Raw genomic sequence first — 72,089 nt, 5'->3', positions numbered from 1 at the left:
CTTGTTCAGCTGGAGCTAAGATTTCCTTGAGTAACATAAACTGAAAAGATAAAAATGTGTTTTTTTGGGCAGGGTGTATTTTTTTAAAAAGTAAGAAGGCATTGTGAGTTGCAATCTGCATTAAATAAATGGCTTCCTTCTTATACCACATATTTGTTTTTCTCATTATGAGGTATGGCTGCAATAACTGATCGGCCAAATCCACTCCCCCCATATGCCTATTGTAGGTCTTGATGCAGGTTGGCTTTCTCCGGACCTGTGTTTTGCCCCGGACAGGAACAGGAACAGTATCATCATCATGAATTGTGCTTAACATGCACACATCCTTCTTGTCCCTATATTTTACAGCCAAAAGCTCTTCTTGGCGTAAAGCTAAGGATGCCCCAATTTTTTTATTTGGTTTCCCTAATCTGTTTTGGGACCCCTATTCTGTTCTGCCTCAGGGTGCCACAGGCCAAGGTGTCCATGCAAAACAACAACTTGAACAAAGGGACACTTGTGTAATAGTTTTTTTGAAATTTAAAGTTTTTATTAGGTTTTTGTTTTCCTATTGAAAAGGCACAATATACAAATTATACAGAAACAGACTGTCAGAACATACAGCGGCGAATACATAGCATCCCAAATCAGCACTTACAAACAACATGAGAAGAATAATCAAAGAACAGTCACATCAGGATATCCAGACATCTTAGCAAGGGCAACAAGTATACAGAATACATGCACAGAATAGTTGATAGCGAACACATAGTATCACAGTACTTGAAAAGTGGTGACAATAAACATATATGCAGACCGTACCACTAACAGCCTGAAAGCCGCATTAAGAGTGCCCCGGAGGAGCAAACCAGGACAACCAGGCGCCTGGAAGAACTGTGAAACAAAAAGATAAACCAAAACTTGACTCTGGGAGCAAGTACCTTAGCTGGAGAATGAGGTGTAATGTAGATTTACAGAGGTCATCGGGAATAATGAACAGCATCACATATAAAACTAAGAAGAACACGATATAGGTAGGCCCTGCAAGGCGAGGAACGAGCCCTCTCATAAACCATGTCCTCAGCCAGCAGGCAACAGAAACATAAAAGGCGACTAACAAGAACGTCTAGAAAGTCTGGGCACGGATCGCCATCACCCGGGACTAGTCACTCTCCCAGAACGCGGCATCCCGCATGAGAAGCCAAGGAGACCAAACTTTGTCGTACTGAATCAGTTGATGGTCATTCCTGAAAGAGAGTTTTTCCATCTCGTGTACACGATCTAAATGCTGGCGTATAGCCGAGACACGAGGTATCTCTGCGGACTTCCAGTGACGGGCGATCAGTAATTTAACAGACAAAAAAAAGTGTATAATTAATTTCCTATGAGAAGGAGGGAGATGGTCGGGGAACATGTGTAAGAGCGCCAGCTGTGGCTGAAAAGGGAGGCAAACCTCTAGAGAGGATTCAAGAAACCGAAAGAGCTTCCTCCATATCGCTAATATAGGTGGGCATAACCACCAGACATGTAACATTGTACCCTCAGAACAACACCCTTTCCAACAGAGGGAGGAGCAAGAGGGAAACATGCGCGAGAGACGTTTAGGCATCAAATACCATCTACAGGTTAGCTTTTTTTGTAGTTCCACATGATTGGTACAGTGCGTCACACCCCTCATTGCCTCTTCAGCTTCAAGCCACAGCTCAAGTGGAAATGTAGTGTCCAACTCCTTTTCCCACGCTAACATATGGGGGAGTTTCTTCTCCCAGAGACCAGAGAGGAGAGAGGCATAGCACACCGAAATCGCACCTTTACGGGGCGCAGAAGCCAAACATAAAAGAATGATTGGGTGTGAGGATGAAATATCAACCGGCAAACAAGGTTTGTCGGATTGAAGTAAGTGCCTAATTTGTAAGTATTTATAAAAGTCCCGTGATGAAATGGAAAATGTGGTACACAAATCAGAGAACGGTCGGAAAGAACCACGATGGAAAAGGTCACCTAAACGGATGGGGGAGAGAGACTCCCAAGCACGCAGTTGTAAGTGTGGGATTAACAGTTCTAAGGAATTTAACGGTGTAGCCTTAGTGAGGTGGTGAAGTGGAGGGAGCCGATTAGCAACCCGAGACCACGTCCACAACGTACAAAGCGTTGTGGGTGGGAGAGGAGGTAGAGGAGGAATATATCGAGGTGGAAGCCAAAGGATCTGCGATACTGAGTAAGGACGCAGATAGGAATTCTCCAACAACACCCATCTAGGGATATAATCGCGGAAATGAAAAGCAGCCGCTTGCGAGAGAATCGCTGCCTTGTAGTATGCCACAATGTCCGGTGCACCCATACCCCCCTTAAACCGAGGAGAGAAAAAGGATTGTCGTGAGATCCTAGAGCGACCACTCAAATTAATAAAATCATTAAGCGAGATTTGTATGCGCGAAAGAAACCTAGAAGGCACAGCAACCGGGACTGCCCTGAAAACGTACAGCAGTTTTGGTAGGACCATCATTTTAACCGACGCAATGCGCCCGAGCCAGGAGATGTCGAATGATCGCCAACCATGCATTGTGGAGAGTATATGCTTCCATAGAGGGACAATATTAAAATCATTCAATTTGGACAAGGACTTAGGTAACTTAATTCCCAAGTAAGAAAGATAGTCACGTCTCCAATCAAAGTTGTATGCGGCCCGAAGTGAGGAGGATAGGTGAGCCGGAAGATGCATGGGCATAGCTTGTGTTTTATGTACGTTTAATTTATGGTAAGACACCGCTGAATAATGTGTGAATTGGGCCAATAATGCAGGTAAGGAAACAGATGGGTCCGTGATAGCAGCTAAGATGTCGTCAGCAAAGAGACCAAGAATAGATTCATGACCCCCCGCATGTTGGAAACCGTGGACCAACGGATCAGATCGAATAGATTGGGCTAATGGTTCTAGAGCCAATGTGTACAACAGAGGGGATAACGGACAACCCTGACGCGTTCCATTAGAAATTGAAAACGGAGGAGAAAGAAAACCTGAAAATAGGACAGATGCAGAAGGAGAGGAGTAGAGGGCCATAATGGAGCGAATCATGGAAGGTGAGAAAGCAAATTTCCGAAGAACAGAGGAAAGAAAAAGCCAATGTAGCCTGTCAAAGGCTTTTTCCGCATCAAACGAAAGGAAAAGACATGGGGTTTTGTGTCGCGAGGCCTCCCAGGAAAGGTCAATAAACTTGCGGGTATTATCATTCGCTTGTCTATGTCGAACAAAACCCACCTGATCAGAGTGAAGAAGGAGAGGGAGAATCGCGGAGAGCCTATTTGCTAAAAGTTTGGCATAAATCTTAATATCATTCAACAACGAGATAGGACGAACATTCTCACATCTATCTGGTGTTTTGCCTGGCTTAGGAAGGGTAACTATATATGCACGAAGGTTTTCAGTCGGAATACACCCCTTAGACATGAAAGAGCGAAAAAGAGAAAGAAGGTGAGGACCTAGAACGGGGAAGAAAGTTTTATAGTATAGACCCGTCAGGCCATCGGGACCAGGGGCAGATTTATTTTTAAGTTGGCGAGTGATAATGCGTATTTCATCCAAATCTATGGGAGCATCGAGGCTAAGCCTCATATCATCCGTGAGTGAGGGCAAGGAGACAGAGGCAAGATAAGCGTTAATATAGTCGAGTGCAGGCTGAGGGGTAGAAGTGTCATTAGAAAGATTATAGAGAGAAGAATAGTAAGCAGCAAATTCGCTAGCAATCTGGGACGGGTCCTGTAAAACCAACCCTCGTGAAGATCTAAGAGAAGAGGGACGCGCCAGGGCCGAAAAATGTCTAAGTTTATGCGCAAGCATAGTATCCGCCTTGTTCCCTTTGGAATAAAAACGTTGCCGGATTTTCAACATCATTAAAGCTGTGTGGCGAGATTGGATTTCAGCCAATTTGAGTTTAATGCGTCGAATCTCAACAGCATGTAGGGGAGACGGAGAACATTTATTCAGGGCCTCCAAGTCATATAGTTGAAGAAGCAAAGAGTCTTTGTCATCCTCTCTGCTCCTTTGTTTTTTCAGGTGCGAGGCCATGCTAATAAACCGACCCCGAATCACAGCCTTATGGGCATTCCACAAGGTCTCAACCGAGTTCACAGAATCAGTGTTCTCCTGAAAAAACATATCTAAGTGTGAATGTATTTGTGACGTAAAGGAATCGTCCGAAAGGAGAGAGTCATTAAGGCGCCAAGAGCCTTTGCCTTGGAAAGGATGCGTGACACGTAGCTGCAAGCGCAAGGGAGCATGATCAGACCAATCAATGACACCGATAGAGCAGTCCCGGATTGCTTGAAGCGTAATTTTATCAACTAAAATGCAGTCGATCCTGGTATAAGAATTGTGTGGTGCAGAAAAAAAAGAATAATCCCTTTCAGAAGGGTGTCGAAGGCGCCAAACATCATATAATTGAAATAAATGTAAAGTATTGGACAAGGAGTTAGCAAGAGATCTCATCTGCCTGCCATAAGTACCCGTCAGGGCAGAGGATGTATCGAAAAGGGGGTTAAAAAATGCATTGAGATCGCCGCATACAATAAGATGGCCACTTTTAACGGAGTCTACTTTAGCTAACAACTTCTTAAAAAAGTGTGACTGGGAGGTGTTGGGCGCATAAAAGGAAACCAAAGTATAAGCAATAGAATTAATAACACAATTAATGATCAGATATCTACCCTGGGGGTCTGCCGTCTTTTTAGTCAACTGAAAAGAAAGATGTTTCGAAATAAAAATAGAGACTCCCGCCTTACACGTTTTAGCCATGGAATGGAAGTGCCACGGGAAATCCCTAAAAAAAAAATTAGGAGGGGAGGGCTGTTTAAAATGAGTTTCCTGCACACAGAGAATGTGAGCGTGGTGTTTCTTGGCCTCAGAGTGAAGCAATCTCCGTTTGTGTGGAGTATTCAGGCCATTTACGTTTAATGACAAAAGGTTAAGGGACGCCATAGTGATAGACAATAAAAGAGAAGGGACCTAATACGGTGATCGACATGAAACTGAGCAGAGACCCCCAGAGGAGAAAATCCCAAAGTGTATAATGGGATGAGCCGTGTCCAGAACCAAAAAAATAAAAAATAATATGCGAACCTATATAGTGCCTGTAAGAGAAAAGAATACAAAATTGACAGAACCAAAACCATACGTAAACCAGCATCCCATAAGTAGCAATGGAATAGATGCGCTCCCAGAGTAAAAAAAAGAAAAACACAAAACTGATATGAAACTCAAAACTGAAGCGGCCCATACAGCTGTGGGCCGGCGGGGGGGGGTGGAAACCTGTACCCTGCAGAGAGACTGCACAAGGAGGTAAAGGCCATACCCAAGGAGGGCTAGGAGACCTCCAAAATAGTTAAAAGAAAGAAAGAGACCCCAATGGACAACTAAAGAAAAACTTCGTGACTTATGTGAGAATATGTGTGTGTGTGTGCAGGCTAGAGAGGCGTGATGGTGCAAAAGAATATGTCGAGAGTGTGTCCTCTCTGCTTCATGTAAAAAGAGAGCACAGAGTAATATAAAATGGTGTAGTAGAAGGGAAGGCATGCAGTATTGTATATAAATGCGTAACAGTAGGTCAAGCCGACCTATAACACCAGGCCAAATACAAAGTATCGAAAAGCCGAATGTAAATAAAGTAATGAAGTGTATATGTGGAAAAAGTGAAAGTGTCGTGTAGGGTGATATGCAAGCATGGCAAGACTACATGAAATCAGAGTCATAAGCCGCCAAAATAGCACATGAAAAAAAAATAAATAAAAAAATAAAAAAATTTAGATAAAATAAAAAAAAAACAAACACCAAACACACACAAAAAAAAGGGAAAGGTGACAGTATCACATAAAACAGCGGGTCTCACCACCGCAGCCCGGGAAGACGACCCCAAAGCCTTGGAGAGGCTCGAATGAGACGCACGTAGAGACCAAAATCCAAAAGAATAGATGAGAGTCTAACCAGTCCTGTGAAATAAAAGCTGCAACGAATAGGATCCGATGCAGGCCACAAGAGTCAGTAGACAACGGCGAACATCCATGCCACCAGGAGACAACCTCAGAAGGTGCGGTGGAGAGCAGGGAGGAGGAGACAACGGAACAACCACCCCGGGTGGAAGGAAACAGCGACAACGAGTTCACGCTGGAAGCATACCGGAGCCAAACAATAAAGCAACAAAACAACAAAAACAAACAAACAAAAAAATAAAATTAAATAAATAAAAAAAATAAATAAAAATAAATAAAAAATAAATAAAAATAAAAAAAATAATAATATTTAAATAAAGAAATGTCAAGGAGAACACATCGGCACGGGCGACAGCGGAACTTCATGCATAAGATGCCTCCGAGTAGCTCACGTATGTGTAGGAGAGCGCTTGGAGTGCACCACTTCCCATTCTCGGGCAAGCCGTTTAGGAGGAGACCTGGCGAGCGGGAGCTGAGCCCGCGCAGAGGCGAGTTGTGCAGGTGCTTCAAGCAGGCCCCAATCAGAGAGTAATTGAGAGCCTGCAGCCGGCGTTTTAACCAGGTGTGTGGTGCCATCTCGGTTGATGAGTAGACGAGTGGGATACCCCCATCGATAGGGAATTTTGTGAGCCCTCAGTGCAGCGGTAACGGCTAGAAAAGCCCTACGATGTTGCAGAGTATATTGAGACAGGTCTTGGAAAAACTGTAAATCACGGTATTGCTCCGGGAGAGCATTCTTGTGTCTAGCCTTCTTCATAAATTGATCCTTGAGCGCATAAAAATGAATCCGTAGGATAACATCCCGCGGAGGTGAGCCTTGTAACGTTTTAGGACGAGGCAATCTATGTATGCGGTCGATCAAAATCTCCGTGGACATGGGTAGCTCCAGCACCGAGCGGAACAGCGTGGTGACATAGGTAAGTAAATCCTCCGAGGCGACATCTTCGGGGATACCGCGGATTCGCAGATTATTGCGACGAGAGCGATCCTCTATATCGCTAAGTTTGAGACGTAAAGAGTCCACTTCATCCTGCAAAGAATTACACGTGTCGACCACAGAGTTGTGTGCCGACGTGAACTCCTCCATCTTGTCCTCAAGATGTGCAGTGCGGCCTCCAAGTTCTCGGATATCCTTTTGGATTTCAGAGAGAGCATCTGTCATGTCATGTTTAAATTTAAGGCGCATTTCGTCTAGCAGCAATTTCATCGCGGGGATGGTCAAAGCCTGATGGTCGGATGCTTCTGCTGCAGGTGAAGGAGAACGCTGAACAGGAACGACATCAAGGCCTTGTGAGGCGTCCGAGTCTTCCCCTCCATCTTGGATCACCGGTAGAGCGCGGGACGCTGTCTTCCTTCTCGATTTAGACTCGAAAAAGGTAGGTATATTGTGCGCAGATGGTTTTGCCTTGCCTGCAGACATCATGGAAACCAGTAGAGTCGAAAAATCATAAGTCAGAACCGAAAAAAGAAATAAAAAGGGCCGTTGTATGAAAATGCTGGAGGAGCTCCACCACCATGCGTCCTACTCCATTGCCGACCCACTTGTGTAATAGTTGTCCATGTACAAGTGGTACCCTTTGTTCAATAAGGGGCAAACAAGGTCCCAGACATTTTTTTCACTTATGCCCAGATGGTCTGGGCAACCTGGTGGGTCAAGCTTGGCATCTTTCCCCTCCTACACCTGGAAGGAATATGTGTAGCCACTACTGCGCTAACATAATTTGTAAAATTTAACCCCATACCGGGAGCGTTTAGAGGGAATGTATTGCTTGAACCCTAACCGGCCTTTAAATTTCATTAGGGACTCATCAATACAAATTTCTTGCTTGGGGGTATAAACTGCAGCAAATTTGGTTTGGAAGTGAGAAATAAGGGGGCAAATTTTAAAAAGACTGTCATATTTGGGGTCATCTTTGGGAATGCACTGGGTATTGTCATTGAAATGTAAAAAGCGGAGGAGGAGTGCATACCTTCCCCTGTTCATGGTGTTGGAGAAAATTGGGGTTGAAATAATGGTGTCTGTGCTCCAGTAGGACTTTAAAGTGGGCTTTTTTATTATCCCCATTATCATGGTGAGTGCCCAGAATGTTTTCAACTCGCACACATCAGTGGAAGTCCATGCCTTTTGCTTGTTTGCTTTGGCTTTATTTTGTTTGCTAAATTGCTGGGCAACGCACAAGTTAGTTTGGTAAGCTAACGCCTCCCAAAACTCATTGCCCATGAACAGCTCCATAAACTGGCATGGGGTAAATTCTGTGACATCCGGATGAATGCCGGAATTGGCAGTGAAGGGGGGAATATCTGGAAAAGCCCTAGCCCTAACCCTAATCAATTCCCCACTAACTGATAAATTCCCCACTAACTAATCAATTCCCCACTAACTAACCCACCTACAGCCACCCACCCACAATTTATGAGAAAAAACCCCTTAGGGTCAGATACTGCTGATCAGAACACTGATCAGCAGTGAAAAAAACATATATATATATTTTTTTTTTAATACAAATCGCTCGGGACTCTCTTGCACAACATTTTCTGTCTCTCTCCAACTCACAACCACAAGTGAGTAGGAGGGAGACAAGGTAAGATAGGCAGATACAATGTTTACAAACATTGTATCTGTCAATATTCAAAAGGATGCACATGATTTGCTTTTAAAGCGATCACGTACACGGAATTGACGGCCAGCCCCTCGCGATCCCAGCGTTCAGGGCGACGCTGGACCGCTTATTGGCGCTGACATATGACCAGGAAGTACCAGGTACGTCCCGGTCCTGAAGGGGTTCAAGCAGGTTATCCATTTTATCAATAACCATGATGAGAAAATGTTTCCTTTTTGCTCTAATTGCTCTACTTATATAATGTAGCATGGGCACTGCACCAGGTAGACTACTAAGATTGAAATGCTTGTACACAACCCTTTATCTTATAAAGACTTGTGACTGCACGTGACTGCACGTGACTGCACGTGACTGCACGTGACTGCACGTGACTGCACGTGACTGCACGTGGATCATCTACCACACTTATAGAAACCTTCCAATTTTTATTTTTATTATGTGTTTTTTCTTTTGCAGGTAGAACACTCGAAGCCAAGACATCCTCTAAACTACATCATATTCTACAAATTATTTGTGGAGAAGTGGGTAAAATGTCTCCTAATAACTCATCCTTCTTCAAAATTGGCTACAGTGTTTAAAACATATTTAACCTCTCTGGATTTTCTATTAAACTGTGTGATCATCTGTGTTTTCCAGGTTACATTTTGCTATTTGTTTTCTTTTAAATATACCCTGTATCATATTTTATTTGTGTGAGGCTTTCTTCTAACATTTTTTTTTGTGGAAAACCATTCTCTTGTAATTAAGTTTAAATCACATAGGCTCATTAACAACACTAAACTCTGTGCAATTGGAATATTTGGAAAATATTACTTTTGGAATATTATTTAGCCATGATTCTGTTACTATCTGATGTTCTTTACATTTGTTTTACATTTGACATGTTTTCTATGTAAAAAAAAATTGATAAAAAATGATCTGATAAGGCTCTATAAGTAAATCTCACATTATATTGACTGTCATTAATAAATTATATTTATTTTGACATCAGTTTTAAAAGGGTGCTCTCAATTATATTTGAGAAATCTTTATCTACAAAAGCTAATTTAAAAAAAGCCTGTTAAATAGAGTTTAGAAACACCCAATGTTGGTGGCTAGCAACTAAACGTAAAAATGGAGTCAGTGTCTTCGTGAGGGCCTTAGTGGGGTTCCAATGTATGGACATTTTGCGAGACAAGTGGGGTCGTTACCTGTTATTGTCGGGACTTTTACAAAACAAACCAGCGGTCATCTTAAATGTTTATGCCCCCTCGACCCAGTCGGCCCCCTTCTATCATCACCTCTCGAATCTTCTCTTGCCGTTCCGCAACCACGTTTACTGTAGGAGGCGACTTTAATACCTATTGGGATGCATTCGGCGATAGGAAAGGTGAAGCTGTGAAGATGAGCTCTTCTCCAGCCTCCAAACAAGTTAGGGACTTTGCGAAAACGCAAAACTTTGGACTACACCTTCTCCTCACACCCACACAACTCCTACTCCGGGATAGGCTATATCCTTCTCAGTCAACACCTGGCTTCCACGGCTCTTACTTCGCGGATTCACCCGATCTCATGCTCCTTTTGCCCCGTGGACTGGACGCCTGGAACCCATAACTGGCTCTTAGACGAGTTTCTGCTAACGGATCCAGCAGTTATAGCCGAAATCATCACCGATCTCGGTGATTTCCTCCAATTTAACGATACTTCTGATATCGATCCACAATTACTATGGGTTACGCACAAGGCTTTCTTCCGTGACTCGTTCCTCCGAATAGCTGCAAGGAGGAAAAGGTTGCGACACCAAGCTATCGACCCTCTCACTGCTAAAATCTCCTCATTAGAACAGATACATAAGAAAACTCTGGACCCCACTACTTTACGAGACATCATCCAACTACGGGGCAAATTAAATGTCCTTTTAAGCAATGACGTTCTACATTCATTAAATCATACCAAACAAAAATTCTTCAAGTCCGCTAATAAATCTGATGCTATGTTGGCGCGCAGACTACGATCTCAAAGGAAGATGCAAAATATCCATAAGATCATTGATTCTGATAATAATAGTTGGGTATCCCCCAAGGACATTGCTCAACAATTTGCTAGTTTTTATAGCAATCTGTATGATGGCAATAGGGCCCACAGCAATCAACATGAGGGGGGACATATTCGCCAATTCCTGGACTCTCTGCCCACCACGCGACTCACAGACCAACAAGTTGATTCCTTGAATCAAGAGATTTCAGAAAATGAACTGCTTGCAGCCATTTCCAGTGTTAGACCAGCCAAAGCACCGGGGCAAGACGATCTTCCAGGGTCCTATTATAAAAAATTCAAAGATCAATTGCAGCCACAATTACTGCGCTTTTTCAATAGCTTCTTGGAGGGCACTATCCCCAAGCCTGAAATGATGGAGGCTAAAATTATTGTCATTCACAAAGAAGGAAAGGACCCATCTAGGTACGCCACTGACTGTTAAACTGTATGCTGTTCTATGCATCTCTGTATGTAACATAGTAACATAGTTCATAAGGTTGAAAAAAGACCAAAGTCCATCAAGTTCAACCTATATACATATTGTGTCCCTACTGTGTTGATCCAGAGGAAGGCAAAAACCCTTATGAAGCAGATGCCAATTGCCCCATACCAGGGGGAAAATTCCTTCCCGACTCCAAATATGGCAATCAGAATAAATCCCTGGATCAACGTTCTGTCCCTATTAATCTAATATCCATAACTTGTAATATTATTGCTTTCAAGAAACACGTCCAGGCTCCTTTTGAACTCTTTTATTGAGTTTACCATTACCACTTCCTCTGGCAGAGAGTTCCATAATCTCACCGCTCTTACTGTAAAGAACCCCCGTCTGTGCTGGTGTAGAAGCCTTCTTTCCTCCAGCCGTAGAGGATGTCCCCTTGTTATAGATACAGTCCTGGGTATAAATAGGTCCTGGGAGTGTTCTCTGTACTGCCCCCTTATATATTTATACATAGTTATTAAGTCCCCCCTTTTTCCAAACTAAATAACCCCAATTCTGATAATCTTTCTGGGTACTGTAGTCCTCCCATTCCCCTTATTACTCTGGTTGCCCGTCTTTGAACCCTCTCCAGCTCCACTATATCTTTCTTGTACACTGGTGCCCAGTACTGTACACAGTATTCCATGTGTGGTCTGACTAGTGACTTGTACAGTGGTAGAATTATTTCCTTGTCGTGGGCATCTATGCCCCTTTTGATGCACCCCATGATTTTATTTGCCTTAGCAGCAGCTGCCTGACACTGGTCGCTACAGGTAAATTTACTGTTAACTAAAAGTCCTTTTCCATGTCAGTCGTCCCCAGTGTTTTCCCATTTAATATATATTCCCAGCCTGGATTTTTCTTCCCCATGTGCATAACCTTACATTTATCTGTCATCTGCCACATCCCAGCCCAAGCCTCCAACCTATGCAGATCCATTTGTAACTGTGCACTGTCCCCTATTGTGTTAACCACGTTACAGAGTTTAGTATCGTCTGCAAAGATTGATACTTTACTATACAATCCCTCTACGAGGTCATTAATAAATATATTAAAAAGAATAGGACCCAAAACTGACCCCTGTGGTACCCCACTAGCAACAGTCACCCACTCAGAGTATGTACCATTAATAACCACCCTCTGTTTCCTATCACTGAGCCAGTTACTTACCCACATACACACATTCTCCCCCAGCCCGAGCATTCTCATTTTATGTACCAGCCTTTTATGTGGCACCGTATCAAATGCTTTGGAAAAATCAAGATATACGACATCCAGCAATTCACCCCGATCCAGTCTTGAGCTCACCTCCTCATAAAAGCTGATCAGGTTAGTTTGACAGGACCGATCCCTTGTAAACCCATGCTGATATGGAGTCATACATTTATGTTCATTGAGATACTCCAAAATAGCATCTCTTAGGAAACCCTCAAACAGTTTACACACAACAGAAGTTAAACTAACAGGCCTATAATTCCCCGGGTCACTTTTTGTCCCCTTTTTGAATATTGGCGCAACATTTGCTATGCGCCAGTCCTGAGGAACAGACCCTGTCACTATAGAGTCCTTGAATATTAGAAATAGGGGTCTGTCTATTACATTACTTAACTCCCTTAGAACGCGGGGGTGAATGCCATCTGGACCTGGTGATTTGTCTATTTTGATTTTTTTTAGGCGGCACTGCACTTCTTCCTGGGTTAGACAGGCGACATGTACCGGGGCATTTATCTCATCCTGCTGTATATTACTTGGCATTTCATTTTCCTCTGTGAATACAGCAGAGAAGAATATATTGAATAGATTAGCTTTTTCCTGATCCCCATCTATAACTTCTCCCTCATTACTTTTTAAGGGGCCAACGCTTTCATTTTTATCCTTTTTACTATTTATATAGTTAAAGAACATTTTGGGGTTTGTTTTACTCTCTTTGGCAATGAGTCTTTCTGTCTCCAATTTTGCTGCTTTTATCTGATTTTTACATATTTTATTTTTTTCCCGATAGGAAGGCAGTGAGGAAGCACTAAAAAGCTGTTTTAGTAGCTTAAATGCCTTTTTTGCCATTTATTGCCCCCTTTACATTTTTATTTATCCACATTGGTTTTCTCTTGTTCCTGACTCTTTTATTCCCATACGGTATGTACCTTTCACAGTGAGAATTTAAGATATTCTTAAAAATCTCCCATTGAGTGTCTGTACTCTTGTTTTTGAGGACATTTTCCCAATTTACAGTGTTAAGGGCTTCTCTTAGTTGATCAAACTTTGCCTTCCTAAAGTTCATAGTTCTTGTGGCTCCTCTAAGAGTTCCCTTATTGAAGGACAAGTTATAATGCATCATATTGTGATCACTATTTCCTAGATGCCCCCTGACCTGCACATTAGTTACTCAGGTCTGTTGGTTAATATTAAGTCCAGTAGGGTGCCCCCTCTGGTCGGGTCCTGTACCATTTGTGACAGATAATTTTCCTTACTTATAGTCAGAAACCGGTTTCCTTTATGAGATTCACAGGTCTCGGTTTCCCAGTTTATGTCGGGATAGTTAAAGTCCCCCATAATAACCACCTCATTGTGATTAGCTGCCTTGTTTATTTGCTTTAATAATTGATCTTCTGCTGCTTCCATTATATTTGGTGGCTTATAGCAAACCCCGATCAGTATTTTATTATTTTTCTTTCCATATATTTCTACCCATAATGACTCCACATTATCATTTCCCTCACATATATTCTCCCGCAGTGTGGCCTTTAGGCTGGACTTTACATAAAGGCAAACTCCTCCCCCTTTTCATTTTTTTCGATCCTTCCTGAATAGACTATACCCCTGTATGTTAACCGCCCAGTCATAGCTATCATCCAACCATGTCTCTGTTATACCCACTATGTCATAATTTTCTTCAGACATTATTAACTCCAGTTCGTCAGTTTTATTGGTCAGACTTCTGGCATTAGTAAGCATACAATTTAGAGGTGTATGTTTTTTTTCCCTATGAAGCCTATCCCTATTAACTATTCTAACCCCTCCCTCCGCTCCACCCCCAGGTACATTTATAAGCCCCAGCTCTCTATCTACACTATCTTCCCCTTCTATATTGTAGTTTCCCTCCCCCCCCTTTCCCTAGTTTAAACACTCCTCCACCCTTCTGGCCATCTTCTCCCCGAGCACAGCTGCACCCTCCCCATTGAGGTGCAGCCCGTCCCTACCGTAGAGCCTGTATCCGACAGAGAAGTCGGCCCAGTTCTCCATGAACCCAAACCCCTCCTTCCTACACCAGCTTCTGAGCCACTTGTTTAGATCCCTAATCTCCCACTGCCTCTCTGGTGTGGCACATGGTACAGGTAATATTCAGGGCCGGCCCAAGGCAAAATGCCGCCTGGGGCGAATTTTAAAATGCCCCCCCCCCTTATCTACCCTTCCTCTCCCTCCGTCCCTGCCGCCCCCCCCATTATCTACCCTTCCTCTCCCTCCGTCCCTGCCGCCCCCCCCATTATCTACCCTTCCTCTCCCTCCGTCCCTGCTGCCCCCCCCATTATCTACCCTTCCTCTCCCCCGCCCCCGTACTTACCTTTCAGCAGAGGAGAGAGAGAGGGGCGCCGAGCGGGTACTGACAGCTTGGTAAGCGAAAACCACTTGGCGCCCTCTCTCTCTCTTTCGCTTTTAAAAGCCGCCCCTCCAAAAGTGTCGCCTGGAGCGGTTGCCCCACTCGGCTCCATTGTCGGGCCGGCCCTGGTAATATTTCAGAAAACACTACCTTGGAGGTCCTTGCCTTAAGCTTGCTACCTAAGTCCCTGAAATAATTTTTAAGGACACTCCGCCTACCTCTCGCTTTGTCATTGGTGCCAATGTGCACCATGACTGCTGGGTCTTCTCCAGCCCCTCCCAGTAATCTGTCAACCCGATCCGCGATGTGCCGAACTCGAGCGCCAGGCAGACAACACACTGTTCGGCGATCCCGGTCTTTGTGACAGATCGCCCTGTCTGTCCCCCTAATAATTGAGTCCCCCACTACCAGCACCTGTCTGGCCTGCCCTGCGCTCCTCCTTCCCTCCTTAATGGAGCAGACACCCCTCTGGTGGTCAGAGGCAGTGACTTGCTGCAGTACTGCTAACTCTGAACTAACATCCCCCTCATCTGCCAACCGGGCAAACTTGTTGGGGTGTGCTAGATCAGGACTAGCCTCCCTGGCGCTTTTCCCCCTACCCCGCCTTCTAACTGTAACCCAGCTAGCTGCCTGACTGTCCTGTACCTCCATCCCACTATCCTCCCCCACCTCTACCTGCGAGAGAGCTTGCTCAGTGAGCAGCAGACTCCTCTCCAAGTTGTCAATAGATCTCAGTGTTGCCAGTTGCTCCTCTAGACTCAAGATTTGTGCTTCCAAATGAGCAACCCGCACACATCTCGAACAGCAATATGCACCCTCGAAGCGCTGCTCAAGGATTGCATACATTGTACACCTGACCGCATTGTCAAACATGGAGGACATCTTGGTAATGGGGATAGCTCAAAAATAACTGGCAAAACAGACAGTAAGGCGCAATATATATATATAAATATATTATATGGAATCACAAAGATTTAAACTTTACCCTCCTTCTTGTCTTTTAACTCCTTCTTTGCTTGTAACTCCTCACTTAGAGATGTCACTTAGGAGATTCGCCCCTGCTCAGGATTCGCTTGTGTATCCAAGCTAAATGCAACTGCAAAAGCCAAGCAGAACTCACAGAGAAGGTTACTTAATTAGCAACACACCTGAAATAGCCCTTACCCTTTTTTTTGCTTTTTTCAACAAAACTTTACACTGAACACAACACAAACAAACACAGTGCTCCCCCTTGCAATAGTAATGAATATAGAACTTAGGAGATTCGCCTCAGCTCAGGATTCGCTTGTGTGTCCATGCTAAATGCAACGGTCAATGTCACCGTAACGATTGGATGAGGAGGACCCCGGATGGCGGAGTGAGCCAGGCAAACAGGAACCAGGAGTAGCCAGGAAAGCTGGAACCGAGAATCAGGTCTGGTAACCAGTAAAGCAGGAAGCCGAATCAAATCCAGAAGAGTAGTCAAACAAGCCGAGTCAATACCAACAATCAGAGAACAGGAGCCAAATCAGAAAACAGGAGCAAAGTCAGCAAGTCGGGTCAAACGAAGAAATAGTCACAGCAAGTCGCACAGGAAAACCACAGAATACACCAACCAAGGGTGACCCAGAAGAGGAAGTCCAGGTTTAAATAGGGACAGGTGGAGGTGTGTCCTGCATTAAGGAGGTCACCCGAGGTTATAAGAACACGTTACAGATGTAACGTGTAATATTATGTTTTGCTACCTGTTTGCCGCGTGGTCGGCCACGCGGTGAAGACGCCGACCGGGTAGCGGTGGTACTTGCTGCCCAAGAAGCCGGCCGAGGAGGAAGCGCCGCGGGACCAGCCACGGCGCGGGACTGGAGAGGCAGGGACGTCTTTACATATTCTGTTTGTACATCGCAATTTGTTCCTTGACTGGTTGTGCATTTGTCTCATTATCCTTTAAATGTGCCTCTGTCGACATTAATAAACAGATTTAAAAAAAAATAAAAAAAAATTTTGTTTTATTTTGGAAGTTATAGTTATAGAGCAATATGTAGAAGTATCGTTTTGCTATTTCTTTTGAAATTAAAAGTTTTTATTATTCATCGGAAAACGGGTTACAAATAAAGAGTCGCGCAGGACCCAAGACAAATAACATCCGACACGTAGGACGGAACTAGTAACGGTCCGACTAACCGCACGGCAATCAAAAAGACAGATCATAAAATAGCAAGTAAAAGAATGCCCAGAGGAACAACAGTTTGCAGCAGTCGGACTCGTAACAGAAAACGATACCGATGAAAATTTTTCAGTTTTACTCAAAACATACAATAACCATGACGTGGAAGCAACAAGACCACCTGCTATACATTGTGTTATAAATGGCGTATGATGAGTGGAGATGTATAGCGCAAGTGATCACGAAAACAAAATAAATGCAACATAAACGAACCAAAACAAAAGCGAATCAGCGATACATCAGACGGCCGAGGCCGCAGAACAGCGGGCGCAATACGAACACGCGGCATCCTACCAAAACAGCAGAGTGCCGGCCGGGCGTGGTCGAGGGCAAGCGATTAACAATAACCAGAGAGGACCTGGCTAGCAAGCCAGGGAGTCCAGACTTTCAAGTAGATATGTGACGTGCAAGACGAGTCATGGGACATTTTCTCCAAGACCCTATGCCTCTCAGTGATGGAAACTATTTCATCGACGGTAGGAGGGAGAGGCGCTTTCCAGTGTCTGGCAATACATAATTTAGTGGCTAGGAGAATGTGTATGAGAAGCTTGCGTGTCGAGGAGGGGATAGGATCGGGGAACACATGTAGTAAAGCAAATTCCGGAAGAAAATCAAAAGGGCAGTGAAAAACGCGGCGGAGCAGGGCAAATATCTCCAACCAAAGCGGCTTCAGAACTGGACAGCTCCACCATATATGAAGCATAGAACCAGATTGGCCGCAGCCCCTCCAGCAAAGTTTGGATTGGGTTGGCCACATACGAGAAAGACGAGCCGGGGTGAGATACCAGCGACAACTGAGCTTCTTTTGGAGCTCTATGTGATTGGTGCAATGAGTAACCCCCCGCATCGCCTCCTCCGCCTCCAGCCATGTATCTAGTGGGAATTCCTTTCCCAGCTCCCTCTCCCAGGCAAGCATATGAGGCAGCTTATGGGCAGAGAAACGGGCCAGCAACACCGATTACCAAATAGAAATACCCCCTGGAAACCTGGGAGCTGAGTCGCATAAGGCGGCCACCTGGCGGAGGAGCGGGGTCGAGAGACACACCGACGAGGGCAGGGAGCCCAGGAGATGACGGAGCTGGAGGTAGCGAAAAAAGTCGTGTCGTGGAATATTGTGTGTAGATGTGAAGTGTGAAAAAGGGCGCAAAGTCCCGTCTTCGAAGAGATCCCCCAGTGAGGAGAGACCTGGGCGAACCCAATGGGTAATAGAAAAATCAGGAATGAGCAACTCCAAAACCCGTAAGGGAGCAATACGGGTAAGGCGATGGAGAGCAGGAAAGCGTTTGGCCACCTTATCCCATATGTCAATAGTGTGCCTAGTAGTCGGGGGCAGAGGCAGAAGGCGCGGGCGTGTAGAGCGGGGCAGCCACAGGAGCTGGTCAACAGTAAGAGGAGAAATAACGCTATTTTCTTGAGCCGTCCAAATAGGAGGGCGAATGGGCGAAAGAAAAGGGAGAGTTTGCGCCAGAACGCAAGCCTCATGATAAGATTCTATATGGGGAACACCCAAACCCCCCTGCAGCCGAGGCACAAACCGGGTACGATTTGCCACTCTGGACCTGCTTCTGATGCACGTGAAGGAAACAAAAAATTTCTGAATAGAACCTAAGAGCCCCCGCGGGGGTTTAACCGGGACCGTCCGAAGCACATATAACAGTTTCGGGAGGGCTGTCATTTTTAAGGCGTTAACCCTTCCCAACCAAGAGAGCTCATAGCCCCGTCACCTAACGATGTCTCGCCTCACCGAGTCCCATACCCTCACAATGTTTAAGGTGTTTATATCGTGAAGTGACTTGGGCAATCGAATACCCAAGTAGGAGAGATGGGACGTCCTCCACTCAAATCTATAGATAGAGGAGAGACGAGCCCTACAACCCGGGTCCAGATGGAGACACATCGCCTGCGTTTTAGAGATGTTAATAGAATGATAAGAGACAGCAGAATAGCGAGAGAATTGAGCGAAAAGAGCAGGGAGGGAGCGCTCCGGGGAGGTAACCGACGCCAGAATGTCATCCGCGAATAACCCAAGCTTGCTCTCATTTCCGTTGGGTAAGGGAAACCCAGAAATCATAGGATCCGCGCGTATGTTAGCCGCTAAGGGTTCAAGTGCGAGCGTATAGAGTAAGGGGGAAAGGGGGCAACCCTGACGGGTACCATTCGTGATGGAAAACGGGGAGGAAAGAAAACCCATCATGGAAATGCAAGCGGTGGGAGACGCGTAGAGCGCCAGGACCGCCTGTATGAAGGGGGGGGGAAATTAAATTTATGAAGAACTCTCGACAAAAACACCCAGTGAAGCCTGTCGAACGCCTTTTCGGCGTCGAAAGAAATAAAAAGGCTGGGGCATTTACGCTTAGCTGCGTCCCAAAGGGAATTCAAAAACTTGCGGGTATTGTCGGAGGGCTGACGGCCCAAAACAAAGCCTACCTGATCAGGGTGGAGAAGGGAGGGTAGGAGCGGGGCAAGTCTATTCGCCAATATTTTCGCATAAATTTTCAGGTCGACATTGAGAAGAGAAATGGGACGAAAGTTAGGACATACCGTGGGCGGCTTACCGGGTTTGGGCAAAGTGACTACATGCGCTCTAAGATTCTCAGAGGGGACGACGCCAGATGACATAAAGGAGCGGAAAAGAAAAAGCAGATGAGGTCCTAAAGTAGGTAAGAAAGAACGATAATATGCTGCAGTGAATCCATCCGGACCCGGGGCCGAACCCTTTTTAAGATGACAGATGGCCCTCTCAATCTCCCTCAACTCTATTGGCGCGGCAAGCGATTCAGAAAGTTCAGGCGCAAGGGTGGGTAAGTGTGTAGACTCCAGATAGGTGGTAATGTCTGTGAGTGAGGGTTGAGAAACGGTGGCGTCGCGATGCAAGTTGTATAATGTGGAGTAATAAGCAGCGAAAGCCTCTACCATCTGCGAAGGATTACGAATCTCACGACCCCCACTATCAATAATGTGGGAGGGACGGGATAGAGACACAATTTGTTTAAGTTTTCTGGCCAGAAGGGAGTCGGCTTTGTTGCCTTTCGCGTAGAACTTTTGTTTTAACTTCAACAGCATGTATGCTGTGGAACGGGCATTGATTTCCGCGAATTGGGATTTAATGTGTTTGATTTTGCGCAACAGGGAGTCAGATGGATGGCGCTTGTGGAGAGTTTCCGAGTCGTAAAGTTGCAGAAGCAGGGAGGATTTATCCGCCAAGTGTTGCTTCTTAAGGTGAGAAGCCAAACTGATAAGCCTGCCACGTATAACCGCCTTATGAGCGTTCCACACTGTCTCTGCAGAGAGATCAGGGGAAGAGTTGTCGTGAAAATAATCAGTGAGATGCGCTTGAATTTGTTCTTTATGTGCGGGAGTTAATAACAAACTATCGTTAAGGCGCCAACTGCCTCTGCCCGAGACCGGATAGGAGAGTGCAAGGGTAAGTATAACCGGGGCATGGTCGGACCAAGAGATGGACCCTATGGAACACGATTTGGCCGATTGCAAAGTAAATTTGTCCAGAAAAAAGTAGTCTATACGGGAATATGAAGTGTGTGGTGCAGAAAAATACGTGTAATCTCGCTCGGAAGGGTGTAGGACCCTCCAAGCGTCAAACAATTGATTGGAGTGTAGCAAAGAGGACAACGTGGAGCCAAGCGTGCGTATGCGAGAAGTGTGTGTGGAGGGCCTATGAGTGGAGCTGTCCAGCTCGGGGAATAAAGTCGCGTTCAAATCACCACATAAGATAACCTGACCCTGCCGTAGAGTATCCAATTTAGATAAAAACGAACTAAAAAATTGAGTGTGGGAGGTGTTGGGGGCATAAAAAGAGGCTATAGTGTAGCGAACGGAATTAACGTCGCATACCAAAATGAGGAAGCGTCCCTGCGGGTCAGGGCATTTACGTATCAAAGAAAATGAAAGGGCATTAGACAAGAGGAGCGAGACTCCCGCCCTTTTAGAGGTGGCCGTGGAGTGATACTGCCATGGAAAGCGTTTGGAAAATAAATTAATCTTGCTAGACTTTTTAAAGTGGGTTTCTTGAATACAAACAATATTGGCTTTGTGTGACTTGACCTCAGACCACAAGGAGGTGCGTTTCTGAGGAGTATTAAGGCCCTTGGCATTAATGGACAGGAGAACTAGATCAGCCATTTATATAACAATAAATAAAAAAAGGGGAAAAGAAAAGGGTAAGAAGGACCCGCAGGGGAGCCAGTCCCCAAAGTGGAGTGAGTGGAGACAACGCATGAACGACCACACCCGACCCGGCAGGACATGATAATAAAAAGACCTAATAAAATGTAGCGGAGGAGCATCACTGATTACAAACAAAAAGAAAAGAACATACAAGGAACACAAATAATGGAGAACCAGGGCGGAATGCCCAAACATACTACGCAAAGGGCGTGCTAAAGATGTAAATAGCACTTGGGGGGCGGGAAAGAGTGAGTGAGAAGGACTCATCCGGCGGGAGGCCGCGCAGCCTAAAAAAATTGCGGGACAGCATCACATGGCCGTAGATGAGGGCCTGAGAAAAATGTGTGTGTAAAGAAAGAAAATAAAAAAAAGTACCATAAGTGAACAAACCGACGTGTAAGTAAGAAAATAAATAAAAAAAGTAATGTATGAAATAAGGTGTATGGTGCAGTGCAACGTATCCCTAGTGAGGGAAAATATCTGAAGCCCGCGAATGGGCTAAGCCAAAACTTGTGAGGGGCTCTAACCCAAATGCAGCCGGCGTAACCGGAGTCATGGGAGAAAATGGAGTGCAATTATGTAATGCGCTCTCGGTGTGAAGCTAATAAAACTTAAATAATGCGTAAATAAAAATGACGGAAAAAGGCGGCGAAACAGAAGTAGAAAAATGAAAAAAAAAATTTTTTTTATAGAAAATCCCTGTGTAGCGTGCAAAATGTAGGCGACAGCCAAAGGCCCAACAGGCGATAATGTACTGGTTACCGTCCTGTAGACAAATGAAGGCCGTCAAGTCTTCGTGGACCAGTCCCTCTTCAATTTCTTCTGCGGGGAGACCTTGTCTTTCGCGGCGGAAGAAGGCAGCGGCGCAGGAGCAGCAGCCGAGTCGAGACCCCATTTATGCAGGAGAGCCATGCCGTCCTCCGGGGTGAGGATGGAAGATGCGGAGCCATCCCTGATAACAATGAGCCTTGAGTGCAGTATGGTCATCCGCGAGGGTGTTGTGTGCGTCAGCGAACTCCTCCATGCGCCTCTCGAGATGATCTGTGCGGTCCCCCAGGCCATCCAGGTCGCGACGGATAGAATTAGCGATATCTTGAAAGTCTTGGCGGAGCTGTTCCCGCATTTCGCGTAACAGAGACTTCATAGTGTGTGAGGTGAGTGCGTGCGTGTCTTGACCTGGGTCATTGAATGTCGGCTGGGGAGGGAGGCCTAGAGCGGGAAGACAAGGCAGGGCCTGTAGAGGCATCAGAGTCTTCCTCCTGGTCACGTGGTAGGCCCGACGTGCGAGATGAATGCTTTTTCCGGCCCTTCGGCTCAAAAAAGTTTGGCATTTTCGCAGATTTCTTCGTGCGAGGACCCGACATAGACAGAAAGCAGACGGGATGAGGCAAAACGGCGAAAACAGCCACCGATGGATGCGGATAAAATGCTGGTAAGGCTGGTTAATCGCGGAGCTCCCGCACCCTGCGTCCGTTCAGTTCGCCATCCAGACCACGCCCCCCGTTTTGCTATTTCAAAACCATTTCCCCTACCTCCAGGCGGCAGCATACCTTGGGTTTTTTCCTTGCTCTTTTGGGCAGGACAGGAAACTGAAAAAAACAGAAGTTAAGCAAACTTCCCACCGGCATAAACTCTGCTGGCAAGAGAAACTCCCCAGTATTTTCCTGTCCTGGGCAGGGACAGGCCACAGTTTTTTCTTTCAGGTACCGGGTTTTTCAGCTCTGAGATCTGCGGCGGTGCCTCCCAGCCGGGGAGGCACCTGGAGGTCCTGTCGTGGACTCCAGGACGGGTTTGGCTCCCATTTGTTGCAGTCTCCTAAGGGAAGCTCCCAAAGACATCCGCCATCTTTATGGTGTTTGGCGGAGTTCAGGCACATGTGCAGTCACGTATGATTACCTGAACTGAAGACTCACTGTGCTCCCTGATGACATCACAAGTTTTACATAGTTACAAGGTTGAAAAAAGACCTAAGTCCATCAAGTTCAACCCTTCAACCTAACCTTCCTATTCTTGATCCAAAAGAAGGCAAAAAAAACCCTGATTAAGCTACTTTGAATTCTGCCATCAGGGTAAAAAATGCCTTCTTGACTCCAAGAGGCAATTGGATTTCTCCTTGGATCAAGAAGCTCTAAAATATTAATGTTACTCTATTTATAGCCCTGTATGTCATGCCTTTCTAAAAGTTTTCCCCAAGGATATTCCATTTAAAGAATAGGTTGCATTTTTATTATTTTTACCATAATGCATAACTTTGCATTTCTCTATATTGAACCTCATCTGCCACTTGCACGCCCAGTCCCCAACTCTGTCTAAATCTTCCTGTAAGGAAGAAACATCAAGATTAGTCTGAATTACCCTGCCTAATTTTGTGTCATCAGCAAAAACTGTGACATGGCTCTCAATGCAGCTTGGGAGATCATTTATAAATCTATTAAAAAGAAGAGGACAGAGGACAGACTCCTGAGGCACTCCACTTAATACCTGCGTATAGGCTGAGAAACATCCATTCACAATAACTCTCTGCATTCTATCTTTTAGCCAATTTCCAATCCAAATACAGACATTTGCCCCTAAGCCTATTTCTGTTAATTTGTAGAGTAGCCTTTTATGTGGAACCGTATCAAATGCCTTAGCAAAGTCCAGATAAATCACATCTACATCCAGGTCTATAGTTTTACTAACTTCTTCATAGAATGCTACTAGGTTGGGTTGAAAAGACCGGTCTTTCACAAATCCATGTTGACTTCTACTAATTGGATTATGGATCAAGACCTTTCAAATTATTTCTCCCACTACTGATGTTAAGCTTACTGGCCTGTAATTGCCCAGTTGAGATTTTGATCCCTTTTTAAATATGGGCACAACATCTGCCTTGCGCCAATCAAACGGAACTATGCCTGAACTGAAGGAATCCCTAAAGATCAGTAATAATGGTTTGGCCAGAATTAGGCTTAGCTCCTTAAGTACCCTTGAGTGTATACCATCCGGTCCAGGGGCCTTGTCTACCTTAACAGTATTTAATTTCTTGAGCACTTTTTCTTGTGTCAGCCAATCCCATGTTTGCTGCAACGGTTCCTTAAAATTAGCCAGCAGGGGCTCCATCATTGGTTCTTCCTTGATATAAACAGAAAAGAAAGCATTTTAGTTTAGGGTTTGCATATAACCAAATCCCTCCCCCTTTTCTATTTACTCTGTCCCTTCTAAAAAGTGAATATCCTTGTAAATTTAATGACCAGTCATGCGTATCATCCCACCACGTTTCAGTGATACCGATCAAGTGGTATTGTTTATTACTTTTTTCCAGCTCACCCATTTTGTTTGCCAAGCTTCTCGCATTTGCTAAAAGACAATTAAGGTTACTACCTATTTCTGGTTTGTCAGTTGACAAGTAATTCTTGACTGCAGGTTTTGTGCTATGCAGCTCCATATTGTCTGTGCTAACCCCACCACTGCTCTCCCCCTCCCATAGCTAGACCCCCCTCCCAGTCTACTCTAGCTAGTAGAGGACTGCATTGGGAGGCGGGTCCCACATTGCGGGAGCGGGATTAAAAACAGCGGGAGCGGGATTAAAAAAGCAGTCCCGCGCAGGGCTCTACTAGCTAGCACTTCATTTCTATCTTTATCCTCCCCCCCAGAACCTAGTTTAAAAGATCCTCAATTCCTCTAGCCATCCTCTCCCCTAGCACTGCAGCCCCCTCTTCATTAAGGTGCGGTCCATTGGCGCTGATTTTAAAGCCGAATGGTTACCCCTGAAGCAGTATAGTGCTGTGTTTGGGTAAATGAAGTGCTCCCTGCCGTTGTGTTTTGTAATTATTAATTATATTAATATGATAAATCCCTAATAATGTATTACTTAGTTAATAATTTACTTAATAATAATTTCTAATTTTAAAGTTAAGCTAATTTTACTGGTTCTGCAGTGCTTTAGTTTGTGCTTTGTGTTAGCAACAGCAAGAGACAAAGTCAATTTTGCTGCTTAATATTATTAATATTAAGCAGAATTAATATTATTATTAATTAAAATTAATTAATTTTATTAAACATATTTATTTTTAATTTAATTTGTTTTGCTCACCTTAGTCCATCAGTGAAGTGAACTTGTTGGGCTAGTGAGTCCAGCCACATAAGTGCTGCGTGTTTTTATGTTCAGCAAGCGGTGACGCTAACTGTTTTGCTATTAAATGTTATTTTCTAATTTCTTTTAAAGAAAGATCGACTGTGTGACGACAACTAGTCAGAAAATAATTTAGCACAGTTTTGTAGACTTAGCAGAAGTAGTACAACTATATCTGTCTGCTTCTGTATCTGATTGAAAGTTAAAGTTCTTTAACCCCATAATCTAATAATTATAATTTATAATATATTAATATTATATAAATTAATAATAATTAATAAATAATATAATATATTGATAACCTCACATTAGCTTAGTGGGCTTGAGAGCGTCTGCCCTTGTCTGGAGGTAGATTTAGAATAAGAAGGAAATATAGCTGTAGCATAGTAGTAGGCTCTTAGGCCCGTGTAAATTTAAAATATAAAATACTGCTAGTAGTTTTACTAGTTAGTGTATTACAGTTAAACTTGAGTTAATAACACCATTTAGTGGCTTTAGTTAACCAATCTTTAAATAACTTGAGCATTTTGGCAGACTGCATACAACAGCACAGTGCAGTTGTGCATAGTTTTTCATCAGTAGCACTGAAGATAAACTTCCTTTAATTTTTTGGGTTTCCATTTTTTTTAATCATATTTTTCTCTATAAAGCTATTTTCCCTGGTCCCCTACTTTTAAACACAACACACAACATAACAGTTGGAATGGATCCTCCTTTTGGGACTAAGAAAAGGAGGGAGGGACAGGCTCCATCTACCACCACCACCAGCAGTTCATCTACGATGCAGCCTTTGCGTCAGTCTAGATGGACAAGTAGACCAAGCTCTCAGTTATTATTTGGGGAATCATCCAGTAAAGGAAAGGCACCAATAGCAGGCAGTAGTAGTGCTGCTAGGCCCACCAGCTCTATGATTTTTATAGAAAGCCGAAAGCACCAGAAGCACCTTCAAAGTTATAGGATAGCACAACTAGTACTACTACTAGCCCATTGAGTAAAAAGAAGTGCCTATTGTCCCCAGCAGCATCTTCCTCATCTATGAGCAGCATGCAAGGTACCAAGCAGAGCAAGTTTAGCAGCAAGACTTAGAGTGGTGTTCCCAATCCCAAGCAATCACATTCTTTTTCATGGAGGCTTTTTGTAGATAATGCGCCTCCCAAGGCCACCACCTCCACCATCACTGGTACTGCGCCTGCTGTTCCCACCGGTACCGCCACACCATTTTTTTCTAGCACCACCTCTAGCGATCCACCAAGTCCTTACAATATTTTTGTAAAGACAGTTAGAGAGAGGGCTACACTCCATCTAGCAAGGTACCACAGGAGCATGAGACTGAGAGGCAAAGTGCAGAGTTAGGCTCTGTTCTTCCTCCTAGTACTACTAGGAGTCAAACTAGTCATGATATCAGTCTTAGCTCCAGCCTAGCAGGAATTCCATTTGTTCTGGCTAATGAAGAACTTGACTATTAGCCAGCGTAAGTGGAGGAGAGAATAGAGGAGATGAGTGGTCAGGAATCAGATTCCTCAGGGAACAATCTACAAATGATTAGTGCACAATTTTCCCCTGAGCCTCCACCTTCTCCGCTACTACTATGATGGTGATACAGCAAAACCTGGGCGTGGCCTGAGACCGGAGCTGATGGTTTTGTGATTTATGAGCTCCGCTTAACTTACACCAAAAACGGCTCTAAAGGCGGCGATTCAATGCTAAAACTAACTGCACAGATAAGGCAACTGACAAGGACCAAGAGCGTCTGGCACCTCCAACGACAGTAAAAGACAAAGTAGCGGTAAAGAAGACCGCATGGTGGCGGCCATTATGAGGACTAACAAGTAACTGATGGAGCGAACAGAAGGTAATGCCGTGGCACTAGATGTACTCACAGTGACTTCTACAGTTTGCGCATTGCTGCAAGAACTGAGGTAGGAGGTCAAGGGAGACATAAATGCAGCTACAGCAAAATTAGCTAAAGAGATCCACGATACAGACCAACACACTGACCATATCGAAATCAAGATGGACGAAATAGTGGACTCCCACAATATACTTGTAGATAAAGCTGATACCCTTGAGACGGAAGTCGCTAACCTCACTAGGAAGCTCGCAGACATGGAGGATTGCGGCAGGCGCATAAGAAATCTATAAAAAATGAGCAACTAGAGGAATATTTCAAAGACTTCATAGCCTGCATATTGCCGAACATGATTAAGGCGGATATGGTAATTGACCGCATACATAGACTCCCAAAAGGTTGTCTGGCTCCAGCGACTGCTCCCAGGGACTCTATAGGCCGAATCCATTTTTACCAGCACAAAGCGGCACTGCTGACAGCTTTGAGGAAGGCCAAGGACATTCCAGAGAGATACCAATCTATAGAGGTGTGTCCGGATCTGTCTACATACATGCTGGAGTGGAAGAAGCAGACGAAGCCCATAACTGAGATTCTACACAAGAAAAGAATTCTATACTGCTGGGGCTATCCATGCACGTTATTAATCATCAAGGGAGGTAAAGTCAAAAGAGTGTGGCATGTTGGATACAGTTGTTACACAAAAGATACAGAGTGATTGACAAAAAATGCCACAAGGTGCGGGACAATCCAGCGACTCTCACGGTTCACCGCAAACACCTCCTGTATTATTAAAGTTGATAAAATAGATACTATTACTTATGATTGCTATAAGCCTGGCACAATAGTAAACTTAGCAAAATTGATAACTCTTATAACTACTGTTAATACAATGTATGGGTAAATGTTGCAAAGTTGGAAAAGTATAGAACATACCGTATAAGACGACCCCCCCAAAATCTGAATATTAATTTAGGAAAAAAAGAAAAAGCCTGAATATAAGACGACCCTATAGGAAAAAAGTTTTACTAGTAAATGTTAATTCATGTAAACTATGTAAACTATATTTTTTAATAAAAGCTATGATTGAGAAAAAAAAATTTTTTTGTTTTTATTTCCTTTTATTTTCCAACCTGACCCCCAGTTATGCACATCTGCCCCCAGGCTTGCCACTTTGGCCCAGAAATGCCTTATACCCCATATATGCCACTGTGCCCCATGATATGCATTTTAACCCTCAAAATGCCACTGTGCCCCATGATATGTCTTTTGACCCCCTATGTGCCACTGTGCCCCATGATATGCCTTTTGACCCCCTATGTGCCACTCTGCCTCCAGAAATGCCTTATACCCCTATGTGCCACTCTGGCATTTAGGGGCTAAAAAGGCATTTAGGGGCTAAAAAGGCATTTAGGGAGGTATAAGGCATTTCAGGAGGCAGAGTGGTGTATAGAGGGTTAAAAGGCATTTCTGGAGGCAGAGTGGCATAAAGGGGGTTAAAAGGCATATCATAGAGCACTCTGCCTACAGAAATGCCTTATGCCCCCCAGTTAACACCCCTGCCCAAACTTACCGGTACTCCTGACTCCCCGGTGTGTTGTCCGGGCAGCATGTAAACGTCTACTCGATTTGTGTAGGCAACTTCCGCTGCAGCCGGAAGGAAGTGCGGTTAGCAGCGGGTGTTGTCTGCGGCCATCGTGCAGACCTTCCCCGGCTGTCAGAAAGAATTCCCCAGTGAGGGGAACTCTCTCTGACTGCCGGGGAAGGTCTGCACGATGGCCGCAGACAAGCCCCACTACTAACCGAACTACTTGCCTAAACAAATCGCGTAGAGTGACAAGGGAGTCAGAAGCACCGGTAAGTTTTTGGGTTTTTTTTGGGGGGGGGGGGTTACCAGACAGGAGGATCCAGGTCACCCGCAGCACTGCGGGGGATCTGGATCTTAGTCTCATAGTCAGACCTCGAGGTCTGATTATAAGACAACCCCGATTATAAGAGGAGGGTATTTTTCAGAGCATTTGCTCAGAAAAATACCTTGTCTTATAATCGAGCAAATACGGTATATCCTTATGCTTATACCTCTTGTAATGTCAATTCATGAATTGGCATTTGGTATGTCATAATATGTTTGTGTATGTTATTATTGTGGGCTTTGATCAGGTCTGTCTAACACCAGGCCTAAGCCATAAAATGTACTTAAAAGAGAAGGATCACCAGATCCAAATGTTTCATTGGCACTTATTTTATATTATATATATATATACACATATACATAAAAAAAAAAAGGTTCGGGAAATGAACTTCCCAGAGCCGTTCATTAAAGCTATTCTACCACAACCTGAGAGCCAAGGTCCTTATTTTAGGATGTCATCCAGCAACATTTTATATAACAGGGCTAGGCAGGGGTGTCCCATCAGCCCGCTTCTTTATATCTTATCACTAGATCCGTTAGCATGCAAGATCAGGGACTCTGAAGATATAACAGTACTTGTATTCACAACAAGTTATCCATGTTTGCAGACATTTTGCTAATGTTGACCAATGCACAAACATCCTTGAAGGGGTTACAAATAGAACTACAGGAATACAGTAGTATTTCTATTTCCTATCATAAGATTAATGTGAAAAAATCCCAGATTTTACCCCTTAATCTACAAAAAGAAGTTTCATTAAAAAGGAAATATGTCTTGAATGCTTTGCCATGGGGGTTAAACAGGTGAGGGGGTTGCCAATTGCACACTCATTCACCTTTTCCATTTCCAGTGCTGCTGGTGGTGCCAGTGTATCTTCTCTGTCAGTTCGCTTCCTGGCTAAAGTCAGGCCCAAAGTGCCCCCAATGGTAACGGTAATATCTCTCCCCCCCCCCCCTTGCTGCGGTTTGCGGTGTGGCAGCGCCTGTTCCCACCGCCGGAGTAGCCATCTTACGCTAGGGCCTAGTGTTGAGCTCTGGCAGTGCACTGCCAAACGTCATTTCATACATGTGAGTTTATCGAGGCAGAGGTTCTACTTACCTTGTCTAAGGTAAAGACAAATAAGTCGATGTGGCCCGATGGGATAACCCCAAGTTCTTAAACAAACTTGGTGGTGTACTAGCAAAGCCGTTACCAATGATTTGTTAAATAAATCGGTTAAGAGGATAGGAAAGTAGAGAGTATTGTACCTTTTCACAAAAAGGCAGTAGGGAGTAGTCAGGCAACTACATGCCAGTAAGTCTTACATCTGTAGTGGGGAAATCAATGGAAACTAGACTTGTGCATTAATCTTCAGGCAAACATGAAAACACGGAAAAGAAAAAATGTCGGTGCGCTAAGCTAGTCTCAGGCTCAAATAATACAAATGTATAATATGAGGCCTACCAAACAGTGTGAGCATGCTGCAAATACAGTGTGTTGGCTGTACAATGTATACAAAAAACAAAAAACAAAATACTGTCTGCGCTTCTCACCCTAATAAAGTTGGCAACAAATATATAAACATAATATAAATGAGAGGTTTTGGTTATATAAATTGGCCAAAACATAATTAAGCTCACCTGCCACGTCAAGGCACACTCTCAATAGGGTGAGAACCTACTCTCACCTCCTACATAGTGGGCACACAAAGCAGTTTATACTGCTACCAAAACCAAATTAATGTGTTGGGGGAGGTGCAATTAAACCTCCTCCCATTTAACCCCTGGACAGCAAGCTGCAACCAGACTAATGAGGAGCCAACAACCTCAAATATGTGCAAACAGGGAAAAGAAAAAATGTCGGTGCGCTAAGCTAGTCTCAGGCTCAAATAATACAAATGTATAATATGAGGCCTACCAAACAGTGTGAGCATGCTGCAAATACAGTGTGTTGGCTGTACAATGTATACAAAAAACAAAATACTGTCTGCGCTTCTCACCCTAATAAAGTTGGCAACAAATATATAAACATAATATAAATGAGAGGTTTTGGTTATATAAATTGGCCAAAACATAATTAAGCTCACCCGCCACGTCAAGGCACACTCAATAGGGTGAGAACCTACTCTCACCTCCTACATAGTGGGCACACAAAGCAGTTTATACTGCTACCAAAACCAAATTAATGTGTTGGGGGAGGTGCAATTAAACCTCCTCCCATTTAACCCCTGGACAGCAAGCTGCAACCAGACTAATGAGGAGCCAACAACCTCAAATATGTGCAAACAGGGAAAAGAAAAAATGTCGGTGCGCTAAGCTAGTCTCAGGCTCAAATAATACAAATGTATAATATGAGGCCTACCAAACAGTGTGAGCATGCTGCAAATACAGTGTGTTGGCTGTACAATGTATACAAAAAACAAAATACTGTCTGCGCTTCTCACCCTAATAAAGTTGGCAACAAATATATAAACATAATATAAATGAGAGGTTTTGGTAGCAGTATAAACTGCTTTGTGTGCCCACTATGTAGGAGGTGAGAGTAGGTTCTCACCCTATTGAGAGTGTGCCTTGACGTGGCGGGTGAGCTTAATTATGTTTTGGCCAATTTATATAACCAAAACCTCTCATTTATATTATGTTTATATATTTGTTGCCAACTTTATTAGGGTGAGAAGCGCAGACAGTATTTTGTTTTTTGTATACATGAAAACACGAAGAGTGCGTTTTCATGTTAGTTTCAATGACAGAAGATAATCGCCGGTGAAACGTAGACGAAGACAACACAAAAAATCTTCGTGATAGTCTTAGCCTACTCATCTCCCTGGTCCCTTCCCCATCTAGCCTACCTTGTCTTTGCGGCATCGCAGGAGTTGACGGAAGCGGAAATCCGTAGGTTTACCGTCGGGGGTTAAAGGGCAGTGCGCGTGAGCTTATTGGTTGCCTGCAGGGACCTCCTCTGGCATCAACCAGTTGGTTGATGTCAGAAGACGACCCTGCAGGTGACCTATAGGCTCACTCGCAGCCTTTTTAACTTGTTAACCCCTGCGATGCTGCGTTGGATAACAGGAGCGGAAATCCATAGGTTAAAGGGCCGTGCAAGCGACCAGTAGGCTCACTCACATGGCCCCTTAACTCCTTAAGGTGCAACCTGACCACTGGTCTCCCTGCTGCAACAATTAAAAGTCCATACGAACAACCAATAGTCGCTTGTACCGACAATTAACTGATAGAGCAGAGACCAGTGGTCTCTGCTGGACAAGTTGCTGCATTAGGATATTAAAAGTCTATACGAGCGACTATTGGTTACTGTGGTGTTTTCATGATTGCTGTTGCAAATTTCTATTTAGTCAAATCAATCCACCCCTTAAGACTTTGTTTCAAGTCCAGTTGCTAGCATCCCCGTCAGTATTCTCGCTATACTTTATTTTCAGCCTTCTAGGTCTTAAATGTGTCCTCAGGTATAACTATTACATTATGGGTCTTCGCATAAGCTTTGCTCCTAGTCTGCTGCAAACCTTGGGCTGTCAATGCCTGCATGTGATAAACTGACAAAGTTATCAGCACAGATAGGGTTGCAAACCGCTCGGGGGAAAATGTAGTATTAAATAACTCCAGTAGTTAGTACCATCCGAGATGTTAAAAATGGATCTATGCACTTCGCTTGCCTTGAAGCTTTTTGCATACGGTAAGTAAAACTAAAGCCATTATTATGGACAATTTGTTACACTGCACTTAGGAGACAAGAATGTTAAAATGAGTGAAAAATAAAAATCTGTTCTAAGACAAATGACTACTTTTATTGCATAACAAAGAAAAATACAAAGCCAGCTATGACCGTGGCCAATGATCATTAGTCAAACCACCAGTTAAAAGCAATTAAACATTTTTTGTTACATACCAGTTAATGTCCTTAACACATCTTAATGAATATGGTCTGTGTATGGTCAATGTTGCAAACACATGAGAGGATTCTGCAGAATCGCAAAGTGCATTTGCCCCTTCCTGGCTAAATGCCCTGCAGGAGACGCATTCAGCCAAACGTCAATCTCTCAGCATGTGATGTATAGCCTGCAAATCCAGGAGGGCTCTGGTGAATGTCGCATGCAGGAGTCTGTTTAGACCAAAATGTGCATGTTTCAAGTATTCCCACTGTTCATTGGGAGCGGTTTCCTGCCACTGATCAGTCAGTGACAGCAGAACAATCCCATTGATTTTGCTGAAAGTACTTGGTCTAAAGCTGACAGCAGTACTCAGTGGCAAGAAGTTTCTGATCATGTAGGATAGAAATTTGAGTTCTGTGCCAGGCAATTGTTTTATTCTCACCCCCCCACAAGTCTGAATACATATTAGTTTACCCCACAGTTTAAACATCCCTGACACGCCTACTATAGATGCAAAAGACCGTTTAAGACAGGGGGAATACAATTTTAACATTTTTTTAAATTTAAACATTCACAAACCTAACACCCAATAAGATGAAAACATTGTTTAATTGTGATTGCAAAAAATACACAAAAAGTAAAATACAACAAAATGTTTTAATGATTTGTCTTTCACAAATAGGAAACTGCCACAAATTAAGGAAAGACAACATTTTACTACAGTATAACCACCAAAAATTGTTATGGTCCTCCGGGAGGGGAAGTGTGTCAAGATGCCCAAGGCTCATTGTGGCGATGACAATGAAACCTTATTTAATATGTTCTGAAAAGGGTAGTGAGGTGGTTATTTAAATTTCTCTGTTGAAGGGAAATATTAGGAGGGGGGAAAAAAAAAAAAATTGTTTTAAAAGTCCTGTTGCGTTTCCACCTCCCACTCAAACCCAGCTCATTGGTTTATTCATATCTTCAGCTACCAGAAGTCTCGGCGGTGATAGCCATCAGGATCACAGTATTTTGTAACCACAACCCTATTAGCAAATTTGCGTCCAGTGAGTCCTTGCATGGCTTTCTGGCAATCGAACACAGATGTGAATTCCACAAAGATCTAAAAAAAAAAAAAAAAAAAAATTTCTAACATTTACAAAAACAGAATATCTACAAGTTCGCTAGACATACTTTGAAGTATGTTGCAACCATAACATGCACTTTAATGCATGATGGCTGTGTGACTACTAGAAGTGCTGCAGAATCCCTCCATTGCACATCTGCCAAGCTATTTTCAACGCAAGAGAAGTGTGAAACTTAACATCTCTCCTTGCAAGAGATATACTGACACCGGCAGGGCTGGCTCAGTGAATGTTGCACTTGGAAAGTGATCCTATGAATTCAAATGGAGTGCTTTCCTACCAGACAGTGGCAATTGTCATTAGAACTAGGGCTGCAACTAACGATTATTTTCATAATCTGTTAGTTGGCCGTTTTTTTCGATTAATCGGATAAAAATTTTTTTAATAAAGTAACATAGGATGTTAAAAACAAACGGCAGAATAACATTTTTCTCTTGTTTTTATTTCCCCAACCTGCCCCCCAGTTATGCATATTTGAGCCCAGGCTTGCCACACTGCCCTCCCCACATATGCCTTATATACCCTATATGCCTTATACCCCCAGATATGTCACTCCGTCCTCCTCAGGTATGCGGTATACCCCCCTGATATGCCATAGTGCCCTCATAGGATTTGTAGACTCGTTCACAGACAATACTTTTATAAATACAGGATTAATCTTCACTGCCCCCAGGATTTAGATTCCCCTCGGTTTGCCCCCCTTTACCTCTAGCTGCACCTTAAGTTAACCTTATTAAATTAACCCTCAGTCCTCAGCATTAAAATAATCCTGGAGAAGACCCCATTAACCACAACTGCCTATAAATTAACCCATTAACTATAACTGCCCCTAAATACCCCATCAACCACAACTGCCCCTAAATTAACCCCCACGTCCCCTAACTTTCAGCAGCCCAAATATTAATTTTATGCTCAGATGAGTGTCAGTCATGGCAATGCTAAGGAAATGGGCAGAGCCAATCGGCCGCTTGGCTCCACCCCTTTCTTCCTCCCTGCAGTCACTGCCGATTGGCCCCGCCCCTTTCTTCCTCCAGCAGCGATTGCAGGGAGGGACTGGAAAAAGGAAGTGGGCGGGCCAATCGGCAGTGACTGCAGGGAGGAACTGTAAGTAGCAACTGCTGCTGTGACTCCTGTGAGTCACACTAAACAGATTATAACATGAGGGGTATTTTTCAGAGCATTTGCTCTGAAAAAACCCTCATTTTATAATCGATAAAAATCGATTCAACTAATCGATAATGAAATTAGTTGCTAATGAATTTCATTATTGATCATCATCGATTTTATCGATTAGTTGTTGCAGCCCTAATTAGAACGTGGCGAAGGGCAGTTCCAGCCCCAACCCCTCAGGTTGGTGCTCTTATCTTCCCATTTTTAAAGCATGTTGGCAGATGTGTGCTGGTGCTAGGTAAAAGTATTGTTACTAATATGACATCTTCCAAGTGATGCCACTAATAAGGTGATTTGCAAGGTTTTGTGCCAAGATCTTTAATGCTATTGATAATCAAAGGCATGTATGTAATTTTTAGGTCATTAGCAGAAGCACATGGGGGAGCAAACAACTTCATAGAATGTTATTTAGTATTCCCCCCCCCGTTTTCATGTCTTCAACTGAGAAATTAAGTTTAGAATTAATTTCTCCATCCTATAATGGTAGATGTGTAGTTTCCTTCTACATACCACATGCACAGATCCTACAGTTCAGAAATGTAACATGCTTAAAACATTCTTTAATGGGTTGCTTTACTGACAAAGTGCATTCCCCAGGAGATAAAATTCAATTTCTTCCCAACACTTCAGATATTACACACACTAGTTATGTTTATTGATCTACATACAGATGAAGCTCAGTAAAATTTATCTTTTGATAGGCACACAGTAAACAAAACAAATGTACTGAGAGGCCGTTTCTGAAAGTTTTGAAGTAGTGTAAAGGAAATACATACCTTTCCACAACCCGGTACCTCAACACCATCAACTGGCCGCGGAATTTCAATGGATTTGACTATGCCGTATTTACTGCATTCCTCCCTTACATCCTCTACTATTTCTTCATATTCATCATCATCCAAGAGTTCTTCTGGCAGCACCATATTCATAAGACATAAAACCTCTGTGGGATGCCCACCCATTTGAACCTGTGAACTCATTAATCCAGGAACTTGAAGGGTCACAGGAGTCTGGTTTATTGTGCTCTAAAAAAACAACAAACAAAAAACAAGTTTAAGGACATCTTAAATGCAGTTTTCCCCATAGCATTTTTGCAGTGTTGTAAATTAGTCAATTTATATTAAACATCTCAAATGAAGATTCTTATGGAAATTTGGTTTATTTTTACTTTAACAGTTCTGCAAGTGTTTGCACCCATTTCCTCCTGGCTACCCATTAGCCTGCCTATTATGCTAGAATTGTATCAGACAGATGCTCAGAGGCAAGTGAATTGGGAACCTCACGTCTAGGGTAGAACCCAAGAACAGGAAAGAAAGCTTTACTTTAGGATTTTTAAAAAGTAATTTTTACCATCTACAGCACTTGCAGGTTAACAATATAGGAAGCTGATGGGGAACTGCTCCAGTTGGGGATGATTTGTTTGTAGAGTGTAATAAAGACTAGTCAGCTGTGTTCAAGGCGGTTAGTAGAGTATTTTGGCATAAGGACAAATGTGTAAGGGGCAACATTTTAAGGGCCAGAAGTTTAAATTCCAGATGGTAATGAGATAGAATAATTAGTCTAGTAGAAAAATGGACTGGAGCAGTGAAAGGTGGGAGAAGGGAAAAGCCAAACAAAAAACATTTTGCTCAATAAGAAGCTATAAACACATATACTAGTCTTTACATAGACAATTAGGTTGTAACACATTTCAGGTACTTTGTACTTTCCTAAAAAGAAAGCTAATTGAAATATACACGCATGAATATACATATATTTTTTCAAGCATCTGCAGCATATGTACAAATATCTTACCAGTGTTGCATTTTTTGCCCCAACACTTGCTCTTTGAACCAAAAGCTTTTTGTCTCCCAACTGCATCCCGTTTAACCCAGCTATGGCCTAGGAAACAAACGGTTTTGTTGAGAACATTTTAACTTCAAGCATATTATATTTATATGCATATATGTATTACACACAAAAACATTAGGATATGTACTTATAAAAGCAACTTCTACCTTTAGTACAATCCCATCCACAGTTCTCTAACCAAATTCATTAGAACTACCCAGCATGCACTGCTTATGTAATGCAGGACTGTAAAATCGACAAATATTTAAAGGACCAGTCTTAACTGGCCTCACTTTTTTAAATTAAGAAATATGCTGCTTAGTTTGGATTAAACTCCCATCAACTTCAGCCACATTGATGAGAATGGGTTGTCCACAAAAGCAGGTGCACCACAACAGCAAAAGCCTCACTGTATGAGCAAGACAGATGTGGGAAATATAACATGCAAAATATATAACACATTTTAATTTGCTTATGGAACAAACAATTGTTCTACTAAAATAACCCAGCGATCTAAAAAGTAACCTATGGAATACCCAAACCAAAGTTGAGTGTTATGAAAACTAGGTGTGAACTGTTCAGACTGCTAGCGTTTACTACAAAGCTTTTCAACTTGAACCTAACAGATCATACCTGGTCTGTTACGTTTATATCCACATATTCACAAAAAGCATATCCTTTTGAAAGCCCTGTCGCACTGTCTTTAACAAGATTAAATGCTTTTAAAGGTCCAAAAGATGTAAGCAATTCTTTAACCTGAAAAAGTAAGCAATTGAAAAATGTTAAATACACAGTCATTTAAGTGCTGTTACAAACATGTTTATTTTACTACTTCTAGTATCACAATTCTACATGAATGGACAGTGTAAACAATTAACTTTTACAAACAGAAATGGGACAGGCATGGATATAAGCAATAATGTTCTGTGATGCCCATTCTAGAGAAAGAGTAAAAACAAAGCTTCTGTTTTAATGCAGATGAAAGCTGTGAAAAAAAAGTTAAAAAGTTTACATACCCACCCAAAATATTTTAGAAAAGGTGAAGTGCAGTTTGTGCACTTAAACCCAGATAACCCTCTTATCCCTAGAGCAAAAGGTAGTGCCAACACAAACAGCACAAGACGCCTCATGCTGCTTGCCATTGACACTCATTACTCAGAGCTGAACTTGTTTATTTGTCAATTGTCCATTCAACCTTATGGCCTCCCTGCAGGCACTGACAACGGGGAAGCCGGATGCAATGGAACAAGGGAGGTGGGTCAGTTACTGTGACCTCATTTTTCAGCAAGGCCGCCAAATTTAATACATTCCCACGTATGAAAAATAACAAATAAGTAAGCCTGAAATTACCAACCCATAGGCTTAAGGACGCCATGGTTACCTGGTCATCATTCAGATAGTTGGGTAAACCTCCAATGAAAAGCTTGTGTGCAGAGTCTGGGACAACAGTGGATACCACTCCTGTTAAGAAAGGAATGATATTTGGAGAAAAAAAAAAACTACTTAACATAATGCATGATTTGTCCCTTTTTACATAAAGGACATTTCCATATATGCCTTTTCAGACAGAACTCTTGGTCTGAAGTGCACGGCTCTCTAGTATGTAAAAAGTAAAGCATGTTAAAGTATTAGAGACAAGACGTTTAATTGAAACGTGCAATTTCCTGTAAAAAAAACCAAAGGAGTTCAATAAAAAAATATCAATACAAAACAGTAAAAAGGCTTACCTGGTACATATACAGATGGGTTTTCAGACATGCCAGGCAAAGGCTGGTAATCATGTGGGCGGCGAATCTTAAGTGATTGGCCCTGGAAAATTATGCCATCAAATGCCATTGCCTGTGTCGTCTCATCAACAGAACGGAACTGTTAAGAAAGTTGATAATTGTCTCCATTAAAATTAGTTCTTAAGCAACCCATCTAAAATCAAGATATCCTCCACTGCTTGAACAGCTGAGAAAAAAAAAAGTCTTGCGTCTGTTCTCTATAAAGCAAACAAAACAGTATATTTTGACCATGGCACAGAATGTCACATCTGAAATATGCATTTCAGTGCTGTCAAAGGTCACTTGACCACTGGCATTATAAAGTTTTCAGGAGCACTCTGATTCCCTAACCACAGTAATTTACTGTGACCACGCAGCAGGTAGTAAAAAATAAATTAAAAAAAATAAAAAAATCACACTTTACTACTTCACTATATTTCACTGTTCTGTTCCTTATTGTGATTAGTGCTGCATCCACAAAGATTTACGGCAGGATGTTTTTTTTGTGGGCTTCTAGTTTTGTTGGTTGATTGTTCTTAGCTACTAGAGAATGTAAAGCTGAAAAATTAGTATTGTTACTCATACTAAGTGTATCAAGCATCGTAAAGGAATACAACTTGTAATAGATGGAATTTATATTAAATGCATACTCACCTCCAGAAAAGCAAAGTTCTTGTCTTGATTAATTTGGACTGCCAGGACTGGGTTTCCAGGGGCTTGTGTTAATCCACCAAGGCGCATTTGTGCATTAAAGAAATCCATCATAGCCTCCTGAAAGAAGGGGGGGGGGGGGTGTTTACAAATAAATAATGGTTAGAAGTCTAATATTGCAGCCAAAAATAAACATTACATTTTAGGATCTATAATTTCCTACTTGCCTTGCATGATGGTAGCAAACTTATTTTGCTACGAAGGGATTTCAGCCCCACATTTTTCACTTTGAAAAGAAATGGAAACAACTTTGATCGTGTTTTTCATTTTTTTTTTTAATCAAATTTGTTTGTAAAATAGTGTATTAATAAATCCATTTCTGCAAACACTGGGCTAACAGCAGCATACAAAAGGACCATCCAAGAACTGGATAGTTAATTTTAGGCAATCACATTTGATATCTGAATTACTATCAAGTTATTTACAGTCAATATTGTGGACTGCCGCTGCTCTTTAATTATACACGGCAGAAGTATTTTTTTTTTATTTTTTTTAAACGTCTGAAATATTTGTTCAATTTAGTGATTTCCTAAATGCAATAGATGCTAAAAAATAAGACCTTTTAGAGACATTGCTAGATGTCAATCTGTTAGGCACTTTAGAAATTCACACTTAAGGCTACATTAGTGAGTGGATCAGAAGAACCAAAAAAGGTAACTATTTCAAATGTATCCGTCAGCAAATGAGAAGATTACCAAAACGCAAATGATTACCAACCATAAAATGCAGATTCTTTTCTCTGCTTACTATAACAGAAATTAAGCTAAAGTACACAAAGTACAAATGGGCATAGAATTCAGCAATGCAGCTCAGCCAGTCTTACATGCCAAGCTTCAGACAAAGCATTACCAAGATTTTAAAGAGCAAGTTGTTTTGTTTGCCATCATTAGCATAAATATAATGTGCTTATTTATAATTAAATTCAGTCCATTTAAGTGTATGCCACTGGCATCCATTAACTAAGGCAGCGGGCATGAGTGGTAGTTTCAACTCACCATGTGTACTTTATATTATGAAGGCCCAACCCCAATTAGCTTCTCCGCAACAGGAAATAAGGATGGTCCTTGGGCCATAGTTTAGTTTGTAAAATATCCCGAGTTACATTAACCCCTTAAGGACAATGGGCGGCCCCTAAACCCATTGAAAACAGTACAGGCTGTCATTAAGGGGTTAAAAACATAACAGAATTACACAGTGCCAGCTCAATCAAGTGAAGGAATTTGCTACTGATGGTTCTTTATAATGCATAGTAAATTGTGTGAGTTGAACACCTATTTGAATAAACCCCAAATCTAATAAACCCTATTGTTTCTGAAAGAGAAGTAAATTATTCAGGGGTGGGGGATTATCAAATGGAAGCAAAATTTGACTTAAAAACAGTCAAACAGTAATACTAACAATCAAACAATTTTGAGAAGAAATTACATAATACAATGTATACTATATGGAAGTGGAACAGCTTTGGGGATTTTTTATTTATTTAAATATGTAGCAGCAAAGTTAAATTTGGTGCTCCGTTTTCCACATTTACAAGTGATGGACCCAGTATTAATTTACAATATATAAAGTAAAGTAATTCAATAAGGCATTTTTTTGCAACCAGAATTTTCACATGTTGAGGGCGTTCATTTACAATATAGTTCAGAGTAAAAAAACATGTCTGGGTAATACATCTGGAAATCTCAGTGTGGAAAAACTTAATCTATGTTTAACACAGACGTTCCAGGTAAACAGATGTTATGTCGTAAACGCGGCTGTGTAAAAAAAAAATAAAAATATCTAAAACTCCCAGTGTTTCTATTACGGATGCACTGAACAGAAGAAACTCTTGATACCTCAGTGATGCCAAAGGGTATGTTTCCAACATAAAGGCGGCGAGCTTGTCTAGTCATCTGACTACCCACAACAGGCACAGGTGTGGGTGTAACCGCCAAACCATCAGGTGTCATTGTTGGAAGAAGAGCTGTAGCAGGAATCTGGCCTGCAGCTGTTGGAAGGTACAAACATCATACAAATTAAACATGCCATGGGAATGAAAAACAGGGTTCCTAATTATGAATCCTATTGCTTAAAGAGGAATAATGTTAAAGTATATTCTCAAAACAAATCTAAACTTTCAGGAAGAGTAGCGCTAAATGTATTTTTTCCATAAACATTTATTCACAGTTTTACAAGTCTAAAGTATTCACTGGTAGAATAAATGAAAATACCAGAGCTGTATTTTGTAGCTTTCATGAATTTAAGAACACATTCCTATATAAATTTTCATTTCTTACCTAACCCTATTTTCTACTACCTACAACCTGATTTACATGGGGGATCTTACGGTCAGGTTATTTTTTTTGGTAAACCTTAGGAATCACTTTTTTTAGTGGAAAGAGGTGCAGAGAATCTGCTATAGAATGAATTTGCCAGTCCACAGTAGCCGAGACCCTTTTAACTTTAATAAAATGTTTTGTTTTTTTTACAGGACTTACCAGCTTAATCATGAAAAGATGTTCCCTATAGGACCAATGATGTACCTGGTAAGTCATTGGTTATGAATGATAAACATTTAATGTGATTTTCCCTTTAATTAGAAGCATACTTTAATCATAGAACCAGTCAACTTCTTCATCCCAGGGTCTGAAGTTTTCCCCATTTAGTAACATAGTAACATAGTTCATAAGGTTGAAAAAAGACCAAAGTCCATCAAGTTCAACCTATATACATATTGTGTCCCTACTGTGTAGCTACTCAACTACTGTAACCAACAACACATGTATTGGCCCAAAACTAGATTTAGCCGATTGAAAAGGCGCAAGCTTCACTAAAGTAAACTAGACCGCAAATTTACATAGCTGTGCTAAGGAAATACTCAAAATGCTTGCTTGCCAGGTGTTTGTACAGAATTAACAAATGCTTACCTTGCATGGCTTTGTACTGTATTGGTGTGATATGTTCAAAACCAGGAGGGGGGACATCCCAGTATTTACGGACCTTCTTCTTCTTTTCATGCCTTGGTGACCGACTAAACAATTGTGGAAAAAAAGCACGATGTATTACATTCTGTACAGAATGTGTATATGTTTAAGTACTCACTGCTTCAGATGCTTAAAAGACCGATTCTTCCAACCACACTTAAGATACTCACCCAACAAACAATTAGAAAAACCTTACAGAGTGAGAAGGCATAATTGTACATGTTATTTGTAAACCAAAATAACTACAAACACCCCAAGGGATGCAAAACACGTGTAAAACTTTTTTTTTTTTTTATTGTTAGATATCTCCCTCAAGATTGTAAGCAGGGCTCTCCACCTAATGTATCAGTTTGTCTTAATCTGTCAATTCTCGTCTTGTCATACCCATTGAATACCGTATTTGCTCGATTATAAGACAAGGGTTTTTTTTTTCATGCTCTGAAATAGCCCTTGTCTTATACTCGAGGTCATCTTCTAACCAAACCTCAAATAGCTGAAAAAATGTCCGCCGGGGCCAGGCTGCTTACCGGTGCTTTGGTCGCGAGCAGCACCTCTTGTACTAGCAGCATAGGGAGGCTGTACTCACACTCCTGTAATCCCCAGGTTCCAGCATGTACTGGCTGCCTGAGCGTGATTGCTGTTAGATCTATATATCCCTCCAGAAATGCCTTTTAACCCCCTATATGCCACTCTGCCCCACATGCCTTTTAACCCCCTATATGCCAGAGTGGCATATAGGGGTATAAGGCATTTCATGGGACAGAGGAGCATATAGGGGGTTAAAAGGCATATCATGGGGCACAGTGGCATATAGGAGGGTATAAGACATTTTTGGAGGCAGAGTAGCATATAGAGGGTTAAAAGGCACATCATGGGGCAGAGTGGCAAATAGGAGGGTATAAGGCACTAGTGGGGGCAAGCCTGGGGGCAGATGTGCACATAAGAGGAAATAAAAAACATTTCTCAATCATAGCTTTTATTAAATATGAAAGAAGAGTTTACATGAATATTTACTAGTAAAACTTTTCCTATAGGGTAGTCTTATATTCAGGCATGTTTTTTTCCTAAATTAATATTTAGATTTTGGGGGGTTGTCTTATAATCGAGCAAATACGGTATATGTATTAAGCACTGTGTAAATTCTTGGCGCTATATAAATAAAATAAGGCCCTTAACCCCTTCAAGACAATGGCTGATTTTATTTTCTGTACTCTAACAGATTGCAGTGCTTGTGTTTAGCTATAATTTTCTTCTCATTTACTGAATCCACACAAGTTATATATTGCAAGGAACATTCTTTAGATGCCTTTTTGACTGTATCATAACTTACCATAAAAGAAAAGAATGACATTTACTGGAAAAAATATTTTACTATATTATAAAAGCTAAGCCCAACCCAATGTTTTTCTTTTTGCAACTTGTAGGGAAATAAGTACAAGTACCGTGTTTTGCCATTTCAAAATCTTTTCAAATCTGGTTATTCTGCCTCAATGTGCTATTTGGGACATCTTTAAAGCTGGCCAATTCAATTTACCTCATAGAACCATATATGTTTCAAAACTAGGCACCACTGGGCATTCCAAATGCTAGTATTTTACCTCATTCCATGTACTTATTCTACCAAAAGTCTTTGTCAAACCTTGTGGTAGTAATTTTTGTGACCCCCCCCCCTTCCACACAGTGTACTTTGACAGAGACCTCCCAGGAGCTGTAAAGTTATACCAAACACCCCAACAGGTGTTCAGCAACATCTCCTGGGTACAGTGATACCCCCATGCATGGGTTTGTTGTGTTCTTTGGGGCTAAAAGGCCACATTTAAGAGAATTTTGACGTGTTGAAAATTCTGCCCACATATCCCATTTGGAATATCTGAAGCTAGTCTGTTTAGTTTGATTTATATATATTTATTTATTTTTTAAACGAGACAGGGTTTCCTGTGTCGCTGAAGGCATCATTATAGGCATCTTTTAAACCAGTATATGTCTGGGGAGGGGCCTGTTGCCAATCTCCATGTTGCTGAATGCCTCGAAACCAAGGCATTACAGCAACACCATTAAGGTGAAGAAATGTAGAATGTAAATAGTGTTCTACAGCTGTTTCGTCATGACGCACCAGGCACGGTGTTAAGGGATTAAACGATATTCCACAATATATACATACATAGACAGATGGGAGAAAAAAAAATAGCGCAATGTCTCATTTAATATTGGAAATTTGGTAACCGAATGACATGGAGATTCCCTAAACAGACTTTAGTCATTCTGATCTAACCGGGGAACAAATATGCCTCTCTTTCATCCCTATATATACATAGGTGGATATCTGGAGGGCACACTGTTTAAAGACGACCTGTAAGTATATTACAATCCAAAACTTGTTTTACACACCTTTTTTTATATCACTGGGGCTATTATCATTTTTGTAGATATTTTGGTTTACATATATACACGCATATATATATATATATATATATATATATATATATATATATATATATATTCTATGCTAACTCAATTTAAGTTTTTATAATATTACATTCTGTGGCTAGTTGAAGTTTATTAATGATGTGACCCCAGCACCATGGAGCGATGTGTCTTATTCAAATGTGACCTGTATGCATATATCTAAACTGATAGATAAGAAACACTGGTCAGACCTTCATCTTGTGTTAGGTCAAGGATAGCTACATGCAGGTTTAAGCCTTTGACTATGGATATAGTACTAAGTAACAGAACGGCAATAGTTGATACTATGTCGTTTAGCATGGCTTAGACACACTGATCTTCCATTCTGCCAGCTGGACCTTTAAAAGCGTAGGGGCTTTTAAAGGTCCAAAATTCCTAACGGACATTCTCTTAACCATGATATCATTGCTAATCCTCGGGTCTGAAAACACCCCACATTGGATCTTTACTTATCTTTTCAAATAATTTTTATTACAGTTTTATAAAATACAAAACAAAAGTAAATGTAACTATAACGTCAAACATATGAGACTGTCAAATAGTATCGCACATACAATATACAGTGTACAATAATAATTCAAATTGAAACCATAGAATTGGGAAATAGTAGTTACAACAATTAGGATCTTTACTTATGTTATCAAGTTACAATAAAGTATTAGCATACCTGCGTCGTCTCCGATCCCTGGAGCCACTGCGCTGCTCTCTAGCTCTTCGGTCTCTGCTGCGACTCCGACGTTTTCGTTCACGGCTTCTAGAGCGGCTATGGCTGCGTTTTCGATGACGATTCTCCTTGTCACGCTCTAGCAAGGAAAACAAATTGTACCACGTTGAATTTAACTACTGAAATGTGTAATTTACACAAACTTAGTCCCAAGAAAGTGGTGTTACAGAAACTGTAGACTAGCCAGAGTAAGATGGGGAAACCAGATGGTATTTGGATGGGGATGCCAGCCAAAAAAAAAAGCGCTCCCCTTAGCATAAAACTATTCGCTGCACAACAACGGCATTGTAGCCCACAGATGTAAGAACCATGTGCTTGAGGGGTGTTATGTTGTTTGTTGCTTAATATAAATTGAGTCTTTAACTTTGGAACTTATATAAACGTCATTAAAATCAACCTGTTTAGTCAGTGCATGTGTACACCTGGTTGGGTTTCATATGGAGAAAGGCATAGGCGAATAGAGATTTTTATAGCAAGTAGTGATTTCAACAAATGCAAAAATTGGGTAATTTAAATTGTGGTGCAGCCGACTACCCAGTAAGAACAGAAGTACTTCCCTTTTCTTTGGTCAACATTTTATTAAAAGATACATTTTTGTAGTTTAAAGTCAAACCATTTATATTTATTTTGTTTACATAGCTGCTCAGCACCCTTAAAACTCACATTATAAGTGTAGTAGCATCTTGTAGATGCACAGCAGAAATTGACTTCACAGATGTGTCTTTCCCCTCCTAGATTACTATGTGCATATGAATACATTCTGCACATCATTGTATGGACATTTGAATATACTATTTTCTTCAGTATTCACAAATGTTAGTGTACATACAACATAATGCCACTTTAAGGATCTCTGGACACACTTGTGTCCAGCTCTGGTGACACAAGGATAGTGAACTTTTACAGTTAAAAGGACTAATAAAATTGAAAACTGCAGGTTAAAAATGATCAAGAACACCTAAACCTCAATATGTGTAGCTTAGAGGAGGATGTGCTAACATTTACAGACTTAAAGGGGTTTCAAGAAAACACAGGAGGAAACTTTGCTTCAAAATCAGATCTTAGAAAAGATTATCTATAACCAGAGGGTCAGGGGTTTAGTGATTTTACTTAAAATGCATAAAGCTATCATGAATGAAAGCCAAGGACTGGTTAAGGACCAAGTCTTTATATTAGGAAAACTGGGCAGACCAGATAGAGTAAAATGGCTCTCTCCTATTCGTGTGGCGTGGTAGCATTGTTACTGCACCCCAATATCTGCAGTATTTGCATGTTAGTTTCTAATGAATTGCTTTGTAATTAACAGAACGCAAATATCAATTAAAGCTAACTAAGCAAAAATAGGGTCATACATTTTTAAATGCAGAAGCATCCTATAACAAACAAAAGGCTTAAACTTTGGTAGGTTTAGCAAGGCAATATCAAACAATGTTTCTCAAAACTAAGCATCCACACGTTTCGCGAACGGCAATTTGGTTCTGGGCCTTGTAACAGAAACCATCTGAAATGGCGGCCCTGAAACAATGTTAAAATCACACAGCAAATACTCCGATGCTGCGAAACCATAAAATTAAGAGGGTATTTCACCAATAGTTTCGGTTAATTGTAAGACACGGAGCTCTGATGATTTTTGCAGCGAATCTCTTAGCGAAAGGACAAAATTTTACGAGGTGGCGAAACAATGAATTACGATACCGCGTTTTCTTGACAATTAACATAACGATCAATGCAATAGTTCACAGACTGAACATATAACACAAGGAACAGCGTTAACGTCCTACATGAGGAAACATGAAAATCCCGAAGCCCAGCTTGGTCTCGGCGCTCCACAATCCTAGGCCTCTGTTTTGGGCCGGTATGGAACACGAGCTCCACCCCATTTGCTATAGCAGGCCGCAACCGCGCACACCTCCATACTTAGGCCATAGCTACCTAAACTTAAAAAAAGAAAAAAGGAGAAAAAATCCGGCGCTCACCTTGCTTATTTTCGTTAAGCTGCCGCTCAAACTCATCGAAGTCAGACATGTTTTATCGAGCGCGACTCTTCAAGGCCGCTCCACGCTATTCTTCACTCGAGGCAGACGAAGCACGGCCACTACACTTTATCAAAAAGCTTCGACTGTTGCCGGAAAGGAGGGTGGGCCTTATTCATAGCTTCGGCTATTGCCGGAATTGAGGGGGGAGGAGCTTGGAGTTTCGGTTATTTCCGGCATCAAATGAGGTGTCGGTCAACCGCTCTTTCCGTCTTCGGGTTTTTCCGTAAAAAAAAAAAAAGTTTAGAGATCCGGTTTCGCGGGTTTCGCAAAGTATTTTTATCCAAACATAATGACCCTTCCGTTTCTTTTCCAGACAATAAGCATTGCCAACTGGAAAATGCACCAAAAACTGTGGCGGTTGATTTAATTAACCCCTTAATGACAAGACTATTTCTTACTCGTGGTACATTTTGGGACAATGGCTCTTTTAACAGTGTTGCTGTTCAGCTGTGATTTTCTTCTTTCTCATTTCGTGCTCTCACACATATATATTGTTTTTTTTCAGGACAAACAGGGCTTTCTTTAGATACCATTATTTTTATCATATCATTTAATTTACTATACAAAATGATAAAATATGGCGATTCTTTGTTAAAAAAAATGACCTTTTCCCACTTAAAAAAAAACAACTTTTACTCATCTGCAAAAACTAATGAAAAAACCTGCTAAATAGATTCTACTATTTGTCCTGAGTTTAGAAATACCCAATGTTTTCATGGTTTTTTTTGCTTTTTTTCTGCATGTTATGGGGCAATAAGTACCAGTAGCGTTTTGCTATTTCAAAACCAATTTTTCCCCAAAGCTGGTCATTCTGCCCCATGTGCTATTTAGGGTATCTTTGAAGCCGGCCAATGAAATTTACCCCATCAAACCATATGTTTTTAAAAACTAGACACCCCAAGGTATTTCAAATGCTAGTATTTTAGCCATTCCCACAGCTTTCTTAAAACATCGAACTGCGGGGTGCGCTCCTCCGCAATGTGAGTGACCTGCAGTGGCTCTCGTTAAAGAGCCAACACAAGCCTCGTTTGTTTCCGCCTGCCGCTCCACTCCCGTGGACGGCAGGGGCTCCTTGAAAGGGCATCGGGCGGGCCGGAGTCATCAACAAGAGCCATAAATTACCGTCCTGCATATCAAATCTAAGCCCTGGTCTAACTGCCATTTTTTGGCGAAATTGCTGGTCATATTTAAACCAGCATTGACCACCATACACTTTATAAGCACCCCAAATTAAGTCCAAGTAAGCAAACAGAGAAGGGCCTTTATCCGGAAAACGCTCGCACATAATACCAGCAAAACCTTGAAGCCAATTACCAAACGTACGGGGCAATTGCTTGTTTTTATCGCCGTCATGGAACTCCCCTCGCCTAGGTCTGTCAACCGATTCCTTATCAGGGGGTACCAGGGAGAGAATATCAACATATTCTCCCTTCCATATTTTATCACGGACCTCAGCAGACACTTGTAAACCTACCGGCGCAAGCTCACAAGTAGCAGCAGGAGCTGCTACCGTAGCAGAAGACTGTACCACACGCGGAGGGGCCGTTGGCCCTAACCCAACTGCCCTAGATCCCTGACTACAACCCAAAGCATCGCTGGGACTAGCAAAGCTATCCACAACTTCCCTTAGCACATTTAAAATATCCCTAGAACCACCACCATCAACCATCTCTCCAGAACCATCACCCCAGGCTCTACTACCCCAGGACTCACCCACTGTAACACTGGAGCTGAGTCTCTGCATACCAGATGAGCTGGGACCGGGATGTGCAGTTGCAGGATCATCCTCCTCACAGGACTGCGATTCTGATGATGAATCCGCCTCCTCGCGTCGTTCTGCAGCCACCCAGTGTTCAGGGTGCCTCCTTGTGCTTGAGCGGCCGAGAAGCGGCAGTTGCCCTTACCTGTACGGCTTCAGCTGCCCTCATCCGTGCGGGTCGCGTATTTCTTGACGTGCTCGCATGCGCACCGCACGTCATGTCGTCAGAGGCATCACCAGGCGTGCGTGGGCTTCTGGATCGACGCGTTGGCTCCGCCCCAGGTCTGGCAGCCCGGCTTCTTGTGCCGATCGTGGCTGGCGCCGCCCTGCTCGCGGCCGGACTGGAAATGCTCCCTCGTCGAGTCGGTAGGCCTCGTTCTGCGCCGGCAGTCTCCTGTCCTGCATCGGAAACTGCAGACACGGGATCCCGGGTACCTGCAGCGCCCCTCCGTGCTCTGGTCCCTGCTTGCCTGGACGGGCTGGGGCTTAGCCTGGAAGGAGGCCTTGACCTCCTGGCCCTCCCCCTGCTTCTCCCTGCAGTAGCTTCTTGGTCCACGTCAGGTTCCATCACAGTGGAGGTAGTCTGTGCCCTCTCCAAGAGATCCTTCAGAGATGCACATCCATGTTTGGCGATGTAGTCATTCATCAAGGCTTCAATTTGGCTAGGTTCAGCCATTTAATTTTTTTTTTTATTATTATTTTTTTTATAAGAAAAAGGACAATGCCTGACCTTAGGCTCCAGGCAGGAAAAGAGGTAGGAGTGCCTTTGTCCTGCACTTTTACACCCTAGCCTGCAACAATGTTGTGCCCCACTAACCAATGAGGGCTAAAGCAAACCTGACCTCCCAGTGACCTGACCTGGGCCAGCAGTCATATTCCCCCTTTCCTTATATTCCAGGGGGGCCCTTTCTAGTTGGTGCTTGTACCAGTTGTGACATGAAGGTGTCATTTAACAGGTTCAACCTGAATCCCCCTGCAGAACTACTAGTCCCTCTATCCCAATTTATGTCCGGGTAATTAAAATCTCCAATAATTAATGTGTTATTAATTATTAAAAATTTCCAACCCAGATGTGCTGCTTTCTCAATTTGCTCTAATAGCTGTTCTTCCTCATCAGTATTAACATTAGGTGGTTTATAACATATCCCAACCAGTAGTTGATTTCCTTCTTTTTTTTTTTTTTGCCCCAAGCTGATGTCTACCCATAAAGCTTCCACATTTTCCTTGTCACATTCAAGTTGCTTACTATTAGACTTTAGCTCATTGTTGACATACAAGCATACTCCACCTCCCTTCCTGCTTTTTCTATCCTTCCTAAATAATGTATAACCATTTAAGTTAACTGCCCAGTCCTGCATCTCATCCCACCATGTTTCCATTATGCCTTTTATGTAATATTGTTTAGTGTATGCTATTGCCTAGTATATGCTGTTCCCCCATTTTGCTATTTAGGCTCCTTGCATTAGTAAACATACATTTAATATTATCCTGAGTTGTATTTTATGTGATTTTTTATCATTACATACCTCCTCTCTTCTGATCTTGCCCCTCCCCCATCTCCGCCCCCCTTGTTCTGATCTGAAGCCCCTCTCCTTTCTGTGCTATCTCCATTTTCTAGATTTCTGCGCCCCCCCACCACTAGTTTAAATTCCCCTCCAACCTTCTAGCCATCCTGTCCCCCAGCACAGCAGACCCTCTTCCGTTTAGGTGCAATCCATCACCGTTATAAAGATTGTACCCCAGTGCAAAATCAGTGCTCTAAAAAGCCAAAACCCTCCTTCCTATACCGTGACTTTAGCCACGCATTAACCTACCCTAATCTATTGTTTTCTACTGTTGCACATGTATGTGCAAACACCACATTTCACCTGTTTTAAATGGAACCTGGGAATATATTTTTTTTAAATATGGGGATTGTGGAAGGAATATCATGGTTCCACATGCCAAGGAAAAAAATTTGATCTATTTCTGATAAAGAGTATGGTTATAATAATTTTCTACATGGGGATTGTTGGTTTCTGATAAGAATCTGGTGATAGTTACTTTTCTACATGGGGACTATGGGTGGGATATCATGATTACATTTGCCAAGGTACATATTTCACCTATTTCTGATAGTAAAATGGTAATAGTTATTTTTCTATATGGGGATTATGGTTGAATATCATGGTTACACATGCCAAGGAAGATGTGTTTCTGTTAAGAATATGGGTATAATTATTATTTTACATGGGATTATGGGTAGAATAGCATGGTTGCACAGGCTAAATTACACATTCGTCCATTTTTATGGTAAAATGGGTATAATTATTTCTCAACGTGGGGATTATGGGTGAAATATCATGGTTGCACATCCCAAATGACATTTTTGACCTGTTTCTAAAATGAATATGGGTATAATTATTTTCCTACATGGGAATTATGGGTGGAATATCATGGTTTCATGTGCCAAGGAACACATTTGACCTATTTCTGATATGAATGTGGGTATAAATATTTTTCTACATCAGGATTATGGGTGCAATGTCATGATTACACATGCCAAGGAACATAATTGACTGGTTTCTGTTAAGAATTTGGCGATATTTTTTTCTACATGGGGATTAAGAGTGGAATAGCATGGTTGCACATGCCAAGTAACACATTTGACCCATTTCTCATAAGAAAATGGGTATAAATATTTTTCTACATGGTTATTATGGGTAGAAAATTGTGGTTACACATGCCTAGTAGTATATTTGATCTATGTCTGTTAAGAATATGGGTATAATTTTTTTCCTACATGGGGATTATGGGTGGAATATCATGGTTACACATGCTAAGTAACATACTTGACCTGTCTCTAATAAGAATATGAGTATATTTATTTTTGTACATCGTTATTATGGTTGAAATATCATGGGTACTGTAATGGTGAGATGAGAGGATATCAGGGGCAGAGACTGGCACAGTTGGACACATGAAAAAAGCTGGCTAAGTAGACCAGCAAGTATCGGGTACGACAGGAAAAAATCAGCAGAAAACAAGGTCAGGCAAGCCGGGTAAATAATCCGAGAATCATATGTCTGTGGAGCCAAATCAGAAATCAAACACAGGGTCAAACAAGCCAGGTCAAAAGTCCATCAAAATCGCACTGGAGCAATACTAACATATACACCAACCAAAGATAACTGATGGGGTTTAAATAGTGGACTTCCGGGGTCAGCTGAGGTCAAAACCGCCATGTATGGGCAACCTCCTGGCTTCAGTGACGTCACAGATGTGACCGCAAACTCGCGATCACGTAACTGTGCTTTGCTTAGTGCCACGATCACGTGACCACGTCCCGCGATCAGTTCATTACGGCTCTCCAGCCGTGTAGGTGGCTGCCTGACGACGTGGGACACGGTTGTTGGACAGGTAAGTCTTTACAGGTACACATGCCAGGTAACAAATTTGTCTTGTTTCTGATAAGAATACGAGTATATTTATTTGTGTACATGGGGATTATGGGAGGGATGTCATGGTTTCACATGCCACATAATATATTTGATCTATTGCTGTTAAGAATATGGGTATAATTATTTTTCTACATAGGGATTATGGGTGCAATTCCATGAGTACACATGTAAAGGTAAGTATTCAAACGGTTTCTGTTAAGAATATGGTTATAATTACTTTTCTACATGGGGATTATGGGAGGAATATCATGGTTTCATGTGCCAAGGAATATGTTTGATCAATTTCTGATAAGAATATGGGTATAATTAGTTTTTTACATGGGGATTATGGGTGGAATATCATGGTTACATGTGCCAAGGTATCAGGAACTGACTTCACCGGGACTTGAAACCTGAGTTCCATGTTACTGACTTTCTTCCTTACCGGTTCGTCAGCCTATCTCACAGGTTAGTCTCTCAGTTCTGGTAACCCATAAACCTAAAAATCTTGTTATAATTGCCAACTCTCCTCAGATGTCAGGTGTCTGACTCTCTGCCTATAAAAGCAGCTTCCTGTCATTATACCATTGCCAGATTATTGTGGTTCCTGCCTGCATTATATGACAACACTGTCTTCTTCTTCCTACTGACCTCGGCTTGCCTGACTACGCTTCTACATTCTTTCCAAGCAACTCAGCTTTGCTAAAGACCAGTTGCCAATCAAAGCTCAGGGGCTCAACCACCTGGGTAACAAGTGGTTATGTCTGGCAGAAGACTTTGCTGATCTGGTTGCTGGACTCCAAAACCTGCTCACATCAGAATCATTACAAAATAATCTGGCCATAATGTGGAGTCCACTGGATCAGGTTCTGCATTAGCCCAGTAGGGTGCATTTAATGCAAGAACTGCGCAGACCCAAGCACAAACTAAGCAAGTGCTGAAGGATCAGGTAGCTGTCCTACAAAATGAAGTTCGTACTATGCATAATGAATTAACCAGCTACAGATCACATGATGTTGCAGAGGCTGCTGCTGCCGTCACTGCTACTGCTGCCCCTGCACAAGATGCCCGCTTGCCTCAGCCAATAAAGTTTGGAGGTGACCGCCGAAAATTCAGGGGTTTTCTAAATCAATGTCATTTCCATTTCATGATGTTGCCCAACAGATATCTATCTGAACAAGAGAAGGTGGGATTTATTTTCTCCCTATTAAAGGATGAAGCCCTGGCCTGGGGATCCCCTCTACTGGAACAGGACAGCCAGGGCCGGCCCAAGGCAAAATGCCGCCTGGGGCGAATTTTAAAATGCTGCCCCCCCCTTATCTACCCTTCCTCTCCCTCCGTCCCTGACGCCCCACCCCCATTATCTACCTCCCCCCCCCGGTACTTACCTTTCAGCAGTCCTGCGGCGAGTCTCCCTGTTCGGTCTCGGTGCCGGCTTGTAATGCTGAGCGCCGGAAATCTTCCGGCACTCAGCATTACAAGCCGGCACCGAGACCAAACAGGAAGACTCGCCGCAGAGGAGAGAGAGAGGGGCGCCCAGCGGGTACTGACAGCTTGGTAAGCGAAAACCACTCGGTGCCCCTTTCTCTCTCTTGAACTGACGGTGGTAGGTGCTTGTGTATTAAGCTCCTACGAGTATTCGCTCCCTTTCTCAGTAACTCATCTAGTGATCATTTTTCTGAACTACAGTCCTTTCTGTTTTTTTGACTTCGGCTTGTCTTTTGGATTATCCTGCTCTCTCCTACCCTGACCTCTGCTTGTTTACCGACTAAACTTTTGCTGTGCCTGCCACCCTGCCATTGGTCTCCAGCGCATCCCCACAAGGACCTGACAGATCTAATCTGAAAGAAAAACAATGGCGATGCAATCACAATTTATGGTTTTATTGTGGCAGTGCAGGGCATTATGCTATCCAGAGCCGGCCTTAAGTGTTCTGGCGCCCTGTGCGGACTACTCCTCTGGCGCCCCCCATCCCCCCAAAAAAGAAAAAAATCTTGTAACAAACAACTAGCTTTCATCATAGATAGTTTATGTGCAAGTGCAAACAAGTACAGTAATATATAACTGAAAACAATGGAAACAATAATATACATTAAATACAAGGAAAAAACAGCTAATCTGCTGTAACAAAAACATTTTTTTAAATATTGAAAAAAATTGGACCCCAGAAAGCATTTCCTTGGGCCCTGCTCCATGCTCCCTAGCATGCAATCACTCCCTCCGCTACCACACCAAAAAAAAATTGCCACAATGACTGCAGATTAGGGGAAGACTGTGAGAGTCAGTGCAGTCTTCCCCCTTCTCACCCTGACCATGACTTTGAGAGGTCTTCTCCCCTGCAATCATTCCCAGTCCCTTTGTCCCTCATTCACTAAGCCATACCTCTCCTTTCCTTCCTCCCTGTGAACTATAGATCAAACACATATAAACAGCACTTGCATGTATAGATCACATACAAACCCTATATTTACAGGTATGCATAAATGATATATGGAAACAGCATAGCAGGTATAGATCAACAGAATCAACACAAAAACGAAGCTTTGCAGGTATAGATCAATTGAAAATCACATTTTAACTCAGCATTGAAGGTATAGATCAAATAAACAGAATGAGACATACAAACCCTCCATTTGTAGGTATACAATAATAATGTATGGAAATAGAGCGTACCAGATACAGATCAACAGAATAACACACACCCAGCTTTGCAGGTATAAATCAATTGGAATTCACATATAAACTCAGCATTAAAGGTATAGATAACCCCCTAAATTACAGGCATAGATCACAGGTTGCACTGCCCACATAGAACCTGATCAGCACCCAGATTACACAAAAATTACAGCCCAGCCTGAGCCAACTTTTTCTCCTAACAGCCCAGTGTAAGACATCTTTGTCAGCAAACAGTACACCCTTCATGTGCCATCTTTTCATTTCCCCAAATCACTTAAACATTCATGATAGACAAACACTTACACAGTTACTCACTCTTTCACACAAATTATTTACACATATTCATTAATGCAGTCTCACAAATCATTCAAGCAATTCATCCACACATTAATTCATTAATTCTCGTACACATTCACGCAATTCATCCACACATTAATTCATTCACTCTCGTACGTGTTCACACAATTCATCCACACATTAATTCATTCATCCACTACTCCCTCTCCCCATCTACCCCTCCCCTTCTTATCTGCCCCTTTTCACTATGTACCCCCTTCTCATTATGTACCCCTCTCCCCTCCCTTCTTATCTGCCCCTTCTCACTATGTACACCCTCCCCCCCTTTCTCACTATGTACCCACTTCTCGCTATCTATCCCCTCTGCCCCTTCTCACTGCCCCCCTCTGCCCATTCTCACTGCCCCCCCTGCCCCTTCTCACTATGATGTCATATTCCGGCGCTCAGCATGAAACGCTGGCACCACAACGGAGTCACAGAGAGTGAGGGGCACCAATCGGTTGCTGAAAACTTCACAAGTGACCGCTCGGCGCCCCTGCCCGGGACTTAAATTAAAACATCTGGGTTTTTTTTGTGTTTGTTTTTAACTTTATTTAACAGCCTCCATGTTAAATGAAGTTAAAAAAGAACTTTATTTAACATGGAGGATGTTGAATAAAGTAAAAAAAACACACAAAAAAACCAACAATGTTTTAATTTAAGTCCCGGGCAGGTGCCCCTGCTGCCATGGCGCCCTGTGCAGTTGCACACCCCTAAGGCCGGCCCTGATGCTATCAATTGCCCTAGCAAACCTAAAAGAGCAATAGCTGTGACTGCTGAAGGTGCAAAGATGCAACACCAACCCCAGGCTTCAGACCAACTGCATTCTGTCACACAACCCTTGTTTTCTCTGGCACGCAGTAAACAGGGCTTGATGACTCCTCATTCAATGGTAACCGTCACTTTGCAATATGGTGATATAGAAAATTCAACTTCAGCTATGATAGTCTCAGGAGCAGGAGGCAATTTTGTGAACATTAAATTTGCAGCAGGAAATGAAATTCAGTCTAAACCTTCACCTGTGTTAATGGAAATGGTAGATGGTTCTCCACTTACTTCAGGCCCGGTCACATGAGACTGTGCCTTTAGAATTGTTTCTGGAGGTAAATCATCATGAGACCATATCTTTCCAAATAATTTCCTCAACACAGTTTCCAGTGATCTTGGGTATACCTTGGCTTGCCGTTCATAACCCCCTGATTGACTGGAAGACTAGAGCCTTGTCATTCCCTTCAGAACACTGCTTACTTAATTGTCAACCTTCTACAACTATACGTGCTTCTACAGCAATCAATCTGTAATCAATATGTAATCTCTCGAGAAGGTTTGAGCATTGACACAATTAAAATAAAAGCTGTATTGGACTGGCTAATTCCCAAGAATGAAAGATATTCAGTGATTTGTGGGGTTTCCTAATTTTTACAGGCGTTTCATTAATATTTTTTTCTGGAATAATTGCACCAATCACAGAACTCACCCACAAGGGGACCACTTTTGAGTGGACCGACAAGGCTGATGCTGCATTTTTACAATTAAAGACTCTGTTTACATCTGCCCCAATTCTATAATCAAATCTCCTTTATTGAATATATGTATGCAGATAACACAATATCATACATGTCAATGCAAAGTCCACAAATATACAGTTGTGCAGTAGGGACAGTGTAATACATTATGATCCAAGATGTAAATAAGTTCCATAGATAATACATCAATGACATTGAATACACACCCAATTATGTCACATAGTATCTGATGACCAAACAATATGCTACAGAGAATCAAAAAAAAGCATAGCTTCTATCGTTAGGCAAACATTGACGGTGGTACAGCATAAATGTTATCGTTATATACTGAGGCAAACATTGATGGTGGTACAGCATAACACCTATCACCATATACTGAGGCAGACATAGACACTGGTACAGAATAACTCTTATCATTATATACTGAGGCACGCACTGACGGTGGTACAGCATTACACCTATCACTATACATTGAGCCAGACATTGACAATAATGCAGCATAACCCCTATAACTATATATGTCAAACATTGATGTGGTGTAGGCCTACCACTTCAGTGGCTGGCTTAGTATAGAAAGGGATGCAGCGAACTGAAAATTCTGGACTGAAACTGAAAATCCAGCATTCACTTGGCTGAAACCGAAAATGAACCCCCAACCTTTAAAAAACAAAAACAAACAAAACCCCCCCAACAACTTTTAGTAAAAGTAAGTAACTGTCACGTTACAATGAAGTTGGAGACACTGGAGTCAGGTAGGACCCAAGGGTACTTGAAAGTTCAACAAGCCGAGGTCAGGATTCCGGAAGACAGGATAAACGGGTAAACATGCTAAGGATGCCAGAGAACAACGTAATTGAGGAACAAGCCGAGGTCAAACACGAAGGACAGCAATATATAAACGCACTTTGAGGACTAGCACAAGGCATAGATGACCATCAGAAGGCAATGATTCTTCACACAGAAGGGTTTATATAGGAACCGGAAGTGCAGATTTCGGATTTGCCAAAACAGTCACTTCCGGCATCAGGATTGGCAGCCATCTTGTGTGTGGCGTAATCTCCCATCATATAGACCTACACACACTAAAATTAGACAAAGAAAAATTCAATAACAATATTAATATATTTATATATATATATAATTGTTAACAACAATCACAATCCTATCATGCCCAGGCATACCCAGATTCCAGCATGTACTGGCTGACTTAGCATGATTGGACAAAAAATCCACAATATTATATATATACATATATATATAATTGCTAACAGCAATCACACTCCGATCATGCCCAGGCAGCCAGTACATGCTGGAACCTGGGCATGATTGGAGTGTGATTACAGCCTCCCCCCCATACTTACACATCCATGCACACTCATTCGCAAACATTTATTCACAAACATTCAGCATAAACTACAGCATAACACCCATCACTCTTACATATTTACTAATCCACTCTCACTGAATGTTTTCCTACCTTTCCTCTGTCACTGTCACTTTCCCCGCTACAACTTCTTTTACTCCTCCTCTTCGGTCTTCCTTTTGGCTCTTCTTCTTCTGTGTCCTTCCGGTGCGGTGAGCACGGAAGGCAGTGGGCGCGGCTTCAGTGTTGTGTGCGGGGATATGACATCAAATCCCGACACACAGCATCAGTTGCCGCGCGCATCGCGCAGACATTACTGTCCATCTCTGGAGGGGTGACTGGGTGGTGGCACCCCCCTGATGAGCGGCACCCAGGGGTGGACCACCCCCCGCCAGGTACGCTACTGGGTCTAATTAAGTAAGAGAAAGAGAGTCGTGCTGGCTTGGATCCCCAAACATACTTAACTAATACCCTGTGGTAGAGTTTAAAAAAGGACCTGAACAGAAATATGGTAACGAGGAAGTATATTCATCTTCAAGACTCCTATGAGTCCAAATCAGGACAAGTGAGGAAATGACCATTTCCTTAAATCAACAGTAACAGTAGAGAGTAGTAGAGGCCAGTTGCTTAAGGTCTGAGGGTATTTTTAACCCCATATAAATTAGATAAGAGTCACACCATTTAAATGAATAATGTTGTTTGTCATGGATTCTGACACATTAATTTCAAAAATTTCAGATTTTTGAATGTTTATTTTATAGTTGGATATCTCATGTAATTCTTCTAACTCTGACATAATGTTGGAAAGTCAGTCCACTGGATCGGAAATCATACATAATAGGTAATCTGCATAAAAAGAAAGTTTGTGTTGAGTATTGTCTAGTGGTGGGCCAACAATACCCGGATTATCCCTCAATCGAAAGGCTAAATAGAAAGTATAAACCGTAATGGGGACAATGGTTATCCCTGCCGAGTGCCATTCAACAGGGTGACTCGGCCCGACAGTGTGCCATTGACCTTTATCTGGGCTGTGGGATTTGTGTATAGTGCCCTGATAAGTTTGAAAAAATAAGGGCCCACACCTATGTGTTCCAGGACACTAAATAAGAAAAGCCAAGCCACCAGCAGGAATAGAGAATCGTGATGCAATAAATTGAGAACTCTTATAGTGCTATCCCTAGCTTCTGTACCGGTGACAAATCCAACCTGGTCGGGGTATGTTAGCATAGGAATAAAAGGACTAAATCTTAAAGCAAGAATTTTGGCTATAATCTTAAAATCAGTATTGATCAATGATATGGGTCTATAACTTGCATAGGAGTCAGTGTTCTTTCCTGGTTTTGGAATAACAGTAATGTAAGCTAGGTTCTAATGTGGGTCTAGGTATTGTCCCTACGAGTGTTTCAAACAATTTGATCAATTGGGGACCAAGTACAGGAAGAAAAGTAGATAATCGTCATTAATTGGGAATGTACCGAATCCGGGCAAGTTATACAAGTTTTGGTAATATTGGCAGAAACAATCCGCAATTTTGTCAATGGTAGAGTGAATCTGACCCCTATCACCAATGATTTAAGGAATAGGTAAGGACTTGCTTGGGTCTAAGAGCTCTAGCCAATAGCTTCCCTGGCTTGTCCGCTAACTCATCTAAAAGTGTAATAAAAAAATTAAGTTTCACTTTGTAGTCTAGAAGTGTTGCAAGTTCGGCCTTGAGTGCCTGTAATTGCGAAAGTACTTCAGAGGATTGTGTTTTTATGTGTGCTTTCTAATTGAGATATTTGAAGCGACAATGACAGCCTAATTTAATGAAATGTCCTCTAATACCTGATTTGTGAGCTTCCCAAATCGTTGGGATTGTGATGTCGGGGGTAGAATTCTCTGCAAAATAGTTTTGTAAATGTTTAGAAAGATATTGGAATATTAAGAAGATTATCGTTACGTCTCCACGACCAACACTTTTTGGGCAGGGTGGGTAGTTTAAGAGGGCATTATCACTGAAATGTTGAATTCCTATCTCAGTTGTGTGTAGATGAGAGAGATATTGGTGTGATACAAATAAGCTATCTATTCGTGTGTATCGATTGTGAGGAATACTACGTATAGTCTAATGTCTCTGGGTGTTGGATCCTCCATGAATCTCTGAGCTGATTCTGGGTCAGCTTACATTTGACCTTATTAATGTACTTATAGGGAAGATGATATTTTCCAGCTGAACAATCTATTTTAGGATCTAGGACTAAAAACTGTCAACCCTTCTTGATAATTACTAAGTTTCATTAAAAGAGAAAAGAGAAAAAAGAGGCCAGGTTCTTGTTAGGGGCATATATATTAGCCAAAGTAATTTTCTGTAAACCAATATATCCCTTAACAAAAAGTGCTCTACCTTCTATATCTCTCCATACATCTACCAATTAAAACGGCACTATCATGTTAATCAAGATAGCTACCCCTTTTGTTTTGGAGTCTGGGGAGCTCGAAAAAAACACATCATGAAAACATTTATTAATCAATTGGAATTCTTTAGATATTTTAAAATGCGTTTCTTGGATAAATGCCACTTTTAAAAGATTGTAATAGATATAATAATATCGAGCGTTGTTGTGGTTTGTTAAATCCCCTTGTGTTAAGGGATGAAAATGTTATAATTTCAGGTGCCATAATCCTGACATAAAAAGAGAGACCGGAGTTTGAGCCCTTCACAGCATCTCACCATTACAATAAACAAGTGGAACAAGAAACAACAAAAAAAAACAGGAATGTAACCAGTATTATGCTAGCAGAAGGACAAGCACAAGGGAACACAAATCTGCAAATAATGAGCCAAGGACCAAGATAGAGGTCAAATAACCGTACCGTCTGTCCAACTTGAGCAGGGTAGGAAGGATCTGTGAGGGTAAATAAGATGAGACAGTGTAATTTAAAATAATTTGAAAATATGTGTAGCATAAGAAACGTGCCATTTATACAGGGAAATAATAACATGAAAACTGTTTGTGGAGCAATTCACCCTGATAATGTGTTAGTGAACTGAAAAGACAAAAAACAATAAAGTGTGCAGTGGAAGAGTAGTCAAGTAAGATGAATGAGAGCAGTTCTCACAGAGTAATAATTAAAACATCTGCGGAATTAACCAGATTTAACAGTCAAATTTCATCAGTTCATCAGGGAGGACAGCGCCATCATCTGGAGCTTACTTAAGGTGTCGCATTGCATCAATGATGAAGGTTGATCAGTGGTATCATATTATCCAATATGATAATATTTATAGGAGCTGGTCAATCTGAGGAACAATAGTGATTTCCATATATATATATATATAAAAATTCGACTGGTCAAATCAATTGAAAAGGCAATGAACCCATCAAATAAGTCTGACTCCATGTATTTAGTCTTAAGTCAAGACAAAAAGCTTATATTCCAAGGGATGTATCTACTACCAACCTCATTCCACAAAGCAGTAAAGAGATGTATATTTAGTGATTCCAGCAAGGGATATGATTAATTTGCTCTGAACTGTAGCTCCACGCATTAGTTGCGCGTGGTCTAAGGGCTCTGTGTGCCCTGTCAAATTCAATACGGGTGTCAGCTGGCGGTTGCAAAATATTATTAAATAGGGATTGCAGAGTCAGTATGAGGGTTTCTTGTGTAATGGTCTCTGGGAGACCACGGATTCTCAAATTATTTCATCATCCTCAGTTGTCAATATCATCTAAACGCCATGAGAGCTGTTTGAAAGGTGATGTGTTCAGACAGCGAATCCACCGTGGTGTGGGTTCTAGTATTTTCCTCCTTGAGGACTGTGACCCGATCCACAATCTGGCGGATATCATGTTTGATCTCAGTCAAATTGTCGCAAATACCTCCAATCGTTCTCTTCATAATTATAGCCATTTCTTCTTTTGTAGGTATCAAACGAAAAGCGGCTTGCCATGAAGTCGAATGGTTGGTCGTCAGCTCCGAATCAGGATTTTGTTTGTGTGATGTTTCTATGAAATGTCACTATGAGGGCTGGCAGGAGTTGAGGCCTGCTTCAGGAACGAATCCCTGGAATCCTGATCAGCTACCCCTTGAAAATAGTTGCGTACAGAGGTAGGATTTGATCTTTTATCAGACCCTTGTACTTTAGGGGATTTGCCCATTTTCGTTTTTATTACCCAATGGCAGAGATTTTAGGCAGATGGTGTGCAGAGCATTAGGCTTAAGCGTCAATCTTCTCAGGCAGTAAGCCACACACGCCCTACATCTGCCCCAACTCTGGTACACCCACAACCAGAACTGCCATTCACTATAGAGGTAGATGCCTCTGATTCTGCTGTTGGGGCTATACTTTCTCAAAGGACTGGACCTAAGACAATGTTACATCAATGCTCCTTCTATTCCCGTCAGATGTGACCTGCAGTAAAAAACATAGGGAATAAAACACTCTTAGCTATAAAATCTACCTTCTCTGAATGGAGACATTTCTTGGAGGGAGCCAGGAGCCACCCACCCAATTACTGTCACAGATCACAAAAATTTAGAGTGTGTTCAATCCACTAAGAGATTGTTGGCCAGACAAGCGCGTTGTTCTCTATTTTTCCCAAGGTTCCATTTTCTGATTTCATATGGGCCTGGCTCCAGAAATGGTAAGGCTGATGCTTTGTCCAGCTCCTCATGAAATAATATCTGACAGGGGGGTACAGTTTAAGTCACACTTTTGGAAATGTCTCTGTTTTTGGAATTAATGTGAATCTGCTTTTCATCCACAAAGTAATCGACATACTGAGCGATTCTGGAGCAGGATGACTGGCAAAACTTTCTACCCAAAGCAGAGTTTGCCTACAACAATGACCAATACTGCTCTTAGAGCCCAATTTTTGTCAATTACGGTTACCATCCAAGCTTTGTAGTGAGTCTGCCAATTACTGCTTCAACTCCTGCTGTGTCAGGCTCCATTCAGGCTGCAGAGCTGCTTCTCACTAGAGCCCCCCACCCCCATCTTGCTAGAGTTCCCCCCCATCTCGCTAGAGTTTCCCCTTTGCTGTAATCCATTCCTGGATTTCTATATGCTCTGTTCTGTGCTTCTGATTCCTTGATTCCAGTTCTGCTCTTTGCTTCAGCTCTGTTTCCTTTATAAAGTGTGCCCCACCCATTTGTTATGTTTGTCTTAGTCATCAGTCTAAAGGTATGTCCTTCTTGGTTTTGTCTTTAGATGCAATGTTTAGTTTTAGCTTATTCATAATTCAGTAGTTAGGGTTTAGTGCTAGGACCCACTGAATAGTGGAATACTTTGGCATAGTGGTGGGCTAAGCATACTATGGCCATAAGATGTTACTAAATCTCCAATTGTTATCATATAGTCCTAGGCTAGTCCTGTATTTATGTGTGTCAGTCTTGTGTGCCTTTGCCCTCTTTTCCTTGAATCATCTGAGGATCTTGGTTCCTCTCTCCTCTCCCCATGTCCCAGTTAAGATATCCTATCCTTGCTTAAAGGAGACGTGTCTGAGGATCTCGGCCCTTAACTCCATCCCTTGTGTTCCTTGTTTCCTGTCCTTTGTTATGTCCCCTTTGCTTGCTATGTTCAGCTGTTACTCTGCTTAGCTTCCCAAACCCCCAGCCTGCACATTCGTCTGGAGAGCTCATGCCTGCCCCTTTATCACTTTGTTTTGTTCTGGACAACCTCCGCTGCTATGTCAGGGCCCTGGTATGTGGCCGCACAACCCTAGATGCCCACTCGGGGGAGTGCAGTCACCCTGCACCAGGCCCTGTCTATCTCCGCTAATGTGCAATAACTCCTGAACACCATCTTTGGGCGCTCTGGGTCATTACAGTCGTCTGTATGAAACCAGTCCATACAGACGACACCACCTTACAAGAATCCCAGGAACTATTGAAAGAAACTCTATTGGAGGCTAAGGACTGTTACAAAAGAGCTGCTGATAGGCATAGAATAACGGCCCCAGTTTATCACATCGGTGACAAGGTTTGGCTTTCCATAAAAAATATCACACTTAAGATTCCTTCTCATAAACTGGGTCAAAAGCTCATTGGGCCTTTCAAGATCATTGCTCAGATTAATTCTGTCACTTTCCATCTACCGTATTTGCTCGATTATAAGACGACCCTGATTATAAGACGACCCCCCAAATCTGAATATTAATTTAGGAAAAAAAGAAAAAGCCTGAATATAAGACGACCCTATAGGAAAAAAGTTTTACCAGTAAATGTTAATTCATCTAAACTATTTTTTTTTTAATAAAAGCTATGATTGAGAAAAATATTTTGGTTTTATTTCCTTCTATTTTCCAACCTGCCCCCCAGTTATGCACATCTGCCCCAGAAATGCCTTATACCCCCTATATGCCACTGTGCCCCATGATATGCCTTTTGACCCCCTATGTGCCACTCTGTCTCCAGAAATACCTTATACCCCTATATGCCACTCTGGCATTTAGAGGGTTAAAAGGCATATTATGGGGAAGAGTGGCATATAGGGAGGTTTAAGGCATTCAGGAGGCAGAGTGGCGTATAGAGGGTTAAAAGGGCATTTCTGGAGGCAGAGTGGCATTAAGGGGGTTAAAAGGCATTTCACAGAGCACTCTGCGGGGAACTCTGATCTCTGACAGCCGGGGAAGTTCTGCGCGATGGACGCAGACAACCCCCGCTGCTAGCCACGCCTCCTTCCTGCTGCAGCGGAAGTTGTCTACGCGAATCGCGTAGACATCTACACGCTGCCCTAGCTACACACCGGGGACTCAGAAGTACCGGTAAGTAGGGCGGGGGTGGGGGGACAGGAGGATCCAGGTCCCCTGCAGCTGCGGGGATCTGGATCTTAGTCGTCTCATAGTCAGACCTATTTGAGGTCTGATTATAAGACGACCCCGATTATAAGACAAGGGGTATTTTTCAGAGCATTTGCTCTGAAAAAAACCTTGTCTTATAATCAAGCAAATACGGTACATCTTCCAGATTCCCTAAAAGTGCATCCAGTATTTCGCATGTCATTGCTAAAACCTTTCCACGCAAATCCTTTCACCACTGCCAATCCTGGTGGATGGTGAGGATGAGTATGAGGTGGAAAAAATTCCAGGGTCTTCTGTAATAAACTGCAATACCTGGTTCACTGGAAAGGCTATGGTGATGAGGATAGATCATGGGAGCCTGTAAAGAATGTTCATGCTCTTCATCTTGCTTTTCACTGACTGTACCCTGATAAACCAGGGAAAAAAGGCGTCCAGAGGCCGCTCATGTAAAGGTGGGGGTAATGTCAGGAACTGACTTCACTGGGACATGAAGCTTTCTTCCTTACCATTTTGCCAGTCTGTCTCAGTTTATCCTCTCAGTTCTGGTAACCATGAACCTACAAATCTTGTTATTATTGCCAACTCTCCTCAGCTGTGTCTGGTCAGGTGTCTGACTCTCTGCCTATAAAAGCAGCTTCCTGTCATTATACCATTGATAAGGCAAAAAGGTGATTTGGAAAAAGCTAGGTGCGTTGCAATGTGATAAAAATAAAAATAAGAATCAATACTTTCCCTTCTGTTTCTTGCAGCAGCCACCTTAAAGAACACCTCTCTCCAGGTGTTAAAAGTACAATCGATTCCATTGAGGGGCGCTCATGCAAGAGAAGGTAAAAAAATATAATAGTGTAGGGTGTATATACAAACATCAAAAATTTATGTGGTGTTAGTTGCACTCACAATTGTGCTGAAAATATTCTTGCATCTCATAAAATGTTGTATGGTGTCTGAAAACAGAAGAGACACAACCAATAGGGTAATATTGTTGATTCCAAATTTATAGAATGAAATGAAAAAGAATGCACTCACAAGATTTCATGCACATCACCTATGTGCAAAGGACGCTCAGGGGGAGGGTATAAAAACCCTTTCTGTGTCTTGAATGGATCCTCCGATCTCATATGTTGCATTTCTCACCAACCGAACCCAGTAGATATAGACAGACTCCGGAAGTAATAAAAATATAAATGTATTAGGGGAGTGGTTGGAGAGAACTGCAACAGTAACTCAAATAACCACACGTTGCAACCAAGGTATGCAGAATACCATCTCTGAACGATGCCACTCCCATCAGGACAATGAAAGAACGTTCCCTGGTCTGATGAGTCTCGATTCCAGCTGCAACATTTAGATGGCAGGGTCAGACTTTGGCATAAACAACATGAAAGCGAAGATCCATCCTGCCTTGTATCCATGATTCAGGCTGGTGGTGTTGTAATGGTGTGGGGGACATGTTCTTGGCACACTTTGGGCCCCTTAGTACCAATTGAGCAAAAGCCTACCTGAGTATTGTTTCTGACCATGTCCATTCCTTTATGACCACAGTGTACCCATCTTCTGATGGCTACTTCCAGCAGGATAATGTACCATGTCACAAAGCTCACATCATCTCCAACTTTTTTTTTCTAAACAATGACAATGAGTTCACTGTACTCCAATGACCTCCACAGTCACCAAATCTCAATCCAATAGAGCACCTTTGGGATGTAGCGGAAGGGAGATTCACATCATGGATGTGCAGCCGACAAATCTGTACCAACTGAGGAATGTTTCCAGCACCTTGTAAAAAGTATGTCATGAAGAATGAAGGAAGTTCCAAGGGGGTCCAACCAGGTACTAGCAAGGCATACTTAAAAAAGTGGCAAGTGAGTGTATATATAAATGTTTATTTTTATGAGAAAGTCCTAAAATTAACGCTACATCTTCAAACAGTTCTCACATGGAAAGAGTTAAAATACTGGCATCTTAAATGCCAATGGGGTGTTGTTAGTTTTAAAAAAAATTCGATGGGGTAAACTGAATTGACCAGGTTCAACAATGTCAAATTAACACAGGGGGCAGGATGAGCACATGTCAATTCTCAAATGTGGCCTTTTTAGCCCCTAAACAACCCAACAATCCTATGCATGGGTATACCACCTGTACTGTACTCAGGAGATGTTGCTGAAAACATATTGGGGTGTTGTTTGACAGAGACATATACCAGGAGCCGTAAATTCATACCTAAATTACATGTGTGGGAAACATACATGCAAAAAAATACTACTGCAAATCTGGCAAAGGCTGGTGGTAAAATGTGTGCATGGAAAGAGTTCAAATGCCAGCATTTCAAATACTCTGGGGTGTCTATAAATATATGGTTTGATGGGGTAACTTGCATTGGTCAGCTTTGAAGATGGAAATAATTCTACCCCTGTACAAGTCACTAGTCAGACCACACATGGAATACTGTGTACAGTACTGGGCACCAGTGTACAAGAAAGATATAGTGGAGCTGGAGAGGGTTCAAAGACGGGCAACCAGAGTAATAAGGGGAATGGGAGGACTACAGTACCCAGAAAGATTATCAGAATTGGGGTTATTTAGTTTGGAAAAAAGACGGCTTAGGGGGGACTTAATAACTATGTATAAATATATAAGGGGACAGTACAGAGATCACTCCCAGGACCTATTTATACCCAGGACTGTATCTATAACAAGGGGACATCCTCTACGGCTGGAGGAAAGAAGGTTTCTACACCAGCACAGACGGGGGTTCTTTACAGTAAGAGCGGTGAGATTATGGAACTCTCTGCCAGAGGAAGTGGTGATGGTAAACTCAATAAAAGAGTTCAAAAGGAGCCTGGACGTGTTTCTTGAAAGCAATAATATTACAAGTTATGGATATTAGATTAATAGGGACAGAACGTTGATCCAGGGATTTATTCTGATTGCCATATTTGGAGTCGGGAAGGAATTTTCCCCCTGGTATGGGGCAATTGGCATCTGCTTCATAAGGGTTTTTTGCCTTCCTCTGGATCAACACAGTAGGGACACAATATGTATATAGGTTGAACTTGATGGACTTTGGTCTTTTTTCAACCTTATGAACTATGTTACTATGTTACTATGTTACCAAATAGGGCATGGTGACATGATCACCAAATGTCATAGTTCAAAAATTACCAGATTTGGAAAAAATGTTTTTGAAATAGCAAAATGCTACTTGTAATTATTGTCCCATAACATGCATAAAAATGCAAATAAACATTAAAACACTGGTTATTTCTAAACTCAGGACAAGTAATACAATCTATTTAGAAGGTTTTTTCATTAGCTTTTATAGATGAGTTTAAGATTTTTTAAGTAAAAAAAAAATTCCAATTCAATGTTGCAACATATTTTTTACTTGTTTGTATAGTAAATTATATGGTACAATCAAAATAATGACATCAAAAGGAAATCATTTTTGAACAAACCAGCATATAACTTGTGTGGGTTCAGTAAATGTGAAAAAAGAAAATTAGTTAAACACGAGTGCAGCAGAAATGATAAAGCCTGCACCATATAGGGCAGGGTGACATAAAGGTGTGGGGACTGAGTTAATTTACATAGGCTTTAATAGGAGTGGGGTCAATAAAAGGTCAGCGTTTAAAAAAAAAATTGGTTATATAACTAAAAGTGTTTTTGCGCCTGCGCTAGCGCTTGCCGCCTTTTTTCGGGTGTCTCATGCCGGCTCGCAAGTGTCTCGCGCTGCCCAAAGTGCCCGTTCCCGGCCGCATAAGTTGATCGCGGCCGGCCGGCAGTTTTGCTCTAAGTCCCCGTTTATGGCAGGTCAAGTTGCTTGAGAAACCCTGGAAGTCAATGAGGTCGGATTTGCCGGCCGCATCCGACCCTCGCTCCATCGAAGTCGGCCTGCCTGGCCGGGTTTTCCCGGTGGTGACGTGGAACTCCGTCCCGGTTCGCCAGGGACGTCAGGCACCCTCCGCCGGATATATAGGGAAGCTGCTGCTTGTTCCAGAGAGCCGGCTCCCAACGACCTCGCGAAGCCCAGCCCGGGTGCCTCCGAAGGTCCCGCCAGGGGCTCCACGGACCTCGGGAGGACCAGCCCGGGTGCCGCACCGGCGGTCCAACCCGCCCAAGTCCCGGGCCGGGTCCCGGGAAGACCACCATGGGGCAGACCCCCGAGGGTCCCGCCAGGGGCTCCCCGGACCCCGGGGTGACCAGCCCGGGTGCAGCACCGGCGGTCCAACCCGCCCAAGTCCCGGGCCGGGTCCCGGGAACACCACCATGGGGCAGACCCCCGAGGGTCCCGCCAGGGGCTCCCCGGACCTCGGGGTGACCAGCCCGGGTGCAGCACCGGCGGTCCAACCCGCCCAAGTCCCGGGCCGGGTCCCGGGAAGACCACCATGGGGCAGACCCCCGAGGGTCCCGCCAGGGGCTCCCCGGACCTCGGGGTGACCAGCCCGGGTGCAGCACCAGCGGTCCAACCCGCCCAAGTCCCGGGCCGGGTCCCGGGAAGACCACCATGGGGCAGACCCCCGAGGGTCCCGCCAGGGGCTCCCCGGACCTCGGGGTGACCAGCCCGGGTGCAGCACCGGCGGTCCAACCCGCCCAAGTCCCGGGCCGGGTCCCGGGAAGACCACCATGGGGCAGACCCCCGTGGGTCCCGCCAGGGGCTCCCCGGACCTCGGGAGGACCAGCCCGGGTGCCGCACCGGCGGTCCAACCCACCCAAGTCCCGGGCCGGGTCCCGGGAACACCACCATGGGGCAGACCCCCGAGGGTCCCGCCAGGGGCTCCCCGGACCTCGGGGTGCCCAGCCCGGGTGCCGCACCGGCGGTCCAACCCGCCCAAGTCCCGGGCCGGGTCCCGGGAAGACCACCATGGGGCAGACCCCCGAGGGTCCCGCCAGGGGCTCCCCGGACCTCGGGGTGCCCAGCCCGGGTGCCGCACCGGCGGTCCAACCCGCCCAAGTCCCGGGCCGGGTCCCGGGAAGACCACCATGGGGCAGACCCCCGAGGGTCCCGCCAGGGGCTCCCCGGACCTCGGGAGGACCAGCCCGGGTGCCGCACCGGCGGTCCAACCCGCCCAAGTCCCGGGCCGGGTCCCGGGAACACCACCATGGGGCAGACCCCCGAGGGTCCCGCCAGGGGCTCCCCGGACCTCGGGAGGACCAGCCCGGGTGCCGCACCGGTGGTCCAACCCGCCCAAGTCCCGGGCCGGGTCCCGGGAACACCACCATGGGGCAGACCCCCGAGGGTCCCGCCAGGGGCTCCCCGGACCTCGGGAGGACCAGCCCGGGTGCCGCACCGGCGGTCCAACCCGCCCAAGTCCCGGGCCGGGTCCCGGGAAGACCACCATGGGGCAGACCCCCGATGGTCCCGCCAGGGGCTCCCCGGATCTCGGGGTGCCCAGCCCGGGTGCAGCACCGGCGGTCCAACCCGCCCAAGTCCCGGGCCGGGTCCCGGGAAGACCACCATGGGGCAGACCCCCGAGGGTCCCGCCAGGGGCTCCCCGGACCTCGGGGTGCCCAGCCCGGGTGCAGCACCGGCGGTCCAACCCGCCCAAGTCCCGGGCCGGGTCCCGGGAACACCACCATGGGGCAGACCCCCGAGGGTCCCGCCAGGGGCTCCCCGGACCTCGGGAGGCCCAGCCCGGGTGCCGCACCGGCGGTCCTACCCGCCCCGGTAGTTGCTCGCCGCCGGCCGGCGTTTTCGCTCTAAGTCCCCGTTTCCGGAAGGCCAAGTTGCTTGGAAAACCCTGGATGTATAGATATGTCTATAGAGCTGTGGGCATGGAGCCGTAGATGTAGCGATGTAGATGTATAGATATAGACGTGTATATAGATGTAGCTATATAGATACGGAAAGATAGATAGATAGATAGATAGATATAGATGGATAGATATAGATAGATATAGATAGATATCTCTATATGTATATATATATATGTATATATATATATATATATATATATATGTATATATATATATCTATGTATATATATATATATATATCTATGTATGTATGTATATATATATATATATATATATATATATGTGTATATATATGCATATATATATGTATATATATGTATATGTATATATATCTATATCTATATCTATATCTATATCTATATAGCTGTAGATGTCGAGATATAGCTAGATGTGTATATATTGTATGCTGGGGGGTCCACTGCCTATGTACCCCGGCTGTTTTGTGCCCAAAGTCCCGGTTCCCGGCCGCGAAAGCTACTCGCGGCCGGCTCGCGCCGTCGCTCTAAGTCCCTGTTTGCGGCAGGCCAAGTTGCTTGGAAAACCCTGGAAGTCTATGAGGTCGGATTTGCCGGCCGCATCCGACCCTCGCTCCATCGAAGTCGGCATGCCTTGCCGGATTTTCCCGGTGGTGACGTGGAACCCCGTCCCGGTTCGCCAGGGACGTCAGGCACCCTCCGCCGGATATATAGGGAAGCTGCTGCTTGTTCCAGAGAGCCGGCTCCCAACGACCTCGCGAAGCCCAGCCCGGGTGCCGGCCAGGTCCCGAGGGTCAGGCCAGGGGCTCCACGGACCTCGGGAGGACCAGCCCGGGTGCCGCACAGGCGGTCCAACCCGCCCAAGTCCCGGGCCGGGTCCCGGGAAGACCACCATGGGGCAGACCCCCG

General features: G+C 43.1%; 1 protein-coding gene across 3 annotated transcripts; it reads right to left on the bottom strand.

Moving 5' to 3' along the window:
* Positions 1–33,767: 33,767 nt before the first annotated feature.
* Positions 33,768–47,579, bottom strand: LOC149286363 (splicing factor U2AF 65 kDa subunit-like). 3 transcript variants are annotated; one of them, XM_089494210.1, is made up of 14 exons: positions 47,531–47,579; positions 45,498–45,633; positions 45,267–45,278; positions 42,885–42,923; positions 42,308–42,411; positions 41,237–41,388; positions 39,345–39,461; positions 38,652–38,790; positions 38,306–38,385; positions 37,558–37,680; positions 36,884–36,975; positions 36,672–36,678; positions 35,871–36,119; positions 33,768–33,902 (listed from the first exon to the last, which is right to left on the bottom strand). In XM_089494210.1, exons 1-14 carry the CDS (start codon positions 47,577–47,579, stop codon positions 33,768–33,770), a joined length of 1,434 nt encoding a protein of 477 aa, XP_089350336.1. The 3 variants fall into 3 exon arrangements, with proteins under 3 accessions (XP_089350336.1, XP_089350335.1, XP_089350334.1); XM_089494209.1 differs by lacking the exon at positions 36,672–36,678 and having other exon boundaries at positions 36,889–36,975; XM_089494208.1 differs by lacking the exons at positions 36,672–36,678; positions 42,885–42,923; positions 45,267–45,278 and having other exon boundaries at positions 36,889–36,975; positions 45,480–45,633.
* Positions 47,580–72,089: the final 24,510 nt, after the last annotated feature.

This window comes from Sceloporus occidentalis, unplaced genomic scaffold (assembly GCF_023333645.1).
Source record: "Sceloporus occidentalis isolate IW3139 unplaced genomic scaffold, rSceOcc1.0.p SCAF_70, whole genome shotgun sequence".
Lineage (NCBI taxonomy): Eukaryota > Metazoa > Chordata > Lepidosauria > Squamata > Phrynosomatidae > Sceloporus > Sceloporus occidentalis.
The sequence above is the reverse complement of the archived record's forward strand: the minus strand, read 5'-3'. Positions and strand labels throughout refer to the sequence as shown.

Coding starts and splice junctions, on each gene's coding strand:
- LOC149286363 (XM_089494210.1), bottom strand. CDS start 47,579: ATGTCTGACTTCGATGAGTTTGAGCGGCAGCTTAACGAAAATAAGCAA. Junction 45,634..47,530: donor GCTTAACGAAAATAAGCAAG/GTGAGCGCCGGA, acceptor TTTCCTTGCTAG/AGCGTGACAAGGAGAATCGT. Junction 39,462..41,236: donor TACCCTTTGGCATCACTGAG/GTATCAAGAGTT, acceptor CCCTTCTTTCAG/GAGGCTATGATGGATTTCTT.